The sequence below is a fragment of the Vipera berus genome, assembly GCF_964194415.1.
Source record: "Vipera berus genome assembly, chromosome: 12".
In the NCBI taxonomy this organism is placed as follows: Eukaryota; Metazoa; Chordata; class Lepidosauria; order Squamata; family Viperidae; genus Vipera; species Vipera berus.
Genome location: NC_138215.1, coordinates 19,932,911 through 19,988,867, shown reverse-complemented (window position 1 = coordinate 19,988,867; position 55,957 = coordinate 19,932,911). Strand labels below are relative to the sequence as shown.

The 55,957-nt window shown below is 47.2% G+C and overlaps 3 protein-coding genes across 3 annotated transcripts; 2 read left to right on the top strand and 1 right to left on the bottom strand.

Annotated features, from left to right (window-relative positions):
- The first annotated feature begins 31,078 nt into the window (after window positions 1–31,078).
- TARS3 (threonyl-tRNA synthetase 3) lies at window positions 31,079–41,812 on the top strand. The gene is made up of 19 exons (XM_081337273.1): window positions 31,079–31,316; window positions 31,746–31,835; window positions 32,182–32,363; window positions 32,922–33,045; window positions 33,693–33,814; window positions 34,396–34,513; window positions 34,842–34,906; window positions 35,101–35,179; window positions 35,677–35,823; window positions 36,212–36,310; window positions 36,900–37,066; window positions 37,296–37,458; window positions 37,568–37,705; window positions 37,785–37,862; window positions 38,454–38,554; window positions 39,332–39,436; window positions 39,533–39,605; window positions 39,958–40,072; window positions 40,785–41,812. The coding sequence occupies exons 1-19, from the start codon at window positions 31,107–31,109 to the stop codon at window positions 40,931–40,933; spliced, it is 2,325 nt and encodes a 774-aa protein (XP_081193399.1). The 5' UTR covers window positions 31,079–31,106; the 3' UTR covers window positions 40,934–41,812.
- A 379-nt stretch (window positions 41,813–42,191) lies between these two features.
- On the bottom strand, window positions 42,192–45,706 carry TM2D3 (TM2 domain containing 3). Its single transcript, XM_081337296.1, has 6 exons — window positions 45,560–45,706; window positions 44,463–44,558; window positions 43,728–43,885; window positions 43,181–43,355; window positions 42,803–42,878; window positions 42,192–42,508 (listed from the first exon to the last, which is right to left on the bottom strand). Exons 1-6 carry the CDS (start codon window positions 45,651–45,653, stop codon window positions 42,343–42,345), a joined length of 765 nt encoding a protein of 254 aa, XP_081193422.1. The 5' UTR covers window positions 45,654–45,706; the 3' UTR covers window positions 42,192–42,342.
- A 178-nt stretch (window positions 45,707–45,884) lies between these two features.
- MAPDA (N6-Methyl-AMP deaminase) lies at window positions 45,885–52,091 on the top strand. The gene is made up of 10 exons (XM_081337295.1): window positions 45,885–46,391; window positions 47,208–47,338; window positions 47,711–47,771; window positions 47,912–47,999; window positions 48,192–48,273; window positions 48,672–48,798; window positions 48,908–48,988; window positions 49,378–49,516; window positions 49,830–49,930; window positions 50,711–52,091. The coding sequence occupies exons 1-10, from the start codon at window positions 45,999–46,001 to the stop codon at window positions 50,942–50,944; spliced, it is 1,437 nt and encodes a 478-aa protein (XP_081193421.1). The 5' UTR covers window positions 45,885–45,998; the 3' UTR covers window positions 50,945–52,091.
- The last annotated feature ends 3,866 nt before the right edge of the window (window positions 52,092–55,957 follow it).

Genomic DNA, 55,957 nt, shown 5'->3' with positions numbered 1-55,957 from the left:
TAGTTAAAGCATGTGCTTATTTAAAACTTGAAGAATTAAAAAAAAAGCGAGATTGCTTTGTCTGAATCTTTAAGGTCCTTTGAAATTTATTAACCCTTAACAATGTTTCCCTTGGTTTTCGGGGGGGGGGCAATGTTTCCCACTGAAAGAAAGTCCAATTCATTAACTGTCACCTGCCAGATTACCCTTTAAGCAGCAGAGATCAGGTAGGCGACTGGAGAAAATCTGATTAGTCTGGAAATCTAAAATCATCATCATCGCTCGCATCTCAGAAATGAGCAACATCCACACTTGTGCTGCTGCTGCGAAGACCAGCCGGAGGTGTCCACAGATTCCAGGAGTGGCATTTAATTCAAACAATCTGAGCGAGTGACGTGATTCGATATTCAACCTCTACATTAGCAGCCAAGTCTCAGCTGAAGTGACCCCCTCTGTTCCCCCAAAGTCCACCAGCCACCACTCCACCAAACAAGGCCACCCCGCAGTCTCCACCAGACCAGGAAGCTTTCAAAGACCAACTCAGAAGACAACACCCGGACAGCGGCAGCCCCAGTCCCGCCAGCTTGGACCACCAAACAGGGGCTCTGCTGACCTAAAGAAACCTTTCCAAAACAGGAGCTCGGGGCTGCCCAGTTCCACCACACCGGCATGCCGAGGCACCAGTGCAGCTCACCAGAAACCCAACCGCAAAACATGCAAGCAAAAACTCTCTCCCAAAATTGCTGCCGTTTGGGCCCATTTGGCAGGAACCGTCAGTCTTTCAAAAAAACCCAAGCCAGAGCATAGAAACATCCCCCGCACATCATCCAAAAACCGAGTGAGCTTTTCCTGAGAAGCCACTTTTGAACTCTGAGATCAGGATCACATTCTGGTTCACATTTCCCCAATTTTGTTTTATTTAAATATACCCTTATGTGGGAAGGTGGGGGGGGGAGAGGAACCCCCAGGTACCGTTTCCTTTTGCCAATTTCCCAAAGAGTATAAACACCGAGATTAAATTACTTTGGATCCAAGCTCATTCTCACTTCCCAAATGAACTTAAAATGCAAATTCTTTCAGTTAAGGCCCTTCTCTGATCAAAAAATAAATGCACATTGGGGAAATGTATCCGTTCCTTTGTTTGGTGTGGGGGGGGGGTTTGTATGGTTACCTGGTTTTTCAATGCTTCTAGCAATTTGTAAACCAGCCAGAGTCATCGGGAGTCGGCATATATTATTAGTAGGGTTGGTAGCAAAATCAGCCAGATGTTCAGGCTGGATGTGGCAGTTTTGTCCCCCTCCCAAGTCCTTCCTAAGGGCCTGAGAGAAGCAGATGTTGCTTCATAGGGTTAAAGATACTGTCGCAGGATAGAAGCTGCTCCAAGTCAAGCTGCCTTTTGCAACTGATTGATGGTGATTTTTTCCTCTTTTCACTGGACTTGATCTTAATAGCAAATCATTCAGGCTTTGTATATTTGCAATGGGTAAGTGACTTTTCATCCTGTCGTCCCGCAGCTGCTGGGCCCAGATGCTCTGTCATCCGTGGTCCTGTGGTCCACTACTCACTCCAACACCTAGTCTGGTCCTTGTTGATGCAGGTGACAACCAACCCAGTGTGCGCTTCTGGAAGTTACGTCTCACCATATTGTTTGTGTGGGATAAATGCTCTTTCTCCAGCTCCTGTGATGAGATCTGTCTAGTCTGCCATAGCACTTAATTCCTCAGAGCACACAATCAATCAAATATTCTTCAGAGTCACACACCAGTATAGCAGAGCACACAAAGTCCCACAACCGCATCAAAGTAGTGCGTTATTATTATTGTGAGTTTGCAAAACGTATGTTTGGAGATGGGTATGGTTTTCAGGCATGTGAACACAAAGAACGGCTAGATATATTTTAGGTGTTCCTTGAAAAAAAGGAAATGAAACAGAAAAGTTTTGCCTATCCTGAAGCAACTATTTTATGATTTGGCAGAAGTTCTTTTAAAAGGCAACATAGAATTTGGTCATACAGTTATTACTGTATGTTTCATAAAGCAAAGCTCCTGACAATATTGCACCTTCCTAAGGATTTCAGATAATCGGTCAGCAGCAGTGATTCTGTAAGAAAAGAAGATTATTTCTATTTCACTAGTTATTATTTATTTATTAAATTTATTGGCCGTCCATCTTACCACAGGTTAACTCCGGATGGCTTACAATACTATTATGAGTCCACTAGAGCTAGGCAGCCAATAAATTGATAATAATAATAATAAGATAATCCCAAAACATTCAGAGCATTGGCGTTGACAAACCATCAGTCAATTGCAAAAGGCAGCTTCACTTGCAAGAACTTATTTCCTACGACGAGGCTCTTTATCCCCATCAAACAACAATGTCTGCCTATCCCAGGACCTCAGGAAGGACTCAAGAGGTGAATAAAAATGCCAAATCCATTCTAAACATCAGGTGAGACTGTGCAATATACCATAATAATAATAATACATTTGGAGCACCGCCATCGGCATTGACAAAATCACCATTAGTCAATTGCAAAAGGCAGCTTGATTTGGAACAGTTCACACCCTGCAATGGTAGCTATAACACCATCAAGCCACAACATCTGCCTATCCCAGGTCCCTGCGAAGGACTAAACAGCTGGACAAAAAGGCCAAATCCGGTTTAAACATCTGTCTGATTGGGCGACCAACAACAACATGTTCAAATCAAAAGGGTCTGGAAATGTCTAAATGCTCAAGTTTGCACATAAAGACATACCAATTATCCTAGCCACCTCCTGCAAGTAGAAAAGTAAACCCTCAAGAAAGCCATGCTAATTTTCCGTATGCAGTGATCTCTTTTCCCTTCTTTCTCTCCCTAGCCCCGACTTTCTCTTCCTGCAAGCAGGAAGGATAATCCAGAAATAGCTTTCGCACCTCATTTGGAGGACGTCGCCTTGCCGGGTGTGCAGGCACATCAGGAACGCCAGGCTGCCCCCCCCCCATTCAGCCGGGCTGCCCCAGGCACCTGTGCGGTTCCCCACCTCGCCCGACTGAGATCCAGCTGTTGCTCTGCACAAATCCATCCCCGGAGGGGAGAAAGAAACAGAACTAACCAGATACTTACATTGAATTCACAGAAGTCAAGGCTATCCAAACTTCTGCTCCGATGGACCCGGCCTTTTATCCTTCTTAAGGAAGGCTTCCCCTGGCTGATGCTACAATTCGAACCAGTGGGGTTTTCGGAAGAGGGGCTGACCCTGGAAAGAGAGAAGGAGGGGGGGGAAACTGCACTTTAGGCTTTCTTTCTTTCTTTCTTTCTTTCTTTCTTTCTTTCTTTCTTTCTTTCTTTCTTTCTTTCTTTCTTTCTTTCTTTCTTTCTTTTTTAAAAGCAGAAACCTCCATGCCCTGCGAGGACTGGAAAAGGACTAAAGGCTTTTGCATCTGGGCAGAAATTGAGCCCAAATCCCAGAAATAAATGAATTTATTTATGAATAAATAAATAAATTCACCCCCCCACCCCTTTATCCTGTTGGATTAGACCTGCCCTACCTCCTGTGCACTCACTTCTGCTGGGTTTTGGAGTAGGCCCCCCAATGACAATAGGATGAAATTGCTCACTCAATAATGTCAAGAAATATGGCAAGAACAACAAATAGTGCAAATATTGCCAATCTAACACATATAGAAACCAGCAGTCTGCCTCTTTTTTGGCTTTTTTTTTGTGTGAAATGTAAGAAAAATGATACGATGATATATGGGTTTGATGCTTAGGAAAAATAATAATTAGACATAGAAAAATGGAAGATGTAACCTTAGAGTAAGAGATTAGTTTAAATTTGCAAAGATTCTAACAGAAAATCGGAACTCTTCCTCTTCCCTTTTTCCTTCCTTCCTTCCTCCCTTCCTTCCTTCCTTCCTTCCTTTTTGCTTTGAGTACCACGCAATCCTGTTGGGTAGCTACCTTTTTTATACCGCATGCAAAACACATAGTCCACTGACTGATACCTCCAGTTAAGCTTATGATTCACACTCATCCATAATACATGTAATCTGTTCTGCATTATTGAGCTTTATTACGTACTAATCATTGACTGCAATAAAGATTTTTCTCCTTATCACTTGCCTATTACAAAACTCTGCTGGATGCAAATCTCTTTCCTTACATAAAGGCAGGAGGTTTTTCCCTCCCTTCCCCACCCATGTATAGTCATCATATAATCATGTATAGAAATATATGGTTTAAAAGAAGTAAGTAAAAGCTTCAACAATGCATTCAGGGGGGCTCATAAAAATATGGTGAGACAAGATAGAATAGAGCAAGTAGGACACGCAACCCTTGATGAAGATGCCATCTGTAGGAGAAATGGAAGAACCTGGGAATGGAGTCAAAAGAGGGTTCAGCCTAGAATCCCTACGTAGCCACAAGCAAACTAAATCCAGCCTCTCTTGAATTCCATTGACCATTAAATAACTCCAAGCAGCTGCTAACCATTCGTTGAGAAGATTCCTGTGCAGTGGCTTTTAGCAATAAATCAGTTTAATTGAACCTTCAACTGTAGATCTGATCTTTTGTGTCTGACACCATCAAAGCTTGTGAAGTTCCACCAGGCCCATTTTACACATCCATAAGCATAAACTGCTTGTACAAAGCCCAGATCTACAACCTCTCTGAAAGAAATTTATGCTGGGTCCCAACGGCCAAAGAATTCTAATGCCACCCTAGGGGGAAGTTAATAGGGTGATTGATATGCTTTACATACATTTCTTCCCTTCATAAAGAGTCTCGCTTTATTTATGCCAACATTCTGGCAAGGAACAAGGGAAATAAAAAAAGGCCACACAAATTATAGGAGGATGGAGGGGGAGGACATAGCTAAGCTTCACTTGAACGTTCAGCATTCAGTTAAAAGAGGGAAACCCAATTCTTTCCTAGAAATCAAGATGCCTGGTTTCTAGTCTATGTTGACAACAAAAGACTGGGGAAAACCTGAAGGCCATAGGGTATGCCTTCATTGCCCGTCACTTCTTGTTACATTCCCAGGATGGTGGATGGAAAGTTGTGTGCCCTACTTTTTATCTTCTTAAAAGCCACCAGGGTGATGGAGAACCCGGTTTAGCAGGTATGATTTTATAGTTCTACCTCCCAAAGCACCAAGAGAGAAGGAGGATGCTATCACTTTTGCACCTTCTGGCCCTCAATGCACTCTGAGAACTAAAAATGATGGACAGTTATTTGCAAGCAATGTTGGGTCTTTCAGAGCCAACAGAGGTCAAACCAGGTCATTGCAGCGAAAGGCATGATGCATTTGTCTCTGCTACAGAGCAAAGTCATCTTGAGTTGTCTCGGGAGACCTCTGGATCATAAAACCAAAGGAGAATCCTACTGGATCAGCCACAAGGTTGCTGATAGTCACAGTGTGTCATCCCAATATGGCTTTGGAAAGCCTACAGACAAGGCATGATGAATGACCATCTCGAACTCTCACTTGCCCTTTCAACTGGAGGCAGTCAATAGCCATCTTGACTAATGGCCTTCTTGACCAACAGTCTATTTCCTCTTGGAAAGCCAACTAAGCTAGGAGATGTTGAATCACTTTCTAGCAGAGAATTCCAGGTTTGTTTGGGGACACCAAGCAGCTTAGTCTCATAGAATCATAGAATCCTAGGGCTGGAAGGGACCTTTGAGGTCTTCTAGTCCAACCCCCTACCCAAGCCAGGAGATCTTATTGCAACTCAGACAAATGACTGTCCAGTGATGATAATGATCCCACCAGCGCAAAGTCCTGCTCACAACTTCTGGCCAACCATCTGCACAGAACACAAAGCTGCTCCCCTCTTGATTTAAATGCAACACTCGATATATTTAAGAGCTTTCTTCCAAACCAACTATTGACAAAGCAGTTAACCTAACAACAAGACAAGGAAGTGAACACATATTAATTACACAAATCAGATGTCCCTCCCCTCTCCAAAACTCAAAGCAATAAAACCGACCAAATTTTTTTTTTAAAAAAAGAGGGAATATTGACTGTTTACAGCAAAGTTTCCAATAACACCCAAGGGCTATTTCAGTAAGGAAAGGATAAAAACAAATGTTTCTTATAAAATCTTGCTTTTAAAATTAGATGGAAAAAGGAACAGTTTTGTTGGATTCACACTACATTGGAGATATATCATGGAGTCATAGAATTATAGGGCTGGAGGTCTTCTCGTTCAACCCTCTGCTCAAGGCAGGAGACTTTATACATCCTAGATGTCAAGGTGTAATCCTGTAGACCAGTGTTGGTAAATGTTAGCAACTTGAAGATGGATGGACTTCAAATCCCAGAATTCCCCAGCTGCTGTAGACCCTAGGAGGCTGTCCCAGGTTCAACAGAAACTACGTATTCCTCTCTCCTCAGGTGGTCCTCCTTTCACCAATGGTGGAATGTTCTACCACGTGATGCTCCTACCTTGGAGCATCAATGACTAGGAGAAGAGAAGGTGGATAGATTGGCCAAGCTTTATTCAATCTATCTCTCTAAAATCTCGGGTTCCGCCAATGTACCCCAGACTAAGGGACCTCTAACACATTTTTCCCACATGTCACTCTTACCTCATTCAAGTGACATAAAAGTGGGAATTTCAAAGATGTCAAAGGCAAGGAAGCAGCAGTTTTGGCACCATCTCAGGAGGCTTCAGAACTGTGGTTTCTTCCATCCCAGATATCCCCTCCCCAAATGGTTCTGTCTCTGGCACAATGCAGAATTCAGAATGTGGAAGTCTCATAGAGCTAAATTATAAAATGTATTAGTTGAAATAACACTTCGAATTCAGATGTCAGCAGGCTATTTGACAATTGTGGGGTCCTTGATGCTCTCTGAGCTGGGTGGCTTTCTTGCAGACGTTTCATCACCAAACTAGGTAACATCATCAGTGCTGTTTGACAATTGGGTCTGACCATTAGAAGAGCAGAAGATGCAGTGCCAAACATCATCTCATTGATCAGAATTGATCCTTTTTCTCAACCAGAGAAACCGAGGCCCAGTTTCTTATCCTGCTTTTTCTCCATTTCTCTGCAGGTCTAAAAAAAAGACAAATCTTGTCATCGGTGTCTGTGGGGGGATGAAACACATACATTGTGTTGTCATTCCACAATGGACCTGACTTATATATTTGCACTGGATGTCATGTCAGGGCCGTGGCAAATGATAAAAGCATGATAGTCACAAAATGACAAGCTAGCACACGTGTTCTCATTGGGACAGCCTATCAGAGCTTGTAATAGCCTCCTATGGTGGGGTTGTGTTTTGTTTTTGTTTTTCATACAAAAAACAATTGTACAACCCTACGAATTGTAACTGGACACAAAGTGGAAAATAATCAAATAAAGTTCATCCTCTCTGTGAGGTTTAAGAAGAGAACTTCTTGGAAAGGTCCAAAATTTGAAGAGGCAACCTTAATGAAGCCTCTTAGTAGGGAAATAATGCAATAAACGTTAGGGAAGTTTGGTTTTGGTCTTTGTTAGGAAAACTGCAGATTACTTGTGCAGGTAATGTGTCTTCGTAGAACTGTGCTGCTTTCTGAGATGTTCTGAACAGCTCACAAAAAAGGGAATCTAGAGCTTTGTGGAGAGAAACATAAATGGTGAAGTTTGCAAGCCAGCTGACCTTGAAAACCTCATTTTGTGCTACTCCTGTCTACAATTTGGTTCCATGGCTGGATTCCAGCCGCTTCTGCACTGACTGTCTTTCCTGCATCTCCCACTGAGATGTGGGACACTGGGACACCCAACGTCACCAGAGAACGGAGAGTTGTGCTTAAAGAACGTCAACTACAAAATGCCAGGAAGTGTCACAGCAAGGACATAGGCTGTGGGAATCTACCACTCCTCCCAATCCTTCAGCCACAGGACCAAGGAGATGACATCCAGCCTCCACTTCTGTTTCAGCTGCAGGCAGATGCTCACAGTCAGAAGTAAAAAATTTTTTTAGGTGCGGAGCCAACAAGGATAATTATGCCTCTCACATTACCCCAGCCTACTGCTGTTGTTATTCAGATCTGACCTCCACATCTGTTTAACCTTTTCTTTTTCTTTGTCTTCTTCTTCGCTCAGCTTTATCCCCCAGCCATCCCCAACTCACAACACATCAAACATCAGATTTTTTTTCACTGATGGAGCCAAGAGGATCAAGTCAAGAAGACTCAGCCACGATTGGGGTCCTTCACTCTGATTCCCTCAAGAAAAAGATGATGGACTCTGGAGAAGGTTCCGTAATTGCTTTTCATTATCATGAGAACATGGTGGTGCTCATGTCACAAAAAAGGGACAACATTCTCAGTGCATTCCCATGGCAGATCTGGTAGATACTGATGTTCTGGCTATGTAGAAGCAGGACTTTTCTTCAGCATGGTGGAGATTGAGAAAGAGACAGTAGCCAGGATGATGTCCTGGGTGGTCATCTGTCTAAATGTCTCCAGTACAGTGTTTCTTTCAACCTTCACCATATGAAGCTGGGTGGACTTCAACTCCCAGAATTCCCCAGCCCACACTTCTTCAAACATGCTGGCTGAGGAATTCTGGGAGTTGGACTTCACCCATTTTCAAGTGTCCAAGAATGAGAAACACTGCTCTAGTGAATCCTTCACTCTGTGTGTGTGTGTGTGTGTGTGTGTGTGTGTGGAATTAGATGACTTCTCACTTTCCTTACAGCTGTCCTGTATGTTTCTATGATTTTCTGGCTAATCACACAGCTGCCTGGAGGGATTCCTCTACTCTAGCTAGCCTCCGCGGTCAACCAGGACACAATCTTTCCCCAGCAAGACGGGCTCCCTAAGGCCGGGATAATTCTTATTGGATCACTTTGCCTGTCCAATAGTCTAATTTTAGTGTTTTGCTTCTATAATCCTCTCTGTTTAATCCCCTCTATTTCCACTGTACAGTCTGTAGAGGTGTCACTTCTACAGCTTGGAGCAAAAGAGAAGAGTCATCAGAGATTTGCACAAATCCTTAAAATCTTTGGAAAAACAATGTACCAGAGCAGGAAACCTCCGAAAGACATGCAGTGGACTGCTGCAGCCTGAGTACTGGGGAATAATATTGGGGAAATGGCTAGGAAAACTGAATGTCCCGTTCAGGAAAGAAAAATATCTGGATGAAAAATAGCATCTTCCCACCTTTTCTTCGAGGTCAATCAATCGATCAGAATAGAGATGGAAGGGACCTTGGAGGTCTTCCAGTCTAACCCACTGCTCAAGCAGGAGACCCTAGACCATTTCAGAGGCTGTCCAATCTCGTCTTAAAAACTTCCAGTGTTGGAGCACTCACAACTTCTGGAGGGAAACTGTTCCACTGGTTAATTCTTCTCACTGTTAGGAGGTTTCTGCTTAATTCCAGGTTGCTTCTTTCCTTGATTAGTTTCCATCCGTTGTTTCTTGTCCTGCCTTCCGGTGCTTTGGAAAATAAGATGACCCCCTCTTCTTTGTGGCAGCCCCTCAAAAACTGGAAGACTGCTATCATGTCCTCCCTAGAGCCTTGGTGGAGCAGTGGGCTAATGCCTCCTTAAGTAACACCAGCTGCCTGCAATTAGTGCAGGTTCGAGTCCCACCAGGCTCAAGGTTGACTCAGCCTTCCATCCTTCCGAGGTAGGTAAAATGAAGACCCAGATGGTTGGGGGCAATTAAGCTGACTTTGTAATAATGCCGCTGGGGGGGGGGGGCGAAAGCCCTAATAAGCAGGCATATACATAGAATGAAGGCTACTGCTAAGCTTGTAAGCTGCCCTGAGTCTTCGGAGAAGGGCAGGATATAAATGGAATTAAAATAAAAAATAAAAATAAATAAATAGTCCTGTTCTGTAGACTAGCCATACACAATTCCTGCAACATTCTTCATATGTTTTAGCCTCCAGGCCTTTAATCATCTTTTATTTTTTATTTTTATTTTAATTCCATTTATATCCCGCCCTTCTCCTTAGGTCCACCCTCTCTTTCTTACTGCAAAGTGGGGGGGGGGGGACTCAGAAGAAGAGTATCATTAACAAGTTTGTTCCCTCTGCCAAGAATTAATACTATCGTTCGGTCTCCAACCATTCAAGGTTGAACTGAAGAGGGAAGCCCAAATTAAAAGACTAATTGCTTGGTAAATAGAATGACCGAGCTGGGAGAAGCTTAAACTGCGTATCGCAGATGACATTTATTGAAATCTCAAGCTGAATGTTCCATAATGGAGGTGCAATTAATGGAACGTGTGTGCCAAGCATATCACATTTCACTCAGAGATAACACACTTTCAGGGACATACGGACCGGTTTGGGGAAAGGTGGCAGAAGAACAATTAGACCAGCATTTCTCAACCTTGGCAAGTTGAAGATGTCTGGACTTCAACGCTTGCATTAGACCCATTTGGACAAAACTACCCCTCGTCAATGGGCAGCGTGGTCTCCGAGCAAAGCCAGGTCAGCTGGAGTTGCCATTCAACCACAGCTGGAGGACACCAAGCTGGAGAACAAGATTTCTAAGGTTTGTATTGGTGTGATAGGAAATGTGGTCTAGCTTCTGCCTTGCACTCTTGAAGTCCACGTTATGGCCCAAGGTGTGCAGGAACCTGGGGTAAGATACAACCAAGAAAGCAGGGGTAGAGACGGGTCTGGAAGCCAAACCCCAGTGGGGAAAGGTTGGAGAAGACAAGGTGAAGAGGAGACAGGATTGTCATTTGTCAACCTGTGAAAGGCCACTGGGCAGGAGGTGCAGCAGATGTGTTTGGGGTAGCAACAGCCCACCTGGCCTCTAGTGGGCTTTCCCCCCCATTGTCAGTGCATGGGGAGGGGGAGATTTAACGAAGGACAGAAAATCATCTACCACGATTGCTTTTGCTGGCAGTTTGGGCTTCTAAGATTCTGTGACAAGGCCAGGAAAAATGAAGGGGTCTGGCACACTGCCCTGATTGCTCGGAGAGTGAGGTGGGCCGTATCTAAATTAGATGATGATAGCTAGTACTATTATGGGCTATAAGCACTCATTGAGGTAGATCTGTGTCTTTTGGGGTCCTTTAACATGCCAAGTGGAAGAACCTTTCCAAGATATGAAAATAGGATATTCGCCATGTGCAAATAGGCAGCAATATAAATCTTCTAAATAAATTTAAAAAAACTGTGCCTGAGACTCAATTTGAAGACCCACCCCTCCATTTTCTTCTTAAATACCTTTCCTTTTGCCCACAGTTTTGATGCTGGTAGCCCATATGAAAAACTGAGATTGTCCCATGGCACCTGAGAGTGATCCTCAAGATAAAAAAAAACCACCATCCCTTGATTAATAAAACTTTAAATATCTCAGTGAAGAAGGTCTGCTTGGATTGGAGGAAAATAGACAGGCAGATGTTCCACAGTGGAGCCAAACCATAGCTGTTACCTTCATTCAACTGGCTTCAAAAGGATTATCTGCCCCAACAAAGCCTAAGTATTTTAAATCTTTATTTTTAATTTTACTGTGTGACTTATTTTATTAGTGCTAACATTTTAAGGAACTTCTCCTCCTGTATTTTCCTATCCCAATAATATCATGTTGCTCATAAAACTCAAAACAACCATCATAAACTGAATCTTCCATCAGAAGCTACAATTTTAATTTTAAAAGTTCACCATCTCTTTTCATAATGTAAGAGGGCGGGGGGAAGAACATTTTATCAGTGTGTTCCGAAGGGCATTTTGCCGATAAATAAAGCTTGCACTGTCTATTTTTTTAGCTAAGCCCTGGAGATTTTACGTTGATCAATTCTTGCTGTTCCACAAAAATGCCACTTAAATTAGCTCTAATAAACATAAGACACCATGAAGCCTCTTATCCCCTGGGCAGTATCTGTTCCACTGGTTTTGAGGATAATTGGTCTTTTAAAAGAAAGAGTCTTGCAGAGAAAAATGACATGAAAAACCACAAAGGCAAGACTAGTGGGAAAAATGACCTAACCTGCCTAAAGAAACATGGGTGTGAAATAAACCCACGAAAACTGGAACGAACAGCAGTAATAATGAGTTTTGTTCAGAAAGATGTTCAGTTGAATTTAGGGAATATAACTTTCAGATTATCTTTCTCACTGCAGATGTAAGGCCATCTTGCATGCCTTCTGTGGATGGACTTTTAAAACACAGACAGCAAATAGGATATAATTTAAACACATCCGGCCCTTCATAACAACAACAGATCAATTCCAACAAACCACATCAATGCAAAAACTGAGAGAGATGATTCTCTATTCTTTTGTAAATTCTCACTGTCCAGGAAATCACAACATAACGCTACAGCCTGACTCAAAAGTTCCTCCAAAGACGACAAACTTTGAAAAAGTCACCAAATCTGAAACAATTTAATGCTCTTTTTCCCCTCCCGCCCCTTAACTTTCAAACCTTTTCGTAAGCACAAGAGGTGGGAAGTCATTGACTGGGGCAAAATTATGTATCGTCTCAAGCAACAATTACAATGTTGTAACATTCCCTGCCAATCACTTTTCATGGGAAGAACCAACCCGATTCTTCTGTTGACAAAGGGCTACCCCAGGGGTATCCAACTTTAAGACCTGAGGACTTTAATTCCCAGAATTCTCCATGCTAGCTGGGGAATTCTGGGAGTTGAAGTCCACAAGTCTTAACGCTATCAAGGCTGGACATCCCTGATCTATACCATATAAACATCTTAAGGGGGATCTGATGAAAGATTCCTTACCTGCACAGCCCATTGGTTCCAATCCTTCTCAAATCATTTAAATGGGTTGCTAGAAGGTTAAAAAAAATAAAGCCAGGCCTGGAGGAGTGGGGGGGGCATTGCTTAGAAGAAGAGCAGAAGAAGGTGGTTTGCATGTCCAGAGCCTTATTGGACCACATAGAAGGAGAAGGAAGTACTAGATATGTTTCCGGACTTTGAGTTAATAAATATAACAAAGGCAGGATATAAATTAATTAAATAAAACAAGAGGGTCTCCAGGCGTTTCTCTTTTGCTCATCCTCTGTAGGAAGAAGAAAGGGGAGGCAATGTGACACTACTAGGCCTCTGAAGAAGGAGAAAGAAAGAAGGGGCTACCGACTGGATTATAAGCATTTCTCTGGGTTTGTTTTTTAACTCCTTCTCAGTTGTCCTGGGCACCACCACACCCATCCTGCACTGCTCGAGGGGTGGGGGTGGGTGGGGTGACTTCAGCTGCAACACCTTCTGCAAGGCTCAAGTCTAAACCACGGGTGGGAAATCTTTCTCCAAAGAGAGAAGGAAGCCACTCCGCCCCGTCCTGAGCTGGCCCTGGCCTGCTAGAAAGTCCCCTGAAGTGAGCAAAGGAGGAAGCGGGCAGGAGGGCACCCGACCTGGGCCGCTGGGACCGCTGCTCCCATCATCCCCTGCTCCTTCCACTGATGCTAATTGGCAAAGCCTTGGAGGTTGCCCTGGACTTTAACCCAACCTCCGAGGACGAAGCTGGGGACAGCCACCCTTCCGGGGAGCCTTTGCCATCCACGCCACTCCAGGAGCCCCGCCGGGGCTCTGCTGGCCGGAGCAGAGCTGCGAAGAGAGGAGCCGAGCGGCCTCCCCAGCGGCTGGCCACCGGAGGAGGCTCCAGCCAGGCTTCGGCAGGGAAGGGCCGCCTGGGCCTTCCCGGGCACCCAGCTCCGCAACCTCCCCGAGCCCCCGCGGCGGGAGCTCCGACGCAAGCCGCGCCGCCTCGGGGGAGACGGACGGAGGGTCGGCGAGGGGGGCAGCCTCGGCGGGCTCCCTCCGGTCCAGCGCAAGCCCCGGGCGAGGACGCTCCGCGCCGGCATCTCTGGCTCCCGAGCGCCGGCTGCGGGGAGGGAGCCGGGGGAGGGCAAGGCACCGAGCCATCCGGGCGCGGGGCCCCTCTCCAAGCCCCCAGCCCCCGCCCTCCCGCGGGCTCCCCGGGGCTTCTCCGGGACTGCCAGCAGCGAGCTCGGCGCCTGCCTCGCGGCGCTCCAGCCGGGATTGGCGGGGGAGGGGGGGGGAGAGGCAGGCCAGGCGAGGCGACGCCGGCGGGGAGGGCGGAGGTCAGCAGGCGGGCCCTCGGCCCCCGCGGGCGCCCCCCCCCCCCGCCTGCCTGCCTGCCCGGGCCCCGCCGCAGCCCCCGACTCACCAGAGCTTCCTCTTTAAGGGCAGGAGGCTGCCCCGGTTGGAGGCGGTCACCCCGATGGCCATCTGCAGCACCGTCAGGTACTTCTGGTACTTCATCGTGCCGCCGCCGCCCCCGCCAGAGCCGCCGGACCCGTCGCCCCCCCGCTCCCCGCCGCGTCCCCGCCGCCGCCACAGCCGCTCCAGCCGCTGCATGCAACCATCAAGGGGGGGGGATTTCCAGGCATCCGCCGCCGCCCGCCCTGCGTCGCGCGCCTCCCTCCCTCCCTCCCGCGCCCCGCCCGCCCGGAGCCCCCCCTCCTCCTCCTCCTCCTCCCCGGGCTCCGCTCGCCCGCGCCGCCGCCGCCGCCCGCGCCCCCACCTTGCCCGCCCGCCCCGGCTGGGATTCCGCTTCCTGCTGGGCCGTTCACACGTGCCCTGCGCGTGGCAGGTGGGAAGGGGACGGCCCGGATGCGCCCGGGCTCCCTTGCTCCCGGCTGGGACGCCTTCGGGGCTCCGGATCCTCTTCTGGCGATGGGGGTGCGTGCGTGCTCCGATGTCTGCTGGCCGAGTTTGGGCTTTCTGGTGTCCTTCCTGACTGGTCTTACACGGGGGTGGGGATGGGGGGAGAGGAATGGCCTCGGGGGTCCAGAAGGAGCCCCGGGAAAGCCGTTCTGGGTGCCCACCCTGCAGGATGCGGTGGCTGCAGGCAAAACGGTCGGGTGGGTTCTAAGTCTTGTAGGCTTTAATGCCCATCTCCGGGGTAGAGCTGGGCGTTAAATCGGCACTAGACAACAGCCTCATCAAAGAGTCACCAAGGAGAAAACCACACTCCCCTCGGCACTGACAAGACAAGCCACTGTGTATCAATAGAGACCGGTCCCCTCCCCCCTTTCTGGCATTGATGGTGTTCCCTGGTTGGGTCGTGAAACCCAGCTCGGAGAGCACCAACACAGAGTAGAAGATTCTCTTCTACTACTTTTTACCCTTTTCAGAACCACGGACAGATCTGGGAATCTGGACTCTTGTAAGTGTTTTCAAGTGACAAGGAATCTGGGGCTCCACCTCATTGGAAGATCTTCCAGAAATGAGAACTCGGATGCCATCAGCAACCCAACTGTCAAGGACATCCATGGACCATCTGAACAAGGCCCATCTAACTCCTCTCGCTTCACCGTGTGCTCTTTTCAACGAGAGGCTGAGCAGAGCCAGCCAGGAGGTCTTTGACATGGGTAGTTGGCAGCTGGTTTGGGCCTAGAAGCAGGTGCATAAAAAATTAGGTGATTTTAGATGTCACATTGGGTGGACTTCAGCTCTCAGAATTCCCCAAACATCTTCAAGCTGCCACCGTTGAGAAGCACTGCACCAAAGATGGTTGAACTTGGCTTCTACCATCAAAGGTGGCACCCAGATATTCTTTCTACCTCTAGTACGCAACAGAAATCAGCCACATGACGGCTGATGTACTGCTTGACTTGGTTTCCTTATGGCTATCTGGGCTGAACCTCCTTGTCCTACCTGGAACTAGCGGGGGGGGGGGGGGGAGAACTGAAGTCACAGGTACACAGCATAATAGAGAAGACAGTTCTAGAGCCTCGGACCAGGTCACAAAAACCTGAGCGCAGGTCCACACTCAAATTCCTGGAGGCTTCCTGAAATGTTTTCGCATCACCCCCTCCCTGGTTGTGGCAGTGAGAAAAGGTTGAGGGGCTGTTACGCAGGACCTTCAGTTCCACGGGTGAAAGCAGATTCTCAAGATGTTACTCAACTGAAATTTCACATCCTTCATTGCATTCAAACCAAGAAACAGATGTCAGAAGCAGGGTTTTTTTTGTCCAGCTCGGCATAATTCAGAGGCGCTGAGCCTTGTGATGCTCTGATATTATGAAGACTCTAATCGGTGCAGTCAGCATGGCTAATAGCCAGGGAGGATGAAAACCATAGTGCAAAACACATCTGGCAAGACAACCTGACCATGTTGCGTGGACACAGCACTTTTCAAATTCTCCTCTTTGCTCATCTTCACAGCTGCGCGCTCCCCCCTCCCCCCACAATGAAGGACCTCATCCCTCTCCCACATCTACAGTATCTTGGGTACCCCACACCCTCATCATTCTCCTTGCACATCTCTCCTCCTCCTGGATGCCGGGATGACCTTCCTTGGACAAGATGCCCAGAGGAGACACACAAAATGGCATTTCACAACCGTTCCTCAGACCCCAAAGTGTTTTTTCAAGAGGCAACTGGACTTTCTCGAGTTTTTCTTGGAAGACCTTTCAATCCTCATCCAAGAAGCTTCTTCGCCTCTGACGGGATGGTGGGGAATGGAAGGATTTATATTCCTTGCGGACAGCTGGTCATTTGCCTTCTTTTACAGATTCTTGAGGGTTTGTCTGTGTCCTCAGGGTCACCTGAGAAGTGCAAATGGGTGTGGAGCCTTCTGGGAACTGCTGAAACGGCTGTGTAGTGGAGCTGTGCTTTCTGCAGGATGTTTTCTGCCCTGGGTCCCTTCACTGCTGAAGACAGGCGCAGGCTGTTGGGGATGGGTCCGAGTTGTCTGCACCTCCAACTGAAGGGCAAATGGTTCCTGTATTCTGCAATTTTCCTGGAAATCCGTTCATATCATTTGAAGGGTGTTCATCCCAAAGTGCAGAGCTAAATGTCTATGGAGATTCTCAGCCATCCAGGTCATCTGGGACCCTCTCCTCTTGCGGGACCTGGTGAATATTTGCCTGGTCGCTTTTTGCATGCTTGCACTGTCTCACTGCCTCCTTAGAAATAGTGATCTTCCGCAACACTCTGGTCACAGGGATGGACTCTTTCCCGCATGATGTCCATCTCCGTCACACTGGACCAGCTCCAGCAATCTGCCCTGTTTTCCATGAGCTTTTAGCAAGAGCAAGAGCAAGAGCGCTTAGACTTATAGACCGCTTCACAGTCCTCTTTAAGCGGTTTACAGAGTCAGCATGTTTCCCCCAGCCATCTGGGTCCTCATTATGTTTAGTTTAGTTTAATTTTTAGTTTTTATTTGATTTGTATACCGCCCTTCTCCCTAGGGACTCAGGGCGGTATACAAATCAAGGGGGGGAAGGGGCGGAAGGCTGAGCCAACCTTGAGCCAGTGGGAATCGAACTGCTGGCAGTGAGCAGAATTAGCCTGCAATACTGCATTCTAACCACTGAGCCCATCGGCCACTGCCCTTCCTGTCCTGCTCTCCCCACCAGATTCCCCCATGGGGTTGGGGCTATTTTTCCCCAGGCTGGAGCACTCTGCTGCTACCACAGGATCCTGCGACGGTAGCCGGAAGCTGGAGGCCGTGCCCTTCCCCCCCTTCCCAGCCTTGTCCTCATTAATCTCATTAGGCAGGGCCCAGAATAGCCCCCTCTTATTCTAATCTGACCGTCACCCTTCACTGCTGTGAATCTATTGGATGGCGGTTTGGAGAGACTCTTGAGGGACCCAAGAACATCTCGGGTCACGTTCTACCATAAATGGGGGAGCTGGGATCTCAGCCAGGACTATACCAGGCTCTTGACAATACAAACAGGAGCACAGAATGACAGAGTTGGAAGGGATCTAGTCCAACCCCTGTCCCATTTCAGACAAATGGCTGCATTTTACTGCGAGATACCTTGAGTCTTATTAGGCAGGAACCAGCTAAACAAGGCAACCAACACAGCCATCCTATGGAATGGGAGGATCGTTGAGATACCTTTTTATGAGCGGCACGTGAATACAATTCTGGCCTTTCTTCGGTTCCAACCCACCATCTCTAAGACGCAGGGCCTCGGGACGTTCTCTTTCTCAATCTTACTGGCAAATTTTATTCTAGGAATCAGAATCGCTACCCCTGGAGCTGGGGTGTGTGTGGGGGGGGAAACCCCTCTGCATTTGAATTCAGGTGACCTGTTCCTCTCTCTTCCGGCCGCCAGCCTGGAGAGGAAAAGAGAGCACCGACACGTGGTTTTCGAAGAAACCTTGAATGCTCCCAGCAGCTCTTGGGCGCTGTTGCCATTAAAGAAAGCATCTTTTGCAGCTGGGCTGCAATCCAGCTAAGAGCTGTGAGTCTCGATTTCTCAGGGAATCAATGGGTCTCAGGCAGACATTTGCTGGAGTCTGCGGAAAGAGACATCCAAAGTGTCAAGGTGAGGCAGAAAAACACACAGCAGGGCCAACGGCGCTGAATGGGACAGAACAAACCTGCGGGGAATTTTGGTCCCCAAACGGTTGATGGGGGTTCTTAGCTTGGGGGACCCCTGGCTGGGACCCCACATCCTGCATTGACGGATGGTTAGAGGTCTCTTGGACACCCATCCTTGAAACAAGGGTAAGAGGTAAAGAAGAAAGCCCCGGAAGGTCGGAAGTGTGCTGGATTAGGTGTGCGGGTGGCTTCATAGAAGACAGAATCCTAGGGCTAAAAGGGACCTTGGAGGTCTTCTAGTCCAACCCCCTGCTCAAGCAGGAAACTCTACATCAGGGCCTTTCTCTGAACATGCACATTTTTTGTTTCCAAACTCACCAATGTACAATACTTGTTTAGGGCTTTCAAAAGAGAACGGTGCAATTCTTTTTATAAATATCAATCATTTTATGCAGCTTTCCCTGACATAAAACACTGCGGGATTGCACTGGCCGCCAACAAAAGAGAATATCTGTAGCTCAGATTTGGAACGAGGGGTCCTTACTGCTCTCGGAAAACAAGCAAGCTCAGAGAGCACTAAGGACCCCTCAAAATGTGGCCCTTTTGAAGGAGGACTGCATTTCTATACATCGACTCATCCAAAAATGCACAACTGAATTACATGCCCCTTCAAGACTAGGTGACTTTCTCCTACGTTTAGAAAAAGGTCTACTCCTCAATGAGAATTAGTACCTTGAAGCAATTGTCCTCCAAAGCTGTTACAGGATTTGTTTTTCGCATGGTGTGAGTCACAGGGCTGGGCTTTCTGTTGATAAAAGGAGCATAAGCAGGAGGGGCTTATGGACGACAGAACCAATGATGGACTTTGACTGTAAGAAGCAAAAACAGACTTGCCGAAAGGAAGAACAAAAATAGATCTGTAGATTTCTCTCCTATCACTCCAACCGCAGGTGGATTGAAGTAGCAGCCAGCACAGAAGCAGCAGCTACTGCCAGCTGTTTAATGCAATGACAGAGGTTTGTTACAATGACAAATATCCCCCGTTTGGCTTTGTACAGCTTTGGCCTTCCAGTAAATGCATCTGACACAACTTGGGGTCTAGATGTTAGGGACCATCTCTTTTTCCATGATCAAAACACAGAAATGCCTGTTTTTGTTTCTTATCACCAAAATTGCAGGAATTTGGATAGATTTGGATAGCACAGGAGCTGGCTAAAATCCTTGAGGGGCAAAGCCAGATGCAACATTTTTTGCTATGGACTTTGCTAACACACACACACACACACACACACACACAAAAACCCCGCACAAAGCCACTCAAAAGGCCCCTTGCAGAGGTAATAGCATCTTTTAAAAAAAATCTCAGTTGTTGGGCATCACAGTTCTTGATGTTTGTGAAAGAGCGGTGGACAATGTTTGAATGTCAACTTCTCTGCCAAGCTGTCATTAACTGAGGATAACGCTAGTAGACAATTTGACAGGATTGTTGCCATGACTCAAAAAATAAAAGTTTAAAAACTCAAGAATTATTTTTTTTTTTAGTGGAATTGGCCAAGCAGGGGAAGCCACCGAAGTTCTGTTTTGGGTGAGAGAACCTGAAACAGCAAAGCTGGCATGCTTCAGGTCTTCTGGCACCTTCTCTGTCATTGTGCCTGCCCTACAGGCGAGCATCATGTTTTATAGCACATGCGTGTTGAGGTTACTAAACTGGATGTGTCCTGCTGAGTTTGAGCTGTACGAACAGTGGATCCCAGCAGAACAACGTGCAAACTCTGGCTGAAAGCTTTGCTCAACCAACCAACCGATTCTAGCTTATTTAACAGACCATGGTAAAACAAAACTCTGCTTAGCTTGAGCCTGGAGGAATGTTGTACCCAGCGAGATTTCTGCAAATCAAAAATCAAAACTGTTCAAAATCAAAACTGCCCATCGGAGAGAAAAAAAAGATGTCATGAATGGCAGCCAGTGACAGCAGACCCTGCCACTCAGAAAAGTCTCTGTCTCCCCTGAGTTTGGTGCCTTCCTGATGTTTTCCGATCTCCTTTTCACTCCCAATTCATTCTTAATCTTGACAACTGAATAACAGAGTTGGAAGGGTCCCTAGAGGTCTTCTAGTCCAACCCCCCACCCAAGAAGGAGACCCTATACCATTTCAGACAAATGGCCGTCCAACCTCTTCTCAAAGACCTCCAGTGATGGAGCCTCCATAATTTCTGCTGCTCTTCCTTGTTCTGACTGATCGAGTGATACTCTCAGCCCGTTTTCTGAGCTCCTGGATTAGCTCTGCCCTTAGTTGGGTCTTCAGAGAAAATGAGGCCAGCATTGCAGAGATTCTTAGGAGGACCAAGTTGGGTGTGGTGTGCGGTTCATATTTCCTGACTTGCTTGCTCCTGGTGCTATGGACGAGAGTATTTAATTCACAGGGCTTTAGGAAAATTTGGGACCATGGCGGGATTGGAAGAGGAGTTGTCTTCTCCTGTCCCTCAAGCACCCAGGTCTTTGGGGCTGGGCCTGTTCAGCGCCCTCCCACTCCTCTCCTGGAGCGATGCTGTAGCATGAACTAAGGGAATGCTCCATCTTGTTGGAAGAAGCACCTTCCTGCTGGAGAAATAAATTGCTGTTGGTGGAGGTGATAGATATGAAGAGAGCCACTGAGTTCCCAGAACTGTCAGCCAACTCCTGTTCCTGTGATCTGGGCAGGGGAGAGGAAGGAAGTGCTAAGACAGAAAGGCAGGGAGTTGTGAGTTGTCCTTCTCGATTTTCATTCCTTGTTCTGCTGTCTCCTGATGGCCTCCCAAAAAAGGTTATTTGAGTTGCTGATATGTGAGATAGGTCACTTCCACCATGCTGGACAAAGAGCCGTCTGATGATATTTTGCAAAGGTTTACTCCTCCCGAGGTAATCATTGAAGTGATTTAAGGGTCCCTAGTCCCACTTAAGATATTTGGCAGCATTTAAATCATCGTAAAGTCAGGACGCTAACCAGCTTTGGCTTGAAGCTGGGTTGTTTGGAAACTAATCGTATTTCTAAACACACATCAGCACAAGCGAATATATCTGTCATCCAAACCTTTGTGTTAGCTTACAAGAATCCTGAATATTCTGCAGATGATCTAACAGAGGCAATCAGTTTTATTTTTTAATTTAAGATATTCTCACCTCGGCTTACTGAATGGAGCTGATGGGCTTTGTAGTACAAGATATCCCAAACCCAAAATGTTACATGATAGCCCAAAGCAGCCGGCAAAAGTCTCTACCTTTTAATAAAAATTCTCAGAAAAGATGCCACAGCTGTCTCTTGACTTATGAACATAACTGGGCTTGCACAGAAGCAATGGGGTCATTGAGTGGTGCCTGAATTTTGATACTGTGATGATTTTAAGTTTCAGCACCAGCCAGAGGTCACGTTTTTCAGCACTGTCATAGCTTTGAACAAGGGCTGGAAATCAAGGGCTACCTGCATTGTACATTGTGATTTAATCGAGCTCAACGTGATTTGAGCGAGTATCTTTTTGAGAGGAAATACATTTCAGAATATTGCAAATCACCCGAAGCCTACTGGGGCTCTTTTGAGTTTTTCTATCCCTTGGAAAAGCAATTCCTTAGAATGGGTGGAAGTCCAACGGGCGCGTCTCAAGGAGAAGAAGGGGAGTAAGGTTTCACAACTCATCTTCAGACGAGTTAGTTAATTACATTAATACAGTATCACCTAGTGGCCAGACCCAACCAGATCCAGACAGGTGGGGCTCCTGCTTGACTGATCAGCCTCTTTAGAGAAGAAGTCAATGGCCAACGCAAGACAAACAGCAGGTAAGTGATCTCATCTCTTGCTGGAGAAGAAGCTGACGCAGGACCTCCGACCTCCTCAGAAAAAAACCTGGGGCTCGGGACGCAGAGCCAAGGCTGCTCTCCCCCATCATCCAGGGGACCCCCGAGAAGTTGTAGCCTTTGCTTTTCCCAGAAGGACATCATGGCTGGGGGAGAAGAGCCATCTCAGCCTCTGCTGTGACTTTGACCGGTTCTGTTCTGTACCAGCCTGCTACCGGCCCTGCAGAAAAGGCAGGGACAACCCCTTTTACAAGAAGGCAAGAGGCTGGAACTAAGCCTGCCAAATTTATTAACATAAAACAGGGCAAACAGAGCAAAGAGAGCAAACACGAACCATGAAACAGGAGCTATTCAAACGGTTGCCTTCAGCAAACCAGCCCTCCCACGCATTCCCCTTTTATACAGTTCAGGGCATGGCTTCTCTCTGCCTCCCTCTGAGGTGCCCCATTGCCTTCCTCTGTTTACTCCTGATTGACTGCGTCAGGCGTCCTTGAACAGGGCCAGCTGTGGGTCATCTTCATCCACGCTGTCAGGTTCACACAGCTGGGTCTGCGTCGTGACCAGATGGGAGGGGCATGGCTGAGGGCTCTGTGAAGCCTCAATATTATTCTCAGCAAGCTCTCCAACACCCCCTCCTCCTCCTCTGAATTGTCCGACCCAACTGCCGAACCCACAGGCTGACCCTGAATCACAACAGGTTCCCTGCTCCAGCCTTTGCTGTTCTGGTCCGTTTCTCATTTTCCATTTTGCATATGGAGCTGTGGGCCAACAGAAATCTTTCAGCATTAGCACCGTGTGTAGAAAAAAAAGGTTATAAATAATAACGGGAACAATAATACACAGTCCATTGTGTTGACTCAGCTCCCAGTGACGCATCTGTGGTGTTTTCTTGGCAATGATGTGGAAATCGTTTGTCATTGTCTTGCCAGAGGTATTTTTTGAGCTCCTGGTGTAGATTGCAGCCATTAGATCCCTTGGTTGTCACCCATCCAAGCTCTAACCAAGTTCAACCCTGCTTAGCTCTTTGGGATCAACCAATGACACTCGGCTGGCGTTGGCTAGAGAGATGACGCCTGCTGGCTACAGGAGAAATTGGGCAATGCCTAGTGGTGCAATCCCTTTGTTGGGCTGGGAATAATGGGAGTTGTAGTATAGGATATTTGGAGGGCAGCTGGTTAGGTGGGAAAAAACCCAGTGAGAAGTAGTATTCCTGTTCCTGTTTTAATCCAGACACTTCAAACCACAATTCTAGATAAAGTAAGTTCATAGACTTGCAAGTCTTAATTACTTTCACCATGGCTGGTTGAATAAGACATAATGGCTGAACGTTAGACAGAACTGTAAGCCATGATTTACGTTTCAAAAAAGCTGGTTTTATATATTTAGCTTAAGGTAGTAGTGGAACCTGGTTGATATAGCAAACAGCCAAAAAAGGCAACCTTAAACTAGGTAAATAGATATTTTTTTTTCAGAGACAGTTGTAATAAGTAAAAAAATGTTATTTGGTAAACACAGTAGCTGTACGATTAATATTTGCTTTGCATGTTCTTTTTTTTGTTTGAGGTTTCTTAAGTATTTCTTCCTACTGATCCTTGTCGTGGCATAGTTATATTTATAGACCAAATTGGTTGCTTTTAATTGGCCACCCAGTTGATAAGAGAAACTGTTACCGTGGTTTTCGGTATGGCATGAATTTATGCAGACAGCATATTTGCCCAGCTTCGGGTTATATTTTGACATTATAACAAAGTATACAAATCCCTTTCATTTTGCACATTTCCTTGGAGGAAATTCTTCTTCGTTATCAGGAGTCGTCACCCAGCTGACAAATATCTGAATGTTCGGAATTTTCTCTCTTGTCATTGTGGAAAATGGGAGTCTCCCCAATGACCTGATAGGTTAGTGTTTGTCAACCGTGGCCACTTTAAGATGTGTGGACTTCAACTCCCAGAATTCCCCAGCCAGAATTCTCCAGAGAGGACCACCAAATATCTATGAGATTCTCAGTCATCCTTATCTGGGACCACCACATATTCAGTAGTTAAAAAAGTGCTTGCCTTTCGTAGCTTTGATGGCGCCACAACTTTCTGAAGCAGCACTCACTCTCTTTCTGTATTCCCACCCGCCATTCTGCGAAGCAACTTGCTGGCTCAAAGCTCATCCCTTCCCCATCTTCTATTTAGGCTGCAGGGATTAGGGGCAGGGGTAGGCAACCTTGGCTCTTTTATGACTTGTGGACTTCAACTCCCAGAATTCCTGAGTCAGCCTGGCTGGTTCAGGAATTCTGGGTATTGAAGTCCACAAGTCATAAAAGAGCCAAGGTTGCCTACCCCTGGATTAGGGGCAGGGATGGGGATAAATGTCTCCTGTCTACTGAACATTCATAGCGTGATGATAATAATAATAATAAAAAGCATCTTTTACAATTGTGCAAAATGGAAAAATGTGGGTGGACGGGGGGGGAATAATCTGGTTTTTAACCTGTGTTTGTTGAAGGGATGATTTAGCGGGTCCTCTGATAAAGAGTTTCCTTCCATATCACTCGTTTCTCTGGGAGCGTGGCTGTCCATTTCCGAAGTTCTCCTCATTTTGCGTTTCTTGGGGGTCTCCTCCAAGGAAGTCTGGGAAAGCCCACCTGGATGGGGAGAAATTAAATTATAATTGTACCTCTAGAGCAGGGGTCCTCAACCTTGGCAACTTTAAGACTTGTGGACTTCAACTCCCAGAATTCCTCAGCCAGCAAAGGACCCCTGCGCTAGAGGCCTCCACCTTTAGGGGCCCACAGTAAAAAAAAAATACAGTGCTGGGTGACCTTGGGCCAGCCACTTTCTTTCAGCCCTAGGAAGGAGGCAATGGCAAACCATTTATGAAAAATCTTGCCGAGAAAACTTTTCCATGCAGTCTCTGAGAATCGGACATGATGGCGCAGAATAAAATTAAAAGTCTGAAAACCAAATTCTGTTCTAGAAAGACTGCAGTTTGCCACAGGGAAAAAGAAGGGAAGTGCAGTGTGACATCCCCAATTGTGTGCTTGCATAGTGTGACGTAACACACTAAGTTGGTAAATGCCGGAATCCCCTTGAGGGACTTTATGATCCCTCCTGCTTGTCAATATCATGAGCAGGCCTGGTAAATTACCTGAGACGGTGATGGGGAGAGTCACACGGCCTTCCCTTCTGAAGTAAATGAAAAGGAAATCCTGTATAATTGGATTGTGACTGTCAATTTTATACGGAATGAAGAGGGTAAATTGGAAATCATGAAATAGTAAGCGATGTCTCTCTCTTGAGGCCATAAATACATGCTTGGTGGGCAAGTAGCTCTTAGAATTAAAACAGATTGCCATAGAAACCCCACTTTTTTTCCTGGGTTTTATTTGATGTGTGCAGCTAAAATCACCAAACTCCATCGCACAACCTTTAAATAAACCAGTGTCTCCCGCTTAGTCTACATCCTAGTAATATCAACGCTTGTGAATGAAAAAGAGCTTGGCTATCGAGCCACTGGAGCCAGGTAAAGTTCATAAAATAGGGCTGGATTTCCTAATGTTTACTAAGGAGTAAACCCACTGAATGCAATGCACGGGAGTGTAATATTAAGGTGGCCGAGATTCTGTGAGATAAAGTTACAGCTATTGTCTTCTGAAGGTCACCAGCTAAAATCAAATATTTTAATCTGGGTGGTGAGGACTGACCTATCTGCCATCATGCAAGAGATACGGCTGTCCTGGGGGCTCAGCTACACATTACCCTTCTCTGACAGAGGTTTCCTTTAGCAGCTGTGGGCCATTCCTTTCTTTCATCTTCCTGATTTAGCCTGCCGTAGTTGCACAGAGTCACACACCTCCCGACTTAGCAGAATTGACTTTTTCCTCTTGGTTAGACTTTCATACTCCTCCTTAACCAGACGCTTCCTGACGTTTGGACTTCTGTTTCCCCTAAAGCCTTTGGGGATGTTGGAAGTGGCTGCCCAAATAATCTTGGAGAAGCATGCCATTGATCTGTCACCATGGCAATGTAGCTGCAATTGACAACTGATAATTTATTTGAAATATTAAGAACTGGCTAATGTATTAGAACCAGACAACTCTTTCCTTGTCTTCCAGAAAGGTTGAGAAATAAAATGTATGGATGGAGGATGGGTGGATAGATAAAAAATACGGTAGATAGATAGATCAAAATAGATAGAGATTGGTAGATCAAGATAGAAAGATCAAGATAGATAATTGATAATCAAGATAGATAGATGGATCAAAATAGATAAGATAGACATAGATAGATCAAGACAGAAAGTTAGATCAAGACAGATAAGATAGATTGATAGATCAATATAGATACATAGATACATAGATAGATAGATATTAATACTTGTATGGAAGGATAGATAGATGGATAGTTAGAAGATAGATAGATACTGTAAGATAGATAAAGATTGATAGATCAAGATAGATAGATATAGATAGAGATTGATAGATAGATATAGTTTGATAGATCAAAAGATAGATCAAGATAGATAGATAGATAGATAGATAGATAGATAGATAGATAGATAGATAGATAGATAGATAGATAGATAGATATTAATCCTTGGATGGAAGGATAGATAGATGGATAGAAGATAGATAGATACTGTAAGATAGATAGAGATTGATAGATCAAGATAGATAGATAGATAGATAGATAGATAGATAGATAGATAGATAGATAGATAGAGATGGATAGATAGATAGATAGATAGATAGATAGATAGATAGATAGATAGATATAGATAGATAGACAGATAGATCAAGACAGATAGATCAAGACAGATCAAGACAGATCAAGACAGATCAAGACAGATAAGAGAGATTGATAGATAAATCAAGACCGACAGACAGACAGGCCCCTTGACGGAGCTTGCGCCTCTTCAGGGCTTTGTGCTTCTTTCGAAGAGGCTCTATCCCAAGAGCCAGTCCTGCCTGGCAGAGAGAAAGTAATTCCTAATTATAGACTGGAGGGGTGTGAAAAGGCAGCGCTGCTGATCAGCCTCCTGGCATGTTTCCGAGAGGGAGCCGAGCGAGCGGGGAACTTACCTTGAGCGTCAAGGAGAAGGGAAAGGAGCCAGTGAGGGCAGACCTCCTCCAGGACAGAGCAGAAGGCCGCCACGGCCCCAGGACCTTTGCCGGTCAGCTTCTCCAGCAAGGAGGCTGCTTGCTCCTGGCAGGACACCACCTCTCGGTATTCCTCCCAGGAAAAGACCTTCTTGTAAAGCAGAGGGGACAGCACTTTCTCCACATCCAGCTCCTTCACAATCCTCTCCCGCTGGTTGCTTAGGATATTGTCGAGCCAGCGACTGCAATCCCGCCTCTCCTTCCTCGCCGGCTGTGTGGAGTTATAAAACCAAGGCCGGGCCGGCAAACCGAACATGTTTGTGCTAAAAATAAGGAGGAGAAAAAGGGAGATTCTTAGGTCTGTCTCGTCGGCTGAGCTGCCTTCAGCGATTCACAAGAGTCAGCAGAAGGTGAGCAGAAGCACCTGGCCGACCGTCTCCCGGCCCCGTTTACGCTCGTGCAAAGGGACGACATCGGCACATGCCCTACGGCGGACCCCTAAGAGGATTACTGGCGCTCATTAACCCTCTGGAAGCGTTAATAGGCATCGCCACTGGCCTCACCGGGAGACACAGGGCAGGCACCGAGTGGGTGGCCCTTTTATGGGCGGCACTCCAGCCGAGGGAGGCACCTTTGCCTGAAACTCAGATTCCTTGCAAAGCCCAGAAGGTTACCTGAACAGGTACGGAACCGAGAGAGGACGCAGCGTCTGTGGACAACCCCCCGATTGCCCAGAATCCAAATTGCAGACAGCCCTCGACTTCCCAAAGTTTGTTTAGTGACCATTCAAAGTCGCAACGGGGCTGAAAAATGTGACTTGTGGCCGTTTCTCACAGTTATGACCGCCGCAGCATCCCCGTCCGTGATCGGGTGATCAAAATTCAGACACTTGGCGACTCACATTTATGTCGAGGGGTGTGTGTCACGTGATCCCCTTTTGGCGACCTTCTGACAAGCAAAGTCAGTGGGGAAGGCAGATTGGCTTAACGACCGGGTTGCTCACTTATCGGCTGCAGGGGTTCACTTAACAACCGAGGCGAGAAAGGTGATAAAACAGGGGCGAGGGGCAAAACTCACTTAACAAATGTCTCACTTAACAACATAAATTTTGGGCTCAGTTGTGGTCGTAAGCCGAGGAATAACGGTATAATTCAATTTGCAGTTAAGGACTGTTATATGGTCCTTCAGGGTTTGTTTTGTTTTGTTTATTTATTTATTTAAGGCATTGTATTTTGCACATTTACAGCACATACACAAAAAAATGGATGGGTCTCTTGGGCTGCTGTTGGTGGCTATTTTCCTCTTCCAAAGGCAGAAATTTGGAGAGGAAACTTCACGTTTCTAACAATAAGCGCTCATCACCGTTAACGTTAAGGGTGTTTTCCGCCCCAGGTAGAATTAAGGGGTGCTTGTTAAAGCAGACTTTATAAATACTGCCTACTTAAGGAATTAGGATTAAGGGGAGAGAATCGCACAATTCCTGTCAGGGGTAATTATGCACCGAGCAGACACACTTGGGAAAGCTGCCCTCCAGAGGTGTCAGTCTACAAAAACAAAGGCTTTTTTTCCCCTCCTCTGCGGTTGGCTTTAGTTTTTACAAAACGACATCCCCGTCCCCAGGAAGAGGGGCTATCTTTGGCCTGGGCCAGCTTCTTGTTGAGTAGAATAGAGGTGGAAGGGACCTTGGAGGTCTTCTAGTCCAGCCCCCTGCTCAAGCAGGAGAACCTACGCCATCTCAGACAAGGGACTGTCCAGTCTCTTCTTAAAAATCTCCAGTGATGGAGCGCCCACGGTTTCTGGTGGCAAGCTGTTCCACTGGCTAATTGTCCTCACTGTCAGGAAGTTTCTCCTTGCACTAAGCTTCTGATCTTCCTCACACATAAAACACACATAAATGTACACAAACACACACACACACATGTTGCAGCATCAGCATCTTTTCAAAAGCATCTCTGCATTCTCCTTTGCAAAGGCCTACCAGTTAATGCAGTGTGGGGAGGACTTCAATTCCCAGAATTCCCTAGCCCTTGGGCTAGGGAAATCTGGGAGTTGAAGTCCACCCATCTGAAACTTGCCAAGATTGGGAAATTGAGGTAATGGATGCCGAAATGGCTCTGTCCTTTAAGTTTGGAGGGGAGGACGAGTGTGTGTGTGTGTGTGTTTGTGTTTGTGTGTTTGTGTGTGTGTGTCCCAAAGAGGCTTTTATTTGCCATTGTCTTTGGTGTTTTAGCTTTTTTTCAGTTTTTGTGCCATTTTGCACCCCACGAGCGCACCTCATCCAGCAATACGCTTTTCCCCCGGTTTATTATTATTTTTCCTCCCTTTAATATATCCCACTTTGAAAACATGCTCGCCTTGCAGGGGTGGCGAATCCTTAATCTCAGGAGAAAAGAAACACTGAAGGGATAAAAAGAAATTCTCCCACCTAGGGAGCTTTAGAAATCTGCCACCTTGTAATTACAGTATCCTTATCCGCAGTGATTTATTAATTGTGGTTTAAGTTCTTGTATGTTGTCGCTTTGATGTCACTTTTGATTTTGTGGGGCCACCCAGACTCGGCTGCGGTTGGGTGGCATCAGGATGGGATGAGTAATAAATCTGAGGCTGTGGTCATAAACCCTTCCTCTTTCCTTGTCTGCAGCCCACACAAATCTTCTCCAGCTGAGAATGCAAAAAAAGGGACATGCTCACCACCTTCCCCGCTACTTGGAAAGGAATAACAGAATAACAAGAGTGGGAAGGGACCTTGGAGGTCTTCTAGTCCAACCCGCTGTTCTGGCAGAAGACCCCATACCATTTCAGACCAATGGCTGTCCAATCTCTTCTTAAAAACGTCCAGTGTTGGAGCACCCACAACTTCCGGTGGCAAGCAGTTCCACTGATTAATTGGTCTCAACTGTCAGGAAATGTCTCCTTAGTTCCAGGTTACTTCTCTCCTTGATTAGTTTCCATCCGTTGCTTCTTGTCTTGCCTTCAGGTGCTTTGGAGAAGAGCTTGACCCCCCCTCTTCTTTGGGGCAGCCCCTCAAATATTGGAACACTGCTATTACGTCACCCGTAATCCTTCTTTTCATTAAACTAGACATATCCAATTCCTGCAACTGTTCTTCATGTTTTAGCCTCCAGTCCCCTCGGAGAAAGAGGAAAAATGGAAAGTGAAAAGATGGGGAGAGGGAGGGGGGAGGAAGGAGAGAGAGAGACTGAGAGATGCGGCAGACATGGGACGGGCAGATGCCCCCGTATCTCCTCTGGGCTCCCACTCAAGAGGCCTGGTGGCCCCACTAGTGTCCACTCATGTTGAAGTGGCGGGTGCTCCATCACTGGAGGTTTTCAAGAAGAGACTGGACAGCCGTTTGTCTGAAAGGGCATGGGGTCTCCTGCCTGAGCAGGGGGTGGACTAGAAGACCTCCAGGATCCCTTCCGACTCGCTCTTTCTGTTAATTCTTCTAGGCCATTCCAGGGCTTTTTTTCTCCTAGAATGCCCAGAACGGAGTTCCGGCACCTTTTTTGGATGGCACCTTGTAGGGTAGGCAAGGCAGGTTGTATGACATGTGTGAGTTCCGGCACCTTTTTCTCTTACAAAAAAAGCACCCCTTCATTCCTTTCCTCTTGAGAGGGGGGAAACCAGAGCAGGGGACAAGAAATAACCTCCGCAGGGTCACCTGAGGCCCCCCAATTTCCCACAGGAACCCTACCCTGGCACGGTTTTTTCCTTCACATCTCTGGGGAGGGAGGGAGGGAGGGGGGAGGGGGGGGTCCAAAAAGTCAAGATGGCTGCCAGGGACGCCCCCTCCTCCTGCCGAGGGAGGCCCAAGCAAAGGGGCGGGGCTCCGGGGACACGCCCCCTCGTGGCCTTCGGAGGGCCCGCCGGCGTCCCGCCCACTTTTCCCGCCGAGCGACACATTGTTGCCCTGCCTTCCTTCCTTTGCCTCCCTCGCTTTCTTTCGCTCCTTCCTCCCTTCCTCCCTTATCAGCCCGGCCGGGCCCTCCTCCTTCCCCGCCGGGGCGATGGCGGCGGCGGCGGCGGCGCGGCTGGCCCGGCAGGAGCGCGAGGTGCGGGGCTTGGCGGCCGAGGTGGCGCGGCTGAAGGAGGCCTCGGACCGGGCGTCCCCCGAGCGGCCGGGCCCGGAGCTGCGGGCGCTGCGGGAGGAGAACGAGAAGCTGCGCTACCGCCTCCGCCACCTCCGACGCAGCCTCGCCGCCGAGCAGGGCCGCCAGGTGGGCGAGGCGCAGCTCCCCCCTTTCCCCGGGCTAGAGGGGGCAGAGATGGCAGGTCCCATCGTCCCCAGCCCCTCGGTGGAATGGACAATGCGTCTCCCACCGTCCCCGGCCTAGAAACGGGCAGACTGCAACTCCCGTCATCCTCAGCCCCAAAGGGAAAGGGACGAGCAGCTCGCACCATTTCCAGGCCTAGAAGTGGACTGCAGTTCCCATCATCCCCAGCCCCTTGGGAGAATGAGCAACACGTCTCCCACCGTCTCCCGGCCCAGAGGGGGGCACAGACTGCACCTTCCATCATCCCCAGCCCCTCAGGGCAATGGGGACCGCAGCTGCCGTTGACCACCTTCCCACCCTCCATTCCCACAAACTCCGAAATCCCTGCCTGTTCATTTCCTTTTGCAAAGTAATGGCCCTCTCTTTAACCAGGACCTTCTGGAGACAAAGACGGAGGAGACCCCGAGCAAGCAAAAGGAACAGAAAACGGAGCCCCAAACTGCAGAGGGGGGCCCAGGGGAAGTAGGTGGTCTTTTTTGGGGGGGGGCTCAGATTGATGAGCTTGAAGAAGCCTCGATCTGACATTTTCCCTGCTGGAACAGGTGAAACACCTTGCCGGATGCTGGTTCAAAAAAAAAAGCAGCCAATCCCCTTCTTTTAAATGGGGGAGGGGCCATTTCAATAGCCCCCTAATCTCTATGGTGGGAGCAGCCCAGCCCTCTCCAAGTTGGCGGGTGGCCCAGATTGTGCCAAGCTTCTTTGGAAAGAAGTCCTTGGCATCATGGCACAAGTGTAACACAGGTGCTCCCTTCAGATTGTACCTGGCTGCAAGTAAACTCTGCCAGGTGCCCTTTTGCTGTTCTTGCAGGATCCAACTATCATCCGGAGCAGACTGGAGCTCTACGAAGTGCTGAAAAAAGAGAGCGATGCGCTTTTGCACTCCAGAGCATCTGGCCAGAGCCAGACAATCCAAATCACGCTTTCCGATGGGAAGGTGACGGGCGGACAGGCCTGGAAGACAACGCCACACCAGGTGGCTGTCAACCTCAGGTAAACTTTGACCGTGTTCGCAGATATTTCTGAGAAGGCAATCCAGGTTCCGCTTTTATAGGTAAACCAGGAGAGCTGTAATGATAAATCTCTTGAAATAAACGTGACAACTTTGGTCTTTTCTAACTGTGATTTATAACTGGCTAGTAATTTTAGGACGGTGGTGAGCAGAGCAAGACCACAAGTTAAAAAAAAAGGACCACAAATGAATCTTGAACACCTTAAATATCACAAATGTATAACTGAAAAGGTAATCTGGAAGCAGGGTTTCTCAGCCTTGAGCACTTGGAAGACGGGTGGACATGGTTGGCTGGGGAACTCTGGGAGTTGGTATCCACCTCTCTTCAAGTTCCCAAGGTTGAGAAACACTGCAGGGAATGGGTGTTGTTATACATCTATATTTTAATGCTTCTTGTTTTGTCCCTTTCTCTGCGACCACAGAATTAAAACACCCAGTGCACTCCAAAAGAGATTACCTTGAGCCTAAGCTAGAGGGGACCGTTGGGTTATTTGAACTACGCAGCAGCAAAACCTTTGTCCTATATTGTCTGTCCGTAGCCAGGGAGTTGCTGACAGTGTCGTCATTGCCAGAGTGAACGGGGAATTGTGGGACCTCGACCGGCCGATGGAAGGAGATTCCACCTTGGAGCTGCTGACATTTGAGAATGAAGATGCCCAGGCGGTAAGTCAATGTTTTCCCTTTTTCCCTGCAAAGCATTTTTGAAGGCAGAAGCTCTGATGAAAGAGGACAAACCACGTTGAAAAGGCTGCTCCATCTTGGCTATGCAAAAGAGGCTAGTTTTCCCCATGGATGTAAGGAACTTCCTTATCTAGGTTAGATGCTGGTGATACAGGATTTGTGCTGATGTGTTTAATTTTAGCAGCCCAAATAACAACCGCTCAACACTGGAAAACTTTAGGTAACATAACACGTGAATTAACAAGGCCTCTTCAGTTGCCCCACTAGGAAAAGAATCGCAGAGTTAAAATAATTTGACATCAGAGGCAGGAAACAGTTTTATCTAATTTGGGTGGGTTTTATGGTTTACCTCAAAAGTAAACTACAAAACTACAATATGGTATATGTTAGATAAATGATAAATTTGTATATATAGAGTACCCACCTATTTATATATATTTCGTACTTTCTATCATTTTCCTCTATGCAACTCGGATTAACGTTAAGGTTAATCCAATATTGTTAATCATAGTTCAATAAAAACGACAGAAGCAACTAACTTCCCTGGCAGCTGGATTTATGCCAACTCACCACCCCAATGTTGACTTTCATAACTGTGGGTGCAGATTTTTTTTCTCTCTTTTTTCTAGGTTTATTGGCATTCCAGTGCCCACATTCTGGGTGAAGCCATGGAAAATTATTACGGGGGATGCTTATGTTATGGACCCCCTATTGAGAATGGCTTCTATTATGACATGCACATGGAAAACAGGTATGTTCTGCCAGCTAGAATGTATATGTGGCTTTTTCATCCACGGTGGCCAAAGCGCCTTGCAATAATCAAGGATTCTTCGGTTAAATTAAAAATAAGTCCTTGTAATGGTTACAGGTAGTTCTCGATTATGGCCATAATGGAGCCTGCCCATTCCAGTCATAAGTTGTGATGATCAGAAAGTAGGTCACCCATGTGACAGGCCCAATTTTTATGACAGGCAGTGTTTGGGAAGGGAAATGCTGCAGTTGTAAACGAAATGCATTTTGGCGTTTTTGCTGAAAACCAGAAATAAACATGTTTTTTGAAGAAAAAAAAGTCATAATAAAGGGCAGTCTTGTGACTGCAGGATGCCGCAAAGTTTTTTTTTGACAATGTCTTTGTACATTAATTACCTTTGTACACATGTTGTACTTTGACAATAAAGGTTTATTTATTTTTATTTAATACCCAGGAATAATTTAAGAACTTTTTAGCCGTTAGGATGACCTCACCTGGGGGAAACCTGCTGTCTGTAGGTGAGCACAGTTTCGTTCTGCCAAGGGTGCAGCTGGCACCACTGATTTAAAATTCTCCTCCAGAGGGGTTTCCAGCACAGAGTTGCTCGCTCTGGAGAACATTTGCAAAAGCATCATCAAGGAGAAACAGCCCTTTGAAAGGCTCGAAGTCCGAAAAGAAGATTTGCTGGAAATGTTTAAAGTAAGTGCTCCATTTCTGACCTCGTGAAGTTCACAAAGGAGAGAGGACAAGGTCTGAGAAATCAGCTTCAGATTTTTCTGAGTTATTTTGGAGCTTATAATATTGTATTATAGTATTGTAAGCTGCCCCGAGTTAACCCTGCAATAAGATAGGCAGCCAATACATTTGATAGATAAAATAAACCTCTAGTCTAGTCCCATCCTTGGCTTTTTGGAATTCAGGGATGATGTGACGAGGTTCAGCCCAGTTGAAAAACCAGGACAGACAACCCCCAAAGGCTAAGTCTCGATGTATTTATTTTGCCAATTTCTTTTATGTTTCTGCACAGTATAACAAGTTTAAATGTCGGATCCTGAATGAGAAAATTCACACACCGACCACAACTGTATACAGGTAACCAGATGGATTTGATTTTTTTTAATTAAAATAATAGTCTCTCTAACTAGAGAGGGGCAGCATGTGAAATAAATGTTGGTTAGGGTTAACAAATTACAATGTTGCTCTGGAGGTTTAGAGCTGTTTCAGACAATCATGTTTATTCCTGGCTAATAACAATGTAATTAATTGTTTCACTGATCATCTAATAGGTGTGGTCCCTTGATTGATTTATGCAAAGGTCCCCATGTGAGACACACTGGGAAAATAAAAGCCTTAAAGATAATTAAGGTAAGGGGTTTTTTTCTTTTTGTAGAAATTGAACAGTTGGGATAAAATTCCAGACCCAATTCAAAACATTGGTTTTAACCAATAGAGCAATTTTTCTCAGCCTTGGCAACTTGAAGAGATGTGGACTTCAACTCCCAGAATTCCCCAGCTGGCTTCAGGAATAATATAAATCTATAAATATAATCAGGGTATATAAAGAACGAAGAGTATTGTGTTGAGTTTTATGAAGAAACACCAGGCAGATTCTTTTGTTCCTGGGAAGGCTTCAGATGAATATTTCTTAATCTGGGCAATTTTAAAATGTGTGGACTTTAATTCAGCTGGCTGGGGGATTCTGGGACTTGAAGTCCATACATCTTAAAGCCGCTAAGTTTTTAGAAGCACTGATTCAGATGATCTGACAGCATAGTGGAGCGCTTATCAAACACTTAATTCATCACTTTCCCTCACTTTTTCGTGTTTTTGTTTTGTTTTGGGCCAATGTTTTGCGTTATTAGAATTCGTCGACCTATTGGGAGGGGAAGTCCAACATGGAAACCTTGCAACGGATCTACGGAATCTCTTTCCCAGAGGCCAAAATGATGAAAGAGTGGGAAAAATTCCAGGAGGAAGCCAAAAAACGGGATCACAGGAAAATCGGCAAGGTGGGCTTGGACTTTGAGGGATAAATTGAAAAGTGAAGCTTCTGATGGGGACTGAAAAATACCACAATTTATGGTGGTCTTTGAGGAATGGCCTAGAGGCCCCTGTCAGAAATCTGGGGTGTAAGTTTGAAGCCTGTGCAAGAAAATTCAGGAGGCTCTTGTGCATCCATTGTTGCATTTGAGAATTGCACAACTTTAGCCCAAGAAGGTTGACTGTGGTGCCTTTGCTGTTTTCTGAGCTGGGTTGTTTGCTTGCAGGTGTTTCACGACCCAACTAGGTAACATCTTCATTTCTAGAAGGGTTTGCAAGAAATCGTCAACCCTGAGCTATAAATATTTCTTCTCTTGGTAAGGCTGACTCTTCTTTTAACTTTGGCTGACTGTACAGGAACAAGAACTCTTCTTTTTCCATGATCTGAGCCCTGGAAGTTGTTTCTTTCTTCCCCGAGGAGCTTTTATTTACAACACCCTCGTGGAATTCATCAAAGTAAGTGCATCTATAGAGCAGCGTTTCTCGGGAACTTTTAAGACTTGTGGACTTCAGCTCTCAGAATTCCTCATAATCTTACACTACTTACAAGAAGCTCAGTGTGTCTTTCTTGGTTTTTGGAGACCAACGATGGTTATGTACAAAAATGAAGTGCGTATAAATGAGACGTACCTTTTTTCTGACGAAGTATCTCTTGGTCTGATTTGGTCCGTCTGATCAGCAAGTCTAGCACAAAACAGACGAACCTTTAAGGACCTCAGATCAAATGTGGTCAGCACGCGTGAAGGGTATATTTTGTCCATCACTTATTCACTACCTGGGATGGGATGGAGTCTGGAGTGCCAGGAGGGAGGGGGGGCTGCTTTCCAGAGGGCAAAGAGGCAACCAAGCTTGGAATATCTGGTAGGCAGGAAGAAGGCGAAGAGGGTCTCTCCCTAGCAGTTCACAGAGTGTGCCTAATAGTTCTGCAGACAGCTGCTTAAGTCTGGCAAGAGTCTGTCTGTAGGAACGATAAAGAGACTCCTCGCCGGTATCTCCGTGTGTCGAACTTGGTTCTTGGGGCCTGATACCATCTTCTCTTATACAGGAAGAGTATCAGCGGCGGAACTTCATGGAAGTCGTTTCGCCCAATATCTACAACAGTAAACTTTGGGAAACTTCTGGCCACTGGCACCATTACAGCGAAAACATGTTCTCATTTGAGGCGGAAAAAGAAGTCTTTGCCCTGAAGCCCATGAACTGTCCTGGACATTGGTGAGGGTTCCTGTCTTTCTTCTCCCCAGCAGGTTGAGGAATTTTGGGAGTTGGAAGTCCACAAGTCATAAAAGGGCCCTGAGTTAAGCCCTTGGGGGTTCCTGAACCCAAGGGGTTCCTACCACTGAGGACATGTTCAAATCCCACAGGGAAATTGAGTCACGGGATCTGCACAGCTTGAGATGAATGTTGTTGCTTGATCTAGCAAACTTCTCCCCATCTCTCCCAGCCTGATGTTTGCTCATCGTCCTCGATCTTGGAGGGAGATGCCTCTGAGACTGGCTGATTTTGGGGTGCTTCACCGTAACGAACTTTCAGGGACCCTCGGTGGTCTGACGCGGGTCCGACGCTTCCAACAAGACGATGCCCACCTCTTCTGCACAATGGAGCAGGTAGGACACCTCAGCTGGGCTTGCCGCAGTGCAGGGAAGTGAGGAAGGGAGGTTTCCTTTAGGAAAATACTAGTTCCTTTCACCTTTGAAGTTCCTCTTTAACTTTCAGATCGAGGAGGAGATGAAAGGATGCCTCCATTTCCTGCAGTCCGTGTATGCCGTCTTTGGTTTCACCTTCCAGCTACATCTTTCCACCAGACCCAGCAACTTCCTAGGGGAGAAGGAGATCTGGGATCAGGCGGAGAAGGTGATCGTGGCAGGGCGTGGAGACAGTGGCGGAGCATGGGTGGGATTTTAAACATGATTCTTCTCGTTTGCAACTTCAGCAACTTCAGAACAGCTTGGATGACTTTGGGGAACCTTGGAAACTCAATCCAGGTGATGGAGCCTTTTACGGGCCCAAGGTGAGTGAGTGAGTGGCTCCAGGTTTGAACCGAAACCTTACCCGTGAATGCAAACTCCATCCTGCGACGGCAGTCCTCCATTTATAATTGGTACCAGAATTTCCATTGCTAAGCAATGTAGTCAGTGAATTGTGCCTAATTTTATGACCTTTTCCACTGTGGTTTTTTAAGCAGATCCAACCCCCACCCTGGTTGACAGCTTGTCTGAGGCCTGCTGGGAAGGTCACAGATTTATTTATTATATTTGTTTACTTAGAGGATTTTTTTCCCCAGTGGCTCTGGGCAGCTTACAAAAAACGAAAACCCAATATGCAAACAGTCAAAATGACAACCATTAATCCACTCTGGGGTCTCTGGGCCCCTTGGCCAAGCCAGGTCTCGAGGGCTGTGCGAATGGCGATCGCGTGTCCCTGAGATGCAGCAACAGTCGTATATACATGCCCGTTGCCAAGTGCCCGAATTTTGATCGCAGGGATGCTGTGACGGTTGTAACTGTGAGGAGCAGCGCGAGCCGCTTTCTTTGTAGCTTTGAATGGTGGTTAAAATGAATGGTCAGAACTGAGGGGCTGCCTGTAAATTTGACCTTTGCAGATCGACATTACAATCAAGGACGCTATCGGCCGATACCACCAGTGTGCTACAATCCAGCTGGACTTCCAGCTACCCCTCCGGTTTAATCTGACTTATGCTGGGTAAGTGTCAACAACGCAAGAACCGAATCCCTTCCTCTCCAGGAAGAGCTGAGGAATCGGAGGAGCTCTGGATGGGTTTGCAATTCCAGAAAGAGACCAAAAGAAGGCTAAAACAGGAACCAACGGAGCAAAGGAGGCAGCAACGAGGCGAGGTGGAATTAAACCAGTTCGGATACAGAGTCCCTTGATCTGCACTTACTCAGGTGGTTCCTGACTATCCTTCAATCCAACTGTGTTGCTACAAGGATTAGAGAACCTTGATATCTGATGTTTGAGCATCCCGGGTGCTCTCTGAGCTCGGTTCTTTTCTTGCAGGCCCAAAGGTGTTTTTTCACGAGGCAACTGGACACCCTTGTTTTTTCTTGGAAGATGTTTCGCTTCTCATCCAAGAAGCCTCTTCAATTCTGAAGGGAAACCAAGAAAGTCCAGTTGCCTCTTGAAAAAACACCTTTGGGACAACCTTGACCTGGATGACTGAGAATCTGCGTAGACGTTTTCTTGCAGACATTTCATTACCCAACGATGTAACGTCATCAGTGCCAGCTGAAAAACTGCAGGAAGGAACTTTGCATTGGGCAAAGGAGGAGGAGGGATAGGAGCAGTAGAAACTTCAGTCCTTAGATAGACATTCGATGACAACTTCCTTGAAAGCTCCCTAAGTGGCAGGGAATGGCCGGAACCTCAGCCTTATTGGGCTGTGTTGCGTGACAGATCGAACCCAAATGAAAAGGGCAGCAAGAACGAAGTTGAAATGCGTTCATTTGTTTCGCTTTTCAGAAAAGACGGCAATGACAGGACGAGGCCCGTGATCATCCACCGAGCAATTCTGGGCTCAGTGGAACGGATGATGGCTATCCTGGCAGAAAACTACAGTGGAAAATGGTGGGCAGCTGATCTTGGGAGGAGAAAAGGCTTCTTGTAGGTTGTCACAGCGATGTTTAAAAACGGTTAACCTCGGCCCTTCCTTTTCTCGTCCAGGCCTTTTTGGCTGTCCCCTCGGCAAGTCATGGTGGTTCCCGTTGGCCCTACCTGCGAAGAATACGCCCGCCAGGTAAGAGCGGAGATGTCCATAGAAAGGAAGAGCAGGGAAGAGGAACTTGTGGGTTTCCAGTTGGCCACAAGTGAAAAAAAAGCCCCATCTTGATGCTTCGAAATGTAGTTGTGGACATTTCAATTGTGGGTACTGCAACACTGGAGGTTTTTAAGAAGAGACTGAGCAACCTTTTGTGTGAAATAGTATAGGGTTTCCAACCTGAGCAGGGGGTTGGACTAGATGACCTCCAAGGCCCTTTCCAACTCCGTTGTCCTGTTAAGATGCCCGAGTTGCTTTCTTAATCTCTATTTGACACACTTTGTTCTGCAAAGCGGTTGAGCTAAAAATAACAGTATTTCTTCATGTTTAGGTCTGCAATGCAGCTTCTGAAGCTGGACTTATGGCTGATGTCGATTTGGATCAGAGCTCCACGTTGAATAAGAAAATAAGAAATGCACAGCTGGCTCAGTATAATTTCATTTTTGGTATCTATGCTATCCGCTTTTAACGTTAACCCGGCTCTCCCTTTGTTCAAGTGCGAATGCTCCTTCAGCCTTGGGCCGCCTCCTGTGTCTGCTGGTCGGGAGGGGTAGAACTCTTGGCTCATTTGAGGGCCAAGAATAACCTTATACAACCACCTGCCTCCAGAAGCTGTGAATGCACCAACACTGGAAGTTTTTAAGAAGAGACTGGACAACCATTTGTCTGAAATGGTATAGATTTTCCTGCCTGAGCAGGGGGTTGGACTAGAAGATCTCCAGGGTCCCTTCCAACTCTATTATTGTTGTTGTTGTTGTTATTGGATTAGGAAGAGTTATGAGAATAAATCTTATCCCCACTATGTAAGAGCCTCGTCAAATTAGACAAAGAAATGCCATTAATATTTCTTGCAACCACTTATGCCGTAACTTAAGTTATGCCGTTCGTGACCAAACTGGATCACAAATCCGGGTCGTACCTTTCTTGAAGTCTGTAATTTTGGTCACTAAGTGACCAGTCTTAAGTCAGGGTCTATGTGTAAATGAGAACTCTAGATTTGTAGGACTTAAAAGTTCCTTAAAGGACAATTCTTTGAAATAACTCTGACGGTGTTGTCTTTGAAATGCTACTCAGTGATACCCGGGTTTCTTAAAATAGCCCTCCCTAAAAATTAACCATCCTGGGAGGCATCGTCACACTAACCTTGTTTCCTTGCAGTGGTCGGGGAGAAGGAGAGAGCAGGCAGCGCCGTGAACGTGCGAACCCGGGACAACAAGATTCACGGAGAAGTTTTGCTTTCCTCTGCCCTTGAGAAGCTAAAGAGGTTGAAAGCTTCCCGTACTTTACACGCAGAAGAAGAATTCTAGTCGTCGCCATCAAAGAACGAAGAAAACTGGCCATGTCCTGATTGTGGTTTACTTGGAGCTACGTTTCATTCAGTTGATTGAGCCTTATACTTTCTGGAAACCCAGAAAGGTGGAATTGCAGCCCTGGATGATTTGCCCTTGTCTGGCCTTGCAACATTTCTAGTCACCGAAAGATGGTGGGTGGCAGTTTTCTTGAAACACAGTGCAAAGTTGAAACCACTTTTAGATTCTTTTGGCTGTTTGCATGCATGATTTTTTTTAAAGGAAAACGAGTTCCAAAGAAAATGGCTTGAGCCTCATATAGCAGGGATCTCCAAACTTGTTTAAGACTTGTGGACTTCAATGCCCAGCATGGCTGGCTGGGGAATTCTGGGAGTTGAAGTCCACAAACTGGCCAAATTTGGGGACCCTTGTCATATAGCAGAAGAGTTTCCCTATGCTATGGATATTTATTTATAAGTGTGGTTGCTGCTATTGATTAGTGGGGGAGCAGAGTACCCTCCCCATGAACAGAAGTATTTAAGACACTGAGCTGCCTTTTTTTATAGGCAACTTTGAAAATGTTAGTTTATCTCATGATATAGGATAAGCAGATATAATAAGGTCACAGAAAGGCAGGCAAGAGTGGTTCAGCAGGAGACCATGAGTTCTAGTCCTGCCTTAGGCATGGAGCCAAGTGGGTGACTTAGGGCTGGTCACTTTCAGCCCTAGGAAGGAAGGAAAGGCAAACCCCTCACATCTTCCTGCATTGGTTATGTCACTGGAGAGTATCTAAGAAAGCTGCAGAAAACTCTCCAAAGCTGGAGCTTTTAAATTGAGGGAGGGCATAAGGAGTGTGCTTTGCTTCTTGGGCTGAATAAAACGAGAACATTCATCTTGGGACCGTCTCAATCTGCTTCTTTCTTTCTGAAGTTACAATTTATCGTACTGCACATTCACATCACTTTTTGATAAAAAAAACTCAAGAGATAAAAATATACATTTCTAGGTTACACACACACACACACACACCATGGAAATCAGCAAAGCCTCCATTATAGGCTCTGCTTTGACACTCTTGTCACTATATGCTGGATGGTTTGTAATAATTTCAAATAGCCAGCTCCATCCTTAACACTTGTAGGGAGGATTATGAAATAACACCAATGCTTTGTGCTAACATAAATTTGTTTGATGTAGCAAGGAAATAGCACTGTAAGCTTTTTTTTTTCATAAAAAATAAAGGATCTCCAAAACAGAAAGAAATCTACAACCAGCCAAGCATCCACAACTCATTTATTTTACCTTAAAAATAAAGGCAGGCCAAGTACAGATACTGTACATTAAACAGACATGCAAGCGATTCCAGATAGATCATTCAAGTCTGATCTGTGAATTTCTCCGGATGATCCACTGGATTGTTTCGATGGTTAGATGTAGAGCGAACCGTCTGTGGGACCCACGTACCCAACTCCAATCAAGAGCACGTCTATCAGCGTCCAGATCCCCAGACCGCCAAAACTGAAGAGTTTGCCTAACCCTTCCCGCCACTGTCCCAGGTAGAACCGGTCTGCACCAAAGCCACCGAGCGTGATGCTGAAAGATGACACAAAAATGGGTTAGAAATTAGCCAGGCTTATTGAGCTTCGCAACAAAGACAATAAATGTATTGCAAAAAAAGGGCTGCAAACACTGATTGTATTGCTCTGTAACACAATGCAATGCAATGAAAGGAGTAATCCTGCCAGTTTGGCGAGTTAAAAATTGTGAGACATTTTGCTTATTCAACATGTAGATTACTGTTTCTTTCCAGCAGCCTGAATTTTAAAGATTTTTGTTTTAAAGCACTATCCAAATACTATCCCCAGAGGTTGGAGCTGCTTTTCCTACCTTAAGGCCAAGGCTGTTGACCATTTGTAGCCTCCAGTCCAGTTGCAATAGAGCATCTTGGGAAAAGTACGGTTTCCTTTAGAAAAACAGATGTACAAATCTTTTAAGGTGCAACTGCAAAGATTTGTGCACAGTGCAGAAACGAAAAACCAGGCGCAGCCTGATCATTGTTATCACATGCAAATTTGTCACTGCAACAAGAGTGATACCGTATGCCCAGTATTTGGGGCACAGAGGAAAGAAAACATCAGTTGCAGCTTTTCAAAACGTAAGTTCATTATTTCTTTCAGAATACGAAGCTTAAGATGTACAAGGCAGCTTCCAGGTCCTGCAGGAAAAGAGGGCAGGTTAGCCAAGCTTGTGAGTTGTCCAGCTTACCTAGACAATGAATGTGGTCTTTCACAGTGCAATTGGCCGTGTAGCGTTCTCGTGGGCACGAGACTGTCTTGCAGTTGGTCGGATTGGAACAAAGGTAGCTTGAGGGGGGCAGCTGCCAGCAAAATTGGCAAGTCATGTTAATCAAGAAAATCTTCTGAGGATTGTTATTTTGATCCTGTAAAGGAAGCAATGAGGGTCACCCTCAATCTCCAACTCCCAGAATTAACCAGCCAGCATGGCTGGCTAGGGAATTCTGGACACTGAAGTCCACATTTCTTTAAAGTTTCCACAGTTGAAAAACTTAGATTAAAAGTAATCATATGTTTTTGCTCAGTCGGTGTTTCATCTCTGTAGCTGATCAACCACACAGTTCAGTCCTAACAGAGGACTGAAGGCTATTTAAAAAATCATTTAAATCATTGTGATGTTTTTGCTAGTTGAGAGTTCTGTAATGGTATCGACTAATTATGTATTCCGATTTGAAGTAAACACCATCTTCATGTCATGTCTGTTTATTTATAAAGAAAGGTTGTTGTTTTTTACTTACAACACAATGGACCTGGGGTTTGACTTCACATTCAAACGCAACTGGCTTGCCATAGATACAAGAGTAGTTTGTTCTACAGATCACACATTCCGGAGGTAGTCGGCTACAAATCCCATTACTGGGACATCGGGTCACATAAGTTGGAACTGAGGTGCCCTCTGGAGAAATAAAATCCAGTTGTTAAAAAAAGGCTTCAGTGTCTTCCATAAAACAACATGTATGAAACTTTTTTAGAGTACTTGGAACTCCATTACCATTCCCTAATGAATATGTATTTATTGCTCTTATTTTAGCAAAATACCTCTCAATTCTACAAGTAGCCACTCATAGGACTACACCCTCCGAGGGAAACGGGTGGTTAAGAAATATGAAATATAAATAGTTAACTGAGATAGCGCGGCCCTGAATGAGTTTTCCTTAGAGGACAATAACTCGCCTAGGAAAAAGAACCCAGACGAGTTCTGCTTCCCTGCAATTAAACTTAACCGAATTTTAGACATTTATACAATGCTGTTTACAATCCCCCCCCAGGAAATGATAGGTGCCTTTCATCTGGACAACACAAGTGACCGAGAAAAGCTGACTATGACTTTCAAAATTAAAAGCAGCAGATTGGATTAAGCTGATCCTCGTGAACTGTGTAGCACCCATGGAGGTTAAAAAAGTGTTGCTGGAATGTTTCAGAAAGCAGAACTAATTCGAAAACGAAGCGACGGGATTTTAAACATGGCGTACCTGGCACTTTGGATGCTGGGATGTGGGTGCTGGAAGGGACCCCGGCAATCTTTGAGAGCGAAGCCTGTGGGTGAGAATGCTCCAAGCTCAGCGACCCTGGAAAGGCAGAGAGAAGAAATGAGACACCTGGACGCTAAGCACGCTTCGGGGTGCAGGACTGTCCTTCACCTTTGAATGGGAGATACAGGCTGGAATCCCTGAGAGAAGGTAGTCTTTGGCTGAGGAGCGCCATTGAGCCTGAAGTTTCTGTCGTTAAGTGGGAGAGTTGTTAAGTGAGCTTTGGCTCATTTTGCGATCTTTCTTGCCACAGTTGTTAAGCGAATCACTGCAGCTGTCAGGTTAGTCACATGGTTGTTAAGTGAATCTGGCTTCCCCATGGACTTTGCTTGCCAGAAGGTCCCAAAAGGGGATCCCGTCACCCCCGGGGACACTGTGACCGTCATAAACACGAGTCAGCTGCCAAGCGTCCGAGTTTTGATCACGTGACCACAGGGAAGCTGCAAAGGTCGTTAAGTGTGAAAAACAGCCACAAGTCATTTTTTTTCAATGCTGCTGTAGCTTCGAACTGTTGTAAGGCGAGGACTGCCTGCCCAGGTTGACAACTTTACGACTTCTCTGCTGCTCCTAAACACCAGCACTGGCGCGCTGCTGGCCTTGGTCCTGCATTTGTATTTATGGTTCTTTTCCGCCATGCTCGCAACCCATTCTGCCCCCGCCATGGGGAAGGCCACCCCTCCTTCGCTGGTCTCCTCCAACCCGGAGCCCTTTCCCAAAACCGAGGCCCCCGCAGGCTGGGGAGGAAGCCCGCCCCTCCCTCCGGAGAAGACCCCCGTGGGGGTGGGGGCTCCAACAGCTCCCCCAGGGCTGAAGCCCACTTACTCAACTGAAGGCCGGGGAGGGGCAAGGCTTCCCTGAGCATGTGCAGAGTGCACCTCCACCCTTGCACACTCGTGCTGGGAGCCCCTCCCCTCCGCACCCCGGGGGCCCTCCCCCATTAGCGGCTCATTCCCCCCCCCAGGCTGCACAGATTAGCCCAATTAATTAACGGGCCTTTTCATTAAGGCGGGGGAAAGCTTCGCCCCCTCCCCGTCCCTCACCCAGGCCGGAGAGGACGTAGAGCTGCGAGAGGAAAACGGCCACGCAGCAGAGCCGCTTCAGCGCCCGCAGCGCAGTCGACCCCGCCGCCGCCATCTTGCCCTCATCCGGGGACTGCGGCCGGCTCCGCCCCTCCTCCTCCTCCTCCTCTCCCCCGGAAACGGGCCAGAAGGAGGCGGAGCAGCAGCGAGCCGCGGCTCTGCGCCTGCGCGGGAAAGAAAGCGCGAAGTTGTTGGGAGTTCTTTTCTGGTCCTCGACGGTCGCTCTGTCGCCCCCGCGAGGGCCGGCGGCGCATTGACGCCTTTGAGTGTCTTGGCAGGAGTAGAACACGCGGGTCTTAACTGCGGCGGCGGCGGCGGTGCAAGAAGCCAACTTGACTACTTCAAGCTTGTTTGGGAGCTTTGCACCTTGTGCAAAAGGAGCTTGCTTGAATACGGTTCAATGCCTCCCCAAAAGAGAATTACAGGGATTCCCCAAGTAGGCGAGGGTCGTGTGAATCCGGCAGCCTCAACACCCAGCCTTGCCCGGTTACCCGTCGAGGCTCCCTTGCTTGGGGGTGGGGAGGCGCCCCCTGCAAGCCTTCCCTTCACCCTCCAGCGGCGTTGCACGGCGAGTCCCATCCTCCCCAGCCGGGGAGTTGCAATCCAAGGCAGGCGCAGAGCGGGGAGGCGGATCGCTCCCGGGGCGGCTGCTGCTGCAGAAGCGGCGCCCGCCCTCCGCCCACGAGAGGCGGGCAGCGTCTCCGTCCCGCCCCGGGAGCAGCTGCTGCGGGCGATGGCGGAGGCGGCTGCAACCGGGCGGGCGCCCCGCTTCTTCCAGCGGCTGCCCAAAGTGGTGAGAGCCGGCCGGGCGAGGCTCCTGCTCGGCTGCCGCTCCGGAGCTGAAGCGGGTCTCTCCAGCGGGTCGGGGGTCTCCGGGGAAGGAACTGGGGGAGAACTCAGGCGAAGCTCCCTTCCCCGGGCTGGTCTGCTAAGCCTTGAGCTCCTGGCAGTGTGCGGGGAACCCAGTGGCCATCGGGAGGGTCCTGTGGTTGTGACCGGTGAAGAGCCTCGCAGGTCCGACTTAAGCCAGCCTTTTAACCTCGATGCCCAAGAAGAAATTGAAACGCACGATCGCTGCAGCTGTTCTGCTAGCACGGTGTATTCAAGCTTGCCCACCTTAGGATGGGTGGACTTAAGCTGGCTGGGGCAATTCTGCGTGTTTTAAGTCCCTGTTAAAGCACGCGGGCTGGGGAATTCTGGGAACTGAAGTCCATGCATCTTAAAAACGTGGCCGAGGAATTTGGGGAGCTGAAGTCCACCTGCCTTACAGTGGCCACGGTTGGAAAGCCCTGGGCTAAAACAGGGTTTCTCAACCTTGGCAGCTTTAAGATGTATGGCTGGGGGATTCTGGGAGCTGCGGTCCATCCATCTTAAAGTTGCCAAGGTCGAGAAACACCATGCTAGAAAATTCACTGGGATTTTTCACCAATTCTTCAGAGTGTTTTAGGATGTAGAGACTCTTTTGCACCAGTTCTGGGCATCCGAGTAGAGTTAAATTCCAAGGGAGGCATTTTTAAAATCTCAGCCAAGGGAGGGGGGACTCGGAGAGGACAAATTCTCTTCCCAAGATGCTTCCAGCGAGACGAATCCCTTTCTCTTTCCGATTTAGGAGCTCCACGCACACTTAAATGGCTCCATCAGCGATGCCACCATGAAGAAGCTGATGGTGCAGAAACCCGACCTTGGGATTCAAAAGGAAATGGTCGTGATTGACAAGGGGACGAAAAGGACTCTGGAAGAGTAAGTCCAGCTTCAGTAAGTGCAGCTTGGAAAGCATGCAGATTGTCCTCAATTTATGACCGCATTTGGCATCAGAATTTCCATCGCTAAGCAAGGCTGGTGGTTAAGTCAGTCGTGCCCAAGTTTACGCCCTTTTTTGCCACTGTTGTAAAGTCATTAAGCGAATCAAACAGCCATTAAGCAAATCCAGCTTCCCCCACTGACTGTTTGCTTGTGGGGGGCCAGCTGGGATGGTCACAAAAAAGTGATCACATGATCCCGGGATGCCGCAACCATCATAAATGGAGGTTGGCTGGTGTGTTTACAATTTTCCACCTTGTACACCTTGCTGTGGTTCTTATTACCACCATAATTACATGCTTGTCCATGTAGATGTTTTCAGATGTTCCAGTTCATACACCAGATGACCAGCAGACCTGAAGATATATTAATGGTAAGTTATGGTAAGCTGCCAAGGTGTGAAACCAATGGGATGTGACCGAATGGAGACCTTTCTCTAGCTTTGCCTCAACTCTGGCCTGGTGGCCTTCTTAGAATCCATCCCTGGCATTTTTATTTATTTATTTATTTTAGGTAACCAAAGATGTTGTTCGGGAATTTGCTGCCGATGGAGTCAAATACCTCGAATTAAGAAGCACTCCCAGAGATGAGAGAAGCACAGGTAACTTTCGTCTCGGCTTCTCCAAGTCTCCACTTCTAGAGATGTCGTCCTCAGCAAAGTTGGGCTGGTTCTGAAGGAAACCATCTCAGGTGGTAGCCCAACTATACCTCAAAACAAGCTGGCCAAGAAAAAGGTCTTGAGTGCATCTCTCGTTGGCACCTGGAAATAAGCTCTCTTCTCCCCCATTTGCAGGGATGACCAAACGAACGTACCTGGAAGCTGTCCTTGAAGGCATCAAGCAATGTAAGGAAGAAGGATTGGATATAGATGTGAGGTAAGTTAGGTGCTCAGGAAGCCAGATTCATAGTGCAAAATTGCCTGTTTGGGGCGTGGACTGAACCCAGGACGTGTGTTTTCAGTGACTATGGCTGAATCACAGCTTACCACATGACGCCAAGTCTACCAGTTTTATCACACCAAATTCCCAGCAGAGACTGGACCCCAAGCGAGATCTCTCTCACATTTTTTTTCCAGGAGGGAAATCCTTGTACTGCTTTTTGTCTTTGTTTGCTTAAGAAACCCCATTTAACTATTCCACCATCTCTCCAAAATGCATTCAAAGGCCCTAGCTCTCTGCAATATTCAGAAATCAATTCAACTTTTAAGTTGAATTGGTACTATTGGTACTATTGCTGGCTTCCCAAGTTCCCAGGGGCTTTTGTAACGTTCCAGATTTCTCGTATCTGTGGACAGAAGCAAGGGGGCAGCTGCTGCCAAGGAAACGGTGAAGTTGGCAGAAGATTTTTTGCTCTCCACCGATGGCCTGGTCCTCGGTCTGGACTTCAGTGGGAATCCAAAAGTAAGCTTTCTCGAAAAGTAACAGCTGAAGCTATTGGCTATTTTTTTTTGATGGGTCTGTCAGATAATTATTTTATGGGTCTCACTTGATGTCCTTTTCTATCTTGAAGGCAGGGCGTGGCCAGGACTTCTTGGAGCCACTTCTAGAAGCCAAGAAGGCTGGTTTGAAGCTGACGTTGCATCTTTCAGAGGTAACGCTTGGATGCCGGCTAAGCGCTCTTCTGGGTTTGTGGCGAGAAGGTTAATTAAATGGGTTTGATCACCGATCAGCCCTGATTGGTCTCCCCGAGGAAGCTCTGCCCTTGATAGGATCACATCTGTGCTTGGAGAGAGGTTACCAGGGCATCTCCTAGTTGGTGGATGGACTAGATTGAGAGGTAGGAGATCTCGAAGAAGGCAGGAGTAAGTCACACAGTGCCTAGCACTGATGATGCTACCTAGCTGGATCATGAAACGTCTGCAAGAAAGCAACAAGCTCAGAGAGCATCAAGAACCCCATTGTCAACCTCCTTCTCCTCCTCTCCTCTGATGATGTTACCTAGTTGGATCACGAAACCCCACCAAACATCTTTATTTTCAGATTCCAAAGCAGGAGGACGAATCCCGGCTGCTTCTGGGTCTTTCCCCGGACCGAATCGGGCACGGGACGTTTCTTCAAACATCAGAATTGGCCACACAGGACCTGGTGGAGCTCGTGAGGCGAAACAGGACACCTCTAGGCAAGGGAGGACTTGGGACGGAAGCTGGGCGATGGGCAGTGGGTCGGCCGGGGATGATGGAACTGCAACCCACCCCTTCTGCTGGGTAGACTGATCTCCTGTGCTAAGAAAAGCGCTATTGGGAATTAGTGGTTGCTTTAGGTAAGTGGATCCTTTTAGTTAGAAATGATGGCTGGGGAATTCTGGGAGTTGAAGTCCACCCATCTGAAAGTTGGCAGCAGCTGAGAAGTGCTGGACTACATTGATTTTTTTACCCCACTTTTTTTTCTGCAGTTTGGCTTCATACTATTCCTTTTTTGCCCCCCCCCCCCAGAACTCTGTCTGACGTCCAACCTGAAAGCCGAGACTGTGGCCTCCAAGGCTGAACACCATTTCGGATTCTGGTATCGCCTGGGTCATCCTGTGGTCCTTTGTGTAAGGGGCTTTGGAATCTCCCGGGAAGAAGGCAGGGACCCCTTCTCAAAAAATGCCGTATGGTGTCTAAACCCACTCAGCCCTAAATGAATAAATAGCAGTTTGCTGCAGGGGTCCTTGGGGCTCTCTGAGCTGGGTGGTTTCCTTGCAGACGTTTCATGACCCAAACTAGGTGACATTATGACTAATATCGACTAGCACTGGTGATGTTACCTCTTTGGGGTCATGAAAGGTCTGCAAGGAAAACAAGCTCAGAGAGCACCAAGGACCCCACAGTCGTCCTTCTAGCACTGATGATGTTACCTAGTTGGGTAATGAAACATCTGCAAGGAAACCACCCAGCTCAGAGACACCAAGGCCCCCATAGTGCTCCTCCTCCTCCTCCCTTCTAGCACTGATGTTACCTAGTTGGGTAATGAAACGTCAACAAGAAAAGCACCCAGCTCAGAGACACCAAGGCCCCCACAGTCCTCCTCCTCCTCCTCCTCCTCTCCACAAACCTCCCTTCTAGCGATGATGCTCCCTAGTAGGGTCATGAAACGTCTTCAAGGAAACCACCCAGCTCAGAGACACCAAGCCCCCCACAGTCCTCCTCCTCTCCTCAAACCTCCTCCCTTTTAGCACTGATGATGCTCCCTAGTAGGTTCATGAAACATCTGCAAGGTAACCACCCAGCTCAGAGGGCCCCAAGGACCCCTCATTCCAACCCTGAGCTGCAAAGATTCTCCTTTGCTGCACCCCAAGCAGCCCCTCGCTTCTCCTCTCTTGTTTCCTTCCCAGACGGACGACAAGGGCGTTTTTGCCACCGAGCTGTCTCGGGAGTACCAGATGGTGGCTGAGACCTTCCAGTTGTCTGACGAGCAAACCTGGGCGCTCTCCTCCCACGCCATTGACCACATCTTCGCGTCCAGCCACACGAAGACGAGGCTGAAGGAGCAGTGGCGGGCGCTGAAGCCAGCCCTGCTGGAGGAACTTCGCCCAGGAGCCCAGGAGGCCGGTGGGGGGATTTCTTGAGGGTTTGTCAGTGGGATATACACAGGTGGTCCTCAACAACCATTCGTTTAGCGACCGTTCCCAGTCACAACAGCCCTGGGAAAAGTACGAGTAGTCCTCAAGTTAAACGACCAGCCTTGTGCCCAAAATCTGTGTGGCTAAATGAGACATCTGCTGAGTTTTGCCCCATTTTACGACCTTTTTTGCCACAGTTGTTAAGTGAATCACTGCAGTTGCTAAATTAGTAACAGGGTTGTTAAGCGAATCTGGCTTCCCCCACTGACACTGCTTGTCAGAAGTGGATCACATGCCCTGAGGACACGGCAACCGTCGTAAATATAAGCCAGTTGCCAAATATGCAAATTTTGATCACGTGACTGGGGGAGGGGGGAAATGCTGCAATGGTCGCAAGTGTGAAAAAAGGTCACAAGTCACTTTTTTCAGTGCTGTTGTAACTTTGAACAGTTCTAAGTTGAGGACGATCTGTACTTAAGACCGTTCCTCGCACGTATGACCGTCACAGCATTCCCCACGGTCATGTGATCCAAATTGGGGTGCTTGGCCCAAATATCACCTTGGTTTCCTCTCTTATTCTCTGGTGCAAAGACGACCGGTTGAAGGAGGCTCACGGCTGTCTTAAACCTTAAGACGGGGCGGGTCTCAGTGGAAGCGCTAAGAAAGACCACAGTATCCATAAAACGAGACTTTACACACACACAAACACACCCCGCCAAGAAGCTTGATCCGCTTCTGTGCTTTATATCTGAGCAGCAACTGGATTCCGAAGGAAAGCTGGAGAGACGGATCTTTAATGGTCCCCAATTCTGAATGTCCCCCCCCCCCCCGACACACACACTTTAAAAGTTGTTGTTTTCCTCCAATACCTTCCAGGTTTTGCCCCCCCCCTTTTAATGTTTTCAAAGAGAAAAGCTGGAGTCCGTTTCTCCCAGCCAGCTGTTCTAACCTGGGAAGTGGCAAATTTAATAAAGTCTCAAAAGGTTACAGGTGATTCGCGTGGATTTTTCTGTCTTTTTTTTCCTTCCTTCCTTCCTTCCTTCCTCGCTTTTCAGGAAGTCCAGAGCCAGAGACGGTCGCACACTGCAGAGGGCAGAGAGAATTACATAGCAGGCAAGGGCCAGGATGCTAGAGTAGGTGGCAAGTAGAGGAAGTCCTTGTTTTATGACCATAATAATTGGGACCGGAACTGCTGCCACTAAGCAGTGCGATCCTCAAGTGAGATTATATGAACCATGCCCAATTTCATGAGCTTTTTTCACCACCGTCCTTAAATGAATCACATGGTCATTAAATGAAATCGGCTTCCCCCACTGACTTTGCTCGTCTCAGCCGCCTGGGGAGGTGGAAGAGGGTGATCCCGTGAGCCGGGCCACTGCAATTCTTGCCAAGTACTCAAATTGAGATCGTGGGATGGATGCTGGGATGGTTGTAAGTGTGAGGACCAGTCGTAAGTTTGTTTGGTTTTTTGCCCCGTTGTAATTTTGAACAGTGGCTAAATGAACGATCGTAAGCTGAGGACTTCTTGTATCCCCAAATGCCAGGATTAGTACAAAATAAGACCTGGATTCCTAACAGCAATGAGGAATTATTATTATCATATTTATGTCTCTGAACGGTACGCAATAAGGCTGCTTTGCGGATTTCTTTCCTCTTCCCCAATGATATTTTTTGGGGAAAGGGATGTAACAAAAATGTGTCCATTTGGGTAGGTGGGCAATATGTAGATCCACCCAAAGCTGAGGCTAAACTAGAGCTGCCTTTCTGGATGCCTAACCATGGTTCAGTTAACCATGGGTATCCTTTGCAAGCAGTCTTTGAGCAGGGTGGTCAGCTTAATCCTAAACACTGGCAGAAACAAGAAAAGCAAGGCATAAATTCATCAGTTAATAAAAATATGAAAGATGAGAGAACAGCCGGGCTTATACCTGGTCCATAGCCATAAAATGAACTTCACCACAAGTGGTGGTTTAGAGCAGGGGTCCCCAAGGTTGGCAACTTTAAGACTCGTGGACTTCAGGAATTCTGGGAATTGAAGCCCACCAGTGGCTGGCTGAGGAATTCTGGGAGTTGAAGCCCACAAGTCTTAAAGGTGCCACGTTTGGAGACTTGGAGCTTAGATCTTAGCCATGACTGGGCCCTTTTCATCAAGCTGTGATGAAGCCAAAGTTTATCAAGGTGCAATTCCACCCACAAGTGATGAAGGACCCACAACAGACGGAAGGCAGAGAGGAAGAAGAGCTATGACTGACCAAATGGTTTCCCAGCGGCTCTCCAAGGCTTGATGGAGTTGACAACGTTGACGTAATTAATCCACTTTTGTTCCCAAGCAGGGCCAGGTCCTGAAAGGGAGAATCCAAAACTTTTCTATGGATCCTCGTGGTGAACATAGTGGTAGTCCTCGCGTTACGGCCATAATGGATCCTGCACGTTACAACCTCCCGCCGTGGTTTTACCTGTCTCCTGAGTCCTCTCAAGGATCATTGCTCCCCGTTGTTTAATTGCTTCTCTCATGTAACCGTAGTTGTCTACAATCTCAAGAAGAAAATAAATTAAACTCCCTTGTCTCGGGGAAGAGCTGGGGTGCTTTGTTTTTTTTAGAAGTAGTTGCTTAAATAAGAGAAACAGGAACCAAGGTGAACATTTTGGATGTTTCCTCATTCAATAGTTCTGGTGGAAAGAGGACAGCCCAAGCCTTGGAGAAGTTCTTCAAAGATCCTTCTACTTCTGCTTGAATCCACCCATCAAGGAGAGGGGTGGGGGAAGTATTTCCTTTAGCAATGCTGGGTCCGTGTCTGGATCCTCCATCCCACAATTAGGCCAAGAAAATTATGCCATAGGCTGGAGAGCCAGTAGTAGTTACACTGTGGCACAACATTTGGACTGTTGAAGATCATTCTATGTCCAACCTTCTGCTCGAGGCAGACTAGAGCAGGGGTAGGCAACCTTGGCTCTTTTATGACTCATGGACTTCAGCTCCCAGAATTCCTGAGGCAGCTGGCTCAGGAATTCTGGGAGTTGAAGTCCACGAGTCATAAAAGAGCCAAGGTTGCCTACCCTTGACCTAGAGCCGTGGTGGCGAACCTATGGCACGGGTGCCACAGGTGGCACGCAGAGCCCTCTGTGGGCATGTGTGCCATTGCCCCAGTCCTAGGCCTTCAGCTGGGTTTTATAAAACCTTTTCGCTTTAGGCCTCCACCGCCGTGTACAAAACAATCAATTTCAACTTCTCGTGGGATAAAAAAAGTTCTCACAAAGTTGGAATTGATAGAACTTTTTGGTCCCACCCAGTCTGCCTTTACCACTGCAGCCACGCCCACCCAATGGGCCACGCCCACCCAAAGGGCCATGACCACCCGGCACCCGATGATACATAAGTGGATTTTGGGTTGCAGTTTGGGCATTTGGTCTCTAAAAGGTTTGCCATCACCGACCTAGAGCATCCTAGAAAGATGGCCTTCCAACCTCTCCAGACGCAGCCTTGTTCTCCAACTCAGCCATGTTTGTCTTCTAATGCAATGTTTCTCAACCTTGGCCTCTTGGAAGATGTCAACACATCTTGGAGTCATGGCTGGCTGGGGAATTCTGGCAGTTGACGTCCAGACATCTTCAAGCGGCCTCAAGGTTGGGAAACACTGTTCTCATATTTAGCCCAATACAGCTGAAGCTTCCCAGTGTTGTGCAGTCATCCAGACTTGGAACAGTCTTCTCCAATCTGAAGCTGCAGAGTTGTGGAACTCCATTTCCCATCACCCTCAACCAAGATGACTGGGAATCCTGGGAGTTGAAGTTCAAGGGTCTAGAGTTGAGGAAGACTGCTTAGCTGCTTCCACAGGTCCAAGATATTAACACCCTAGGAGAGGGAAAGGCCAGACTTACAGGACTGGGAATAAAGAGATACGGAGGCCTGTCAGAGGTGTAGTCAGGCGCAATGGCGTAAGGAGGGAGAAGTGGTCTGCAAGACAAAACGACAAAACCCCGAAGGTCCCTGCGATGTTAAATTCCTACTCTTTTTCAGCAAAATCGATAGATACAGACTGTCCCACCAAACCAGAGTCTAACAAGAAATACAAATCCTGATTCAACTCAGCCCACACAAAGATTGAATTCAGCAAGGCACGGAACCTGGTTACTAAATCAACTCATTTCCTGCATTCCTACAACAGATGGAACCATCGGCTAAACCCAACGGATTCACAGGACATGTGCAGGGGGCGGGTCTCCACACTTGGCACCTTTAAGACTTGTGGGCTGAGGAGTTTAATATTGGGGAATTCTGGGACTTGAAGTCCACAAGTCTTAAAAGCTGCCAAGGTTGGAGGCCCCTGTGCTAAGCCCCCCCCCCGCCCCACCCCGTGGTCTATAGGGGCAACTCTAACCTGTAGCACAAAGCCATCCTGCATCCAACCCAGCCCTTGGCTGGCGCTATAAGCGAGTTGGGATGCTGTGTGGGTGTGTTTGTGTATGTCTACCTCATAGCTATGAGCAATGATCTCACAATGGATTGTACCTAGGGCTGCCCAACCATGAGGTGGCGTGAGATATTTACCACCGTAGGATGGTGGAAATCTCTCTACTAAAGCACTCTTTTTTCTTAAATGATTGAAGAACCTGAATTTTTCCGTTCTCTTTTCCCTTTCATTTCCTCCCTCCTCTCCTGCTCTCCCTCCCTCCCTCTTTCCTTTCTCCCTCCCTCCCTCCCTCCCTCCCTCCCTCCGGCTCACGTAGAAGTAGACTTTCCTGTAATAAAAGCATTAATCAGGTGCAGATTGGGGATGTTTTTCCCACCTTGGCCAACCCTCCCTGGCAATTTTATCTCTTTTTAAAGAAAGCTAATGTGGACCTCTCAGCTCCATCAACGGAACATGAGAATCTTCATCCAACTTGAGAGATGGTTTTAAGCGCAGGTGTCGTTTATTTCATGTCACCAAAGCCAGCCTTCCTGCTGGAGTTCTAGATCTGGAAGCGTCTTCCCGACATGAGACAAAATGCTAAGAACTTCACCGGTTCGGCAAAAGT

Bases quoted from the DNA above. Each gene is read 5' to 3' on its own strand.
- TARS3 (XM_081337273.1), top strand. From the start codon at position 31,107: ATGGCGGCGGCGGCGGCGGCGCGGCTGGCCCGGCAGGAGCGCGAGGTG. The intron at 37,067-37,295 runs GTGAGGGTTCCT...CATCTCTCCCAG, and splicing joins ATGAACTGTCCTGGACATTG to CCTGATGTTTGCTCATCGTC. The intron at 37,459-37,567 runs GTAGGACACCTC...TTTAACTTTCAG, and splicing joins TCTTCTGCACAATGGAGCAG to ATCGAGGAGGAGATGAAAGG.
- TM2D3 (XM_081337296.1), bottom strand. From the start codon at position 45,653: ATGGCGGCGGCGGGGTCGACTGCGCTGCGGGCGCTGAAGCGGCTCTGC. The intron at 44,559-45,559 runs GTGAGGGACGGG...CTGCCTTTCCAG, and splicing joins CTACGTCCTCTCCGGCCTGG to GGTCGCTGAGCTTGGAGCAT. The intron at 43,356-43,727 runs GTAAGTAAAAAA...CTTCCTTTACAG, and splicing joins AACCCCAGGTCCATTGTGTT to GATCAAAATAACAATCCTCA.
- MAPDA (XM_081337295.1), top strand. From the start codon at position 45,999: ATGCCTCCCCAAAAGAGAATTACAGGGATTCCCCAAGTAGGCGAGGGT. The intron at 48,000-48,191 runs GTAACTTTCGTC...CCCCATTTGCAG, and splicing joins CAGAGATGAGAGAAGCACAG to GGATGACCAAACGAACGTAC. The intron at 49,931-50,710 runs GTAAGGGGCTTT...TTTCCTTCCCAG, and splicing joins GTCATCCTGTGGTCCTTTGT to ACGGACGACAAGGGCGTTTT.